A 69,414-nucleotide genomic window follows, 5' to 3' on the forward strand; every position below is an offset into this window, starting at 1 on the left:
GATAATGGCAACAAACTAACATTCTCTCCCAAATCACACATTGCTTTCTCAAATGTTTTATATCCTATGACACAAGGTATGGAAAATCTCTCTGGATCCTTAAGTTTATGTGGCAATTTCTTTGGAAATATTTCAATAAAATTTCTAAACTGCTCATCTAACTTGGATTTAGCAAACTCTTGTGTTAAAGGAATTTTAGGCTCATGAGATGGTGAAACAAATGGCTTGTCATTCTCTCCTATAGCTTTCTCATTTTGAGGCTCATCACTTCCTAGCTCTCCTTCATTGTTCTTAATTTTCACAACGGGGTCCTCTAATTGGTTACCATCCCTAAAAATAATAGCACTTATATGGTCTTTGGGGTTGGTTTCGGTTTGGCCTAGAAGGACTTCGGAGGTTTGAGAGGGAGTAGCCACCTGTTGGGGTACTTGAGAAGTCTGAGTCTCTATCAACTTACTGTGAGTAACTATGGAGTCTACGTTCGATGTATGTTTGGCAAGAGAGTCCTTCAAAAATTCAGTTTGGTTTTTAAGTTCTTGGAGCTGCTCAGATTGATTTATAAGAAAATTTTCTAAAAAAAGTTCCAAGCTGGATTTTTGAGGGACTATTTGGTTGTTTGCATAACTGAGTGGTGTTGTTTCTTGTCCAAAAAGATTTTGAGGGGTTTGAATAAAAAATTCGCTGTTTCTAAACCCTTGATTATAATGAGCATAGTTTACTTGCTCGGGACTTCTAACAACACTACCTAGTTGGCAATCAATGCCAATATGGCCAAATACACCACAAATTTCACAAGAAGGAGATGCAGAAGAAGAAGAAGAGATGACACCAACATTTAATTTTTCAAATTTTTGGGTTAATGCATCAATCTTAACGGCAAGGTGATCATAGTTAGAGACTTCATACATACCTGCCTCCTTTTTGGATGGTGAAGAATTAGTGATGGCTCTCTCGTCGGTCCACTTGTAATGATTTTGAGCCATGTCTTCAATCAAGGCGTATGCTTCTGTGTAATCCTTGTTCATTAAAGCTCCACCTGCAGCTGCATCAACATAAATTTTTGTGGTATACAAAAGACCGTTATAAAAAATGTGAATAATAAGCCAATTCTTTAAACCATGATGGGGACAAATTCTAAGCATTTCTTTGAAACGCTCCCACGCATCGTAAAGAGATTCTCCATCTTTTTGAGTGAATTGTGTGATTTGAATCCTTAAATGGACGGTTTTAGAATAGGGAAAGAATCGGGCAAGAAAAACTTGCTTCATTTGTTGCCATGAAAAGATAGAACCAATTTCCAATGAATGAAACCAAGCACTAGCTCTACCCCCTAAGGAGAAAGGAAAGAGGTGCAGCCTTACGGCCTCTTGGTTTGCATTCAAGGTTCCACTGAGTCTTAAAAATGTTGAAATATGAAAATTCGGATCCTCAGTGGGTGATCCGAAAAATTGATTTTGCTGCACTAAGTGAACAAGTGCAGGTTCTATTTCAAAATTGTCCTCAACCGTTGGGTACACAATAGCATCGTATGACTCATTTGGAGATGGGATTGCATACTCTTTGAGAGAGCGTTCCTTAGTCATATCGTTATTATCTTCCCAAGAAGTTAAAGGAAAAAGAAGAAATAGAGAAAGAAAGAAATAAAATAAAATAAGATAAAACAGAAGATTTTTTTTTCTTTTGGAGAGAGAGAGAGAGAGAGATTTTTTTTTTTTAAATAAAAGTAAAATAATAATAAAAGAGGAAATAATATATTTTATATATATATATATATATGTTTTTTTTTTAGAAAGAAAAATAAAAAGAAACACAATAAAATAAAATAGGATAAAATAAAGAAAAAGATTTTTTTTTTTAGTCTAATCGTTAAAAAAAAGTTAACCAAATTGCAATAACTCCCCGGCAACGGCGACAAAAACTTGATAGGGCCAAACCGCAATTGCACGGCCTATCGAAGTAATAATAGTAAGAAGAGTATCGTTCCGCTAGGGAGTTGTGAATTCGATTAACTTTTAGAGAATGATTAGAACAGAGAAAAGTTTATAAAAAGGGGGTTTAATTGCTGAAAGTAAATAACAATAATATAAAAGAGCCTTGGGATTATCGGTTCATCATAATAACAAATCTTTCACTAGACAAGACTTTAACTTCTAATTCCATGGTTTACACCTTAATTTCTAAAGACCGATTTCCCTTTAGCCCCTCACCTTTTCGATGAAAGTCTGGTGAAAGTTTACCTCTACTAACCAAGCCTATTTCGCTGACTTGATTACTTAGAAGATGCTTATAAGGATTGAAACTACCTGTGTCTCAATAATTGCAAGGACTATTTCACTGTCTTGCAATTATTGTCTAGATTCACTTGTTCCAACATCAAAGCTCCGCTCTCGCTTTATGAATTGATGTTTGGGGTAATGGATTAACAATTATCAAACCCTCCGCTTTCGCTTCCACAGTTTGATAATTGTTAATTCATGTTAAAACGGTGAATCTAAATTAGAAATTACGGCTACATAGAATTAGGGTTAAAGCTTGGTTCGTTAGGATTATGTCATTAGACTTCCCAACAATCCCAAGACAAAGAAGTCTACTCACTAACGTTCATTGTAGACATGGGGGAAGAAGAGAGAAAGCAATAAAGTTAAAGAACAATAATATAAAAGTGAACTTTTATTCCAAGAACAAAAGATGAATGTTTATGATGGAGTGCTACTCTATTTATAGCTTTACAATTGACTTAAAATCTAAGCAACTACAAGGGCAAAGCAGTAAAACTACAACAGAGTAACTTGGGCTCGAAGAAAAGCAGCAAAAGAGGCTTCTGGGAGGTGGCACGGCCGTGCCACATGTTGGCACGGGCCGTGCCAAGCTTCTGACTATGTGGGAATATACTTTTGTCCCGTATCTTCGTATTTTCGCACTGTATTTGCTCCAGTCCTCTTTCTTTTGCTCCAAGACACCTTCCACCATATATTCGTTCCTAAAATATAATAAAAAGCAATTTAAAGTAAAATATTCAAAAAGGAAATAAAATGCAATAAAATAAAATCAAATCTTAAATAAAACTAAACTAAATAATGCAATAAAATAGACTAATTAATGACTCATCATTGACCAAGAACACAACCCACAGACTCATCTAACACTGACAGGTACATAATCAAAGGCCTTCCTTCCACTGGCGGGACAAGGATAGGTGGTTCCAACAAGTATTCTTTAATGCTATCAAAAGCTTCCCGACACTCATCATTCCATACAACAGGCTGATTCTTTCTGAGCAATTTGAAAATTGGTCCACAGGTAGTAGTCATGTGAGATATAAATCTTGAAATATAATTCAGGCGTCCGAGGAAACCCCTGACTTGCTTTTCAGTTTGAGGGGCCGGCATTTCTCTGATGGCTAGGACTTTGTCAGGATCAACTTCAATGCCTCTTTGACTGACAATAAAGCCTGGCAACTTTCCAGATCTTACGCCAAATGTCCACTTGTTGGGGTTCAACCGCAGTTTGTACTTCCTTAATCTTTCAAACATCTTTTTCAAATACACAACATGCTGCTCTTCATCACTTGATTTCACAAACATATCATCAACATATACTTCAATTTCTTTGTGAATCATATCATGAAACAGAGTAGTCATCCCTCTCTGATACGTTGCACCAGTGTTTATGAACCCAAACGGCATCACTTTATAACAGAATGTTCCCCATGGAGTAATGAAAGAAGTCTTTTCTCTATCTTCAGGTGACATCCGTATCTGGTTATAGCTGGAGAAACTGTCTATAAAAGAAAACACTTTGGATTGAGCGGTACTGTCAACGAGCACATCAATATGTGGCAATGGGAAGTTATCTTTCGGACTGGCTTTATTCAAATCTCTGTAATCAACACACATTCGAACTTTCCCATCTTTCTTTGGCACTGGTACAATGTTGGCAATCCACTCTGGATATTCAGCTGTCATGAGGAAACCAGCGTCAATTTGCTTTTGCACGTCAGCCTTGATCTTAAGAGCCATGTCTGGACGAGACCTTCTCAATTTCTATTTGACGGGAGGGCATTCAGGTCTTGTCGGTATCCGATGTTCTACAATCTTGGGATCTAGACCCGGCATATCTTCATAGGACCATGCAAAGACATCTGGATAATCGTGGAGAAGCTGAGTGATCTTCTTTTTTACCTCTGGCTCAAGTGCAGCACCAATTTTGATCTCCCGCTTGTTCTCTTCAGTACCCAGATTGATGAGCTCAATCTCTTCCTGGTGAGGCTGAATGGCTCTTCTTTCTTACTCAAGCAGTCGAGTGATCTCATACGGTATCTCTTCGTCATCCTCCTCATCTTCAGCTTCGTATACAGGGAATTCAAAATTTGGAGGAACCGTAGGGTCACTGTGTTCAGCGGGTTGGTTTATTATGGTTCAATCTGCATAAAATGATTGGGATGATTTTAGAAAAAAAAATTTCATGCAGATTTTTGAAATTAATAAGAAAATACAGATGTTTTGGTTTTTTCTTGCATTACCATTATATCCAAGAAAAATGGACTAAAAAGTATAAAAAAAACAAAGAGTCACGGAAAAGAGGACAACTTTTATTGATAACAGCAATGCCGAAACAAACATGCCCTTACAAGGTCATCACTTTCGCCTCGGGCAGAGCGAAAGGATTGTTATTTTGAAAACAAAGAAAAGCATGAGCAACAAGACACATTACATGGAAGCATGCATGACTAAAGGAACATCAATGGCCTCCCAATTTTTCACGGTGCCTCCTGGTACAACAAACATAGGCACATAACTACTTTCAGCAGCATCTTCAGCAATAGCATTAATAAACCCAGCACTATAGAAAGTTCCTGTTGAAACGCCTGAGGTCGGGGAGAACCCAAGGCCCTCTTTACGCTTGTTCTCCAAAATCTGTATCACTTTGCCCCAGCCAGCAGCTTGCCCTTCTTGAACAGCTTCCTGGGCGTCTTTCAATGAAGCCATACTAGCACTAGCTCTCCGGGGCTCTGCACCTTCAACAGTCAAGCCTTGAAATGACGTCCCTTCAGCGGTCCCTGCTTCAACATAAGAGAAAGATGACACTTGGCTAACCAGATACGCTTCTTCACCATGTACAGTGACAAGCTTACCATTCTTTACAAACTTGAGCTTCTGGTGCAGAGTAGAAGTTACTGCCCCAGCGTCGTGAATCCACGGTCTTCCGAGGAGACAACTGTAAGAAGCATTGATGTCCATGACTTGGAAAGTGATCTGGAACGTCTCAGGACCAATGGTAATTGGCAGATCTACTTCTCCAAGAACATCTTTACGAGATCCGTCAAAAGCCTTAACCAAATAGCTGCTTCCCCTTAGAGAAATTCCATGATGACTCAACTGTCTCAATATAGAATCAGGCATTACATTTAAGGATGATCCAGTGTCCACCAACACATTGGATATCATGTCAGACTTATAGTGCACTGAGATATGCGTAGCTAAGTTGTGGTATTTCCCTGCTTCGGGGAGCTCATCGTCACCAAACCCCAAGTTATTGCAAGCAGTAATGTTACCCACTATTCTGTTGAACTGATCCACGGAGACTTCATGATCAACATAGGCCTGTTCCAGTACTTTCATCAGCACTTTCCTGTGAGCTTTTGAGCTCAGGAGTAAAGACAAGATGGATATCTTTGACGGAGTTTGCAGCAGCTGGTCTACAATCTTATAATCGCTCTTTTTAATAAGCCTCAGAATTTCGTCCGGATTAGACTCTTCAATAGACTGGCCTGATGGGCCGGCGTTCTTGTCAACAGGAGGAGCAACTGGTGGAGTTATCAACCGTAGCTGGGGATACCAGAGGCACTTCTACCCCATTTTCAATCATAGTTGCATCATACTTGTAAGGGATTGCCTTAGTAGAGGCATAAGATACCGGGCCAGGTAACCTGATTACTAAGGGTTCAACATTCCTTGCCTGTGGCACACCCCCAGCAGGAGAATCATGAAACACTGGCACAATCACACAAACATCACTGGCAATCAAGTGTTTGCTATCCATTAGGCTTTGGATATCACCTTGCACCACACAACAACCCATAGGATTTTGAAGACATTCTGAACAAGAAGCATGATCGTGATTAAACAAAGAAGCTTGGCAAAGTTTGACATGTAGCGGCACCAAAGGAGTAGCAACATTACGGACATCTAAAGTGGGAGCTTCTTGAGGAACACGAACTCCTTCGAAAGCCTCGATCATGTTAACAGCAGCATGGTTTGGAAGTGGATTGTCAAGAACATGTGGAACACTATTTTCAAAAGTCAATCGTCCTCTATCTATCAGATCCTTTACAACGTACTTCAGAGCGTAGCAACCTTCCACATCGTGGCCTTGAGCGCCCTGATGGAATTCAAATGTGAGATCCTGTCGGAACCTGGGAGGCAATGGCGTAGGCGGAGGCTTGCCTGGTCTGGTGACGCAGTGGCCTTTAGCGAGTAGAGTTAGAAGCAGATCAGCATACCGCATTGGTATTGGTGGAAAATAAGTCTTGGGCCGAGGTCCCTGTTGTTGCTGCTGTTGCTGTTGAGCAGGAGGCTGCTGTTGTACCTGCTGAGCAATGGCATTAACAGGCACTGGTGGTTGACCCGGTGGCAGAGGATATTGCCGGTAGAATGGTGGGAAGAAAGGATGTTGAGAGTACTGCATATATTGGTAGGGCAGAGGTAACTGAGCAGCAGCTGTAGACTGGTTACCGGATACCATCCCTACTTCGGATTCTTTCTTCTTATGGTGGCCATTACCATACTTCTTTGGCGCGCTTAGCTGAGGACTCACCTTTTTCAAGAACAATGATACCTTCTCTGACAGCCTCCTCTAGACGAGTTCCCATAGTAACCATGTCGGAGAAATTATTTGGAGCAGAGACTATCATTCTTTGAACATATTCCTTCTTCAAAGTTTTCAGGAATGTCTGTGTCAATTCTTCTTCATCGAGCCGAGGAGAAACACGGGCAGCTGCCCCTCTCCATCTCTGAGCATATTCACGGAAGGTTTCATCTGACTTCTGAGACAAAGACTTAAGAGAGTCCCTATTCGGCTTCAAGCGGATGTTAAACTCATAATGATTTTCAAAAGCAGCAGCGAGTTCCTCAAAAGTATGGATATTGTCTTTGCTCAGACCAGTGTACCAGTCTGCCGCATCTTCCATCAAGCTATCCTGGAAGCAGTGGATCATCAGCGCATCATTATCTGCGTAGTTGGCCATCTTTCGTACGTACCGAATGACATGGCTATGTGGACACGAAGATCCATTGTATTTGTCAAAATCTGGCACTTTGAACTTCTTAGGAACCTTAAATCGGGATACCAGGCATAGATCACGAGCCTTAGCAGAAACACCGTTCCCACGGCTAGCTTTGACCTCACGGAGCTCTCTGGCTAGCTCCCTTAACTGCTCTATCATAGCCTCCATTATGGGGTCCTGTCCACGCGGAGTGTCCACATCGATTACCTGTTGCACAGTGTGCACAACAGGATCGGTAACAACGGTAGTCACTTGAGGCATAGAGGTAGATGTAGAAGCAAAAGTTGTTGCAGGAATATGTCCTTGATGGGCAATACCAGAAATACCAGCCGCAGTATTAGGAGCATAGAAGGCTGAGAGTCCATAGGGACGCCCATTGGGCATGACAAAACGAGCATCAGAAGCCACAGTAGATAGTGGGATAGATGGAATCATCTCAGTAGAAGCTGGAACAGATGTGGCTGGTTGTTCTTGTGCAGCCATCAGAGTAGACATAGCGTCATGAGCCTTAGCCAAGTCTTCTTTCATAGCAGCCAATTCAGCACGAAGCTGAGCATTTTCTTCTTCAAAGTTAGCCATGTTTCTTCTCTTGTATAATCTTGTTTGATGAACTCTATCCGGTTGGTGAATCTTGCGTGCACGAGCCACTTTTCAGACTGCGGCGGAGAAACTAGGAGGCAATGAGCACGAGGGAAGTCTTTTGTGACCAATGAATGCATATGATGCATGAGATGTGTAAATGCATATGCAAAAAAAAACTCTTTTTGTGTTATCGAAGAGTTTTAGACAAATTAGAAATTTGTAAACATTACTAAACAAACTGAAACGTTCAAACATCACAAGGTCTTACAAGATAACTCCCTTTGAAATACTAAGCCAAAGGATAGACTTTGAAATGTAAAACAACGATAACAACTGGAAATAACAACAGGAAACAGAAGTCCTCAAGCATAGGAAGTGGACGTATCATCCTCAGACTCAGACTCATAACTGCAGTATCGGGCATAGAAGTTACGGGCACCCCTAGCCCTCTTGGAATCTCTCATAAGCAACTTATCCTTTTCTTCAATTTCTTTCCTAGCTTTAGCCAACTCCTTCTTCAATGTCAAAACCTCATGAGTCTTCTGTTCCTCTTTTCCATCCAAAGTCATGATCAAATTCTCAGCCTCATAGTATCTAGTCTTCCACTGATGCTTCTCTCGACTCTCCATAGCTAGATGCTCCTGATACATCTCCTGAGTAGGTGGTAGTAGAGGCAAAGGCATGGTTGGAATAGATGCAGACACATATCTCATGGCGGGGTAAGGCATGCCAATCTTCTCAGCCTGGTTTATCACCCACTGAGTATAGGCCTCATGAGCAATACCGGATCTCACACCCATATGCTTCACCTCTTTCTTCCAAAGCTTGGACCAAGCCTCTATGAAATCTTCTCTTATTCCTGTGGGAGCATTAGAGTAATGGAAGAAGTAAGGAGATGTAGCAAGATAGATAGGCTTCTCTTTCATCGGGAAACCAAATTGTCGCAAGGCGAGCTCCGGGTTATAGTTGATTCCACCCCGGGTACCAAGAAGAGGTACATTAAGAAACTTTTCACCACCGAAGATGATTTCTTTGACTCTAGCAGCGGGAGTGAGCCAAACCACTTCATTAGGGGTGAGAGCCATGATCCTCTGTGAAATAGTCCAATTCTCTGGATTATCATGGAAAGACTTCGGAAGGTGCGAAATAAACCACCTATAGAGGAGAGGTACACAACAAAGAATGTATCCACGACCCTTTCCAGATCGATCGTGAATAGCATGGTATGTGTCAGCTAGCAAAGTAGGAACCGGATTCTTGGAGTGGAAGATCATAAGAAACAAGTTTTAAGTAACACATATATTTTTATCAATTTTAACATGCCAAAATATCATAAGAAACAAGTTTTAAGTGTCAAAACTAAATGCAAGGAAGTTCACAAACTTTTAGAAGTTTTTAACAAGATTTTTATCAAAAAATGAAAAAGAATTGAATCAGCAAGGAACAAATTATTTTCATGTATTTTTTATCAAGATTGACATGTAAAACACATCAAAAATTATTGAAAATAACAAGAAAACATTGAACAATTTTTTTTAGGAATTTTATAGTACAAAAACAAGCATGCAGGGTGCGAACAGCAAGAGAACAGGTGTACATAGCAAAAAAAACAAAGGAAAATGAAGAAAGAAGCCCAGGCCCAAAGGGAAATGGATCTGGATTATCCAGAAAGGCTCAGGATCATTGGATTGATCCAGATGGATCAAACCTAGATCCAATGGCCAAGATGCAAGGGGAATGGACCGGTGTTAGACCGGTCCGGTTTAACTACCTATAAATACCTAGGAGGACCGGTCAAAATCATTCTCTTCTTCTCTTTCTCTCTCTAACTCTTCTCCTAGTGAGAGAAGCTCTGCAATCTCTCTTCTTCTCCGATCACCTTCACCGCCGGTTTCTGGAATGAAACGGCTGGAGAAGATGAAGATTCATCGGAATCTTCATCTTCACCGCCGTGAGTTCCAGATTTCGGCGAGACCTTGACAACTCCGATCTACATGGATCTAAACCCTAACTTGCTCTATTTTTCATGCTGACTACGAATCTGACCTTTGTTTTACAAAATGAACGGTGAATCTTCGTAGATCTACATTTTAGGGTTCAGTTTTCAAATCTTTTTCAATCTTTTTCAATCTTTGAAAGAACAAGTCTCAGAACTTGTTAATCTGCTTCAATTCACCGTTTATTTGTGTTAATAGACCTTCGTTGAGCTTTTGCAATGAAAACGAAGAAGTTTTTGTGAAGTTACCTGAGTTAATCGGAGATTCGAACAAAGATTTCGCTAGAGAACTTCGTAACTGCTTCTGATTCTTCTGGTAAGTTTGAACCAAAAATAAATCGGTGTTCTTCTCTTCTTCTTCTTCTTCACTAGTTCAAAACTTGCTTCGATTCTTTCTTCTTCTCACTTCTCTCACTGTGTTCGTGCAAATTCGTTGGATTTGTGCTTGAATTGCAGTTATTCCAGTTCGATGATGAAGATTCACCTTCGAATCTCTGAGAACTACAATGAATTTGCTTCAATTCGATTCAATTTTTGGTTCTGGAAATCTAGGGTTTGATGAATGTTCTTGGTGATTTTCTGAAACGGTTAGGGTTTTGATCTAACTGAATGGAGAGAGAAAGCTTCTTTCTGTTTCTGTGATTTGATGAGTTGGCGTGTAATGAATGGTGTTGTTGGCACTGTGCATTGATGATGTGTCGTATTTATAGCTGACATGTGTGATATCTAAACCAATAGCTTGCTGACACCTGTACTGGACTTGTTTGGCTCGGCCTTGGACTAATTTTGGACTTGGGACCTTTTTGCAATTTTTGAAAGTTAAGGGACCAATCTGCAATTAATAAAAAATGGACTGGACTGCAATTTTTAAGACGAAAGGACTAAAATGTAAATTGAAAAAGACTTTAAAAGGAAAATAAAATGGAAGAAAGGACAAAAGTGCAATTTTTAAAATCTTGAAGGACTGAAATGCAATTAATAATAAAATTGGAATAAAATTGGTAAATTGGAAAAAACGTAAAGTGAAACCAATAAAAAACACAAAAAGGACTAAAATGAACCAACTACATAAATGAGGTACTTCAAAGTAACCTCTCTCTGTCAAAATTTTGTGTGAAATGACCAAAATGCCCCTAGGGACTAAAACGACTCAAAATGACTCAAATGCAATTTTTAAAATGGTTCTTAACAGGGAATTAAAGCAAGAGTTTATACAAGCAAATTAAAAAGACTCAGCGACAATTTTTTAGGGATTAAAAGGAGTTTTAACACAGGAAATGACTAAAATGCCCTCAGGGACTAAATTGGCCCAAAATGACTCAGATGCAATCTTTGAAATGGATTTTAACATGGAATAGAAACAAGGACTTATACAAACAAATTGAAAAAACTCAGAGACAAATTTCAAGGACTAGAATAAGTTTGAATGCAGGAAATGACTAAAATACCCTTTTTATGAATTTTGCAAATAACATTGAAATAAAATGCAGAGAAAGATGCAATTGATCAGAGACAATTTCAAATAACTTGGAATGCAAGAAAGACCCTTTGGATGGTTTAAAATGCAAGAAAACATAGACAAAGTTACAATTGAAATTTTTTCAAAACAAAGGCAATAAAACATGCAGCTAAAACATAGTAAAATATCAGGGTAAACAATACCAAATTGGCAATCTCTCAAGAGTAATTGACACATATCAGAGATGAAAAAATATTTTGAGCAAGTATTTTTAGGTCCAAAATTAGGGTATAACAATATGTGGAAGAATTATCATATATACGATCATGTAAAGAATCCAAAAAGTCGTGTCTTCTAATTATTAGAGATTTTTGAAATTTTAATTCAGGTAAGAGAAATGAGAAACCCAATTGAGGTTGGGTTAGTGGTTGACTTGGGATCGTAGAGTGTACTCTTCTTAAGGTAAGTTCGATTTCCTCTTGGTACCATTTTCAGTGGACAAGTCCATACAAAACTTTGTTCTAACTTTAAGATGGATGATCCATTTTTTCAAAAAAAAAAAAAAAAGAGGTAAGAGAAATGATAGAAACACTTTATTTCTAACACTCATTTTCTATCGGGTGATGTTCATGTAGATCTTACCACTTGATATGTGATCCATTTTTAAAGTGTGTGACTCACATCGTTTCATCCAATAAGAAAATTTGTCTTAGAAAGTTTGGTTGGATATCTATGAAGTTTGGTTGGTGATCTATCCGGGGACAAAATTAGGATGACGCGATCTCGATGCTCGTGCTGGTGACGATCTGGTACAGTGAATATGGAAGAGCTTTGGTATGCCGGAGGTTATTCGTCAACAATGGGGAAGGAACCTGCAAAACAAGTAACTACTCAAACGCCTAAGTCAATAACTGAACTCTCAAGAGAAAAACGTGTAAAAATGCGTGTAAATGTCATCGTGTTTAATTGTGGCAGTGGAGCCACGCTTACATAAACGAGTTCAACGTAACTGCTTTCATGAAATTCGACGAAGAACGCATGAGTCAATTAGAGACCGGTTCAACTATTTGAATTAGCCCGATGCGGTGCTCCTTTGCAATAGGGCACACATGCAACAAGTTGTTGGATATATACCTCACATCCAACAATGTCATATTTTTGTATTCAAATATTAAAAAAATTTGTCTATGAAAAATTGGTATCCAACCAAAATCTATGAATATAACTTATTGAAAATGAAAATTAACATCGTACTCGTGAACTTGAAACGTGTGTATAGGTCAGCAAATGCACATTAGGTGGCACCTACCTGTTTTTTCTTTTAAAAAAGTATATAGGTGGCATGTCAATATATCACCCCATTGATGATGGAACCACAAAGCCTTTTCCCCACTTTTATATAAATCTCACAAGAGCAATGCTATATCTCTAGAAAAATAACATCAAGAATTCTTCAAGAATAAAGAATAGTCAATCACAATGCACTATTTGCCACAATTCAAGGAGGTGTGGCTGAAAAATAGGAAGTGGACAAATAAATCATCCAAATAAAATTTGCCAACCGTGTCTTGAAAAATTCTTGAAGCTATTTTTCTTGAGAAGTAGCATTTTCCATCTCACAAACCACCAACTCATATTCCCTCTCACACCCAAAACTCCACTACCCAAAAATCAACACAAACCTTTTTTCCTCTTACAATGGCTGCCACAGAAAAAGAACACGAAGAAGAAACACACATTGAAGTCGATGTTTTAGAAGCCATATTCTCCCTCGTACCACTCATCGAACTTGTTCCTGCTTGTCATGTCTCAAAGGTTTGGAACCATGTTGTTTTCTCCTCATTCACACACCTCAAACAAATCAAACCATGGCTCATAATTCTCACACAAACCACACACGCTTCACGCGTAGTTACCGAACATGCTTACGACCCTCGCTCTCATGCATGGCTTCAGATTAAGCACCAACCGTTGATCACCAAATCTGGTGAATTCCCCACCGTTAGATCATCTCATTCGACTTTACTCTACACGTTAACCCCATCGGAGTTCACTTTTTCCATTGATGCACTTCATCTTGAGTGGCACCATGCACCTTCACCGTGCGTGTGGCGCACGGACCCTATAGTAGCGCGCGTTGGAAATCATGTGGTTGTCGCTGGTGGCGCGTGTGAGTTCGAGGATGATCCTCTTGCTGTAGAGATGTATAACATGGAGAGGCGTGCTTGGGTCAGATGTCAATCAATGCCGGAAAAGCTGAAAAATACGTCGGCATCCACGTGGCAGTCTATTTCAGTCGTCGGAGAAACTATGCTTATGACGGAGAAAGATTCCGGTGTGACATACTCTTTCAATACTATTGTAATGAAATGGGAAGGACCTTACTATCTTCGTCCTGATCAAAGTGTATTCTACTGTGTCACCGGAACATTATCGGAGAAATTGATGGTGGTTGGATTGGTGGGTGAAGCTAGCAATATCAGAGAGGTGAAGCTTAAGGATGGATTAGTTTCGGGAATGAAAGAAATCGGTTCGATGCCGAAGGAGATGGTGGAGAAGTTGAAGGGTGATTCAGAGTTTGGTTCAGTTGAAGTGATTTGGGTTGGTGATTTTGTTTACTTGCGGAACACGTTAGTACTAGAGGAGCTTGTTGTATGTGAGGTTATCAATGGAAGTTTGTGTGAGTGGAGGAGTGTAAGGAATGTGGCAGTGGACGGCGGAACGAGGATGGTGTTTTGCGGCGGTGATGTGTGCATGGAAGATTTGCAGAAAGCTGTGTTGTCGGAGAAACGTAAATTTTGCATGAAATAAGTGTGAATGAATAGGTTGCAAAAAAATTGAATTTTAGATTAGGAAAATGCTATTTCTCTAGAAAAATAGCATCAAGAATTTTTCAAGACATAGTTGGCAAGTTTTAATTGCATGATTTATTTGTTCACTTCCTATTTTTCAGTCACACCTCCTTGAATTGTGACAAATAGTGTGTTGTTATTGGATCAGTTAATAGTTATGCAAATAGTATTGCTTTATGAACATGTTAATTTTGGTTTTTTCTACATTACCCTCTCTTGTTTAGGGGGTATTTACCCCTTCAAGATATCAACCAATCAAAATGTAATATACAAATGTAACATTAAATGCCAAATAAATGAGTCAATTTTTTCTATAAAAAAATGAATTTTAATAAGGTAACTTTTAATTTTTATTTAATTATATTTAGGTATACAATCTTAATTAATTTACACTATAGGGCTTGTAACAATTAAAATTTCACATCAAATTCAACCTATCATGGATGTGTTTGGTAACACGAATAAGCTAGCTTATAGCTTGTTGGACTAGCTTATAAGTTTGTTTTGATATAATAAGATGTGTTGGGTAAAAAGCTTTTTCCACTAGCTTATAGGGGTTTTTGAGAAGCTATTTCAAGTAGCTTTTGAGCTTATAGCAAGTAGTTTTTTTATATTTTCTTCCAATTTTAACCCTATTAATTTAATTTAATTATTTTTTTAATAAAACAACATGTTCATGGCTTAAAAAATAACGGCCAAGTTCATAGCTTATTTTTTAATAAAACAACCCTCATGTTTTCTCCTTTGAAAAAAACCGCCATGCTTTATTTTATTTTTTAAATAGTAATAGACCTGTGCGGTTACGCACGGGTCACGTAACATTGTGGTAATCATATAAAAAATAATTACTTTGTTAGTACTATCAAATGTTTTTTTTTCATATATTATATATAAAAAAATGTTAAATATTTGAATCGTGTATGTTGTGGATTTTATTTTCTTATGTACACGAAAACAAATTTTTATATACACATATAAGAAAGTCAATAAAATAAGTTTTTTAAAACTCATGATAATTTTCAAAATATCAACATCAATGTAGTGTTTCTATTAAATAACTTTTTATTTTATATGCAAAACACCGTTCAATGTTTTCACCATACCCGTTGTAGATTTTATGTGATTTATCTGCAAAAATAATTTTTTATGTTAATATATGAGAAAGTTGATATGATAAAAGCGTAGAAACTCATTAATATTGTCAAAATATAAACATTAATATAGTGTTTCTATTGAATAACTTTTTATTTTATATGCAAAACACCATTCAATATTTGCACCGCTCCCGTTGCAGATTTTATGTGTTTATATATGCATAAATAAATTTTTATGTACATATATGAGAAAATCGATATGATAAAATTTTGAAAACTCGTGACAATTTTCAAAATATCAACATCAATTTAATGTTTCTATTAAATAACTTTTTATTTTATATTTAAAACACCGATAAATATTTGCACAACACTCGTTGAAGATTTTATATATTTATATATGCAGAAGAATTATTTTTTTTAACAATATGTAATAGTCAATATGATAAAATTTAGAAAACTCGAGACTATTTTTAAAATATCAACATCACTGTATTGTTTCTCCAAAATACCGTTAAATATTGACACCGCACTCATTGTAGACTTTATGTGCTTATATCTCCAAAATCAAATTTTATGTATACCGATATGAGAAAGTTGATATGCTTAAATTTTGAAAACTAATGATTATTTTAAAAAATTAACATTATTGTATTGTTTCTATTAATTTTTTAAATATGCAAATTATTAAGATTAAGAGATTAAAATAGATGAGAACAAAATGATAATATAGAGAATTAGTTAGGCTTGGAAGTGATAAATCTGAAAAATGAAGATACATAGAGAATTAGTTAGGCTAGAAAGATAAACAAAAATATATATAATAATTTTTTCAAAATGAATAAATTTGTATTTTATTTTGTAAAATGACAATTAAACCCATAAAATTAAGAAGATTGTGAGGATAATTATGAAATTTTACTCGAGTAAGATTTTCTAATTTTCTTATTATAGTATTAGTGGTAGTAGATTAGTAGTAAAAGTAGATATTTAAATTTGCTGTGTGGAATTGAAAAAATAGTTGTCTGTAATTATCATGATAATATATTGGCTTTTAAGAAGGACAATTGCAAAATTTTGTTGGATTTTGATTTTGATATATTTTTTTAATAAATATATTTTTTTTTAATAATTTTTTATATATTGTTAGTAGATTATAAAAACAATCCTCGTGAGCTTAGCTCAGTTGATATGGACAATGCATAAAATATAGGTCTAGGGTTCGAACCCCGGCCACCACCAAAAAAAAGTAGATTAAAAAAACAATTAATATTTAAAATTTTAAAGTATTCCAATAACTTATTAATTTTGCAACAAAAATACAAATATTGGTGGAAATTTGTTATATCAACTTATCCGTGGAAGTACAAATTAGGAACAATTTTTTTTTTGTAGAGAAAAAATTGGCTACCCCTTTTTGTTTTTAATTAAAAAACAAATAATGTTTTAAAAGTATTCCAAAAACTTATTAATTTTGCATCCTAAAAAATAAATATTTATGGGTTGAATTTGATGTGAAATTTTAATTGTTACAAGCCCTATAGTCTAAATTAATTAAGATTGTATACCTAAATATAATTAAATAAAAATTAAAAGTTACCTTATTAAAATTGATTTTTTTAATAGAAAAATTGACTCATTTATTATTTAAAATTTTAAAGTATTCCAATAACTTATTAATTTTGCAACAAAAATACAAATATCGGTGGAAATTTGTTATATCAACTTATCCGTGGAAGTACAAATTAGGAACAATTTTTTTTGTAGAGAAAAAATTGGCTACCCCTTTTTGTTTTTAATTAAAAAACAAATAATGTTTTAAAAGTATTCCAAAAACTTATTAATTTTGCATCCTAAAAAATAAATATTTATGGGTTGAATTTGATGTGAAATTTTAATTGTTACAAGCCCTATAGTCTAAATTAATTAAGATTGTATACCTAAATATAATTAAATAAAAATTAAAAGTTACCTTATTAAAATTGATTTTTTTAATAGAAAAATTGACTCATTTATTTGACATTTAATATTACATTTGTATATTACATTTTGATTGGTTGATATTTTGAAAGGGTAAATACCCCCTAAACAAGAGAGGGTAATCTAGGCCTCACCGTTAATTTTTTGTTTTTAATGTAATTAATTACTTCTTTCTAATTTTATTATCTAATTGATAAGGAAAACTTGTACATCACTTTTTCAAGTTATTATTTTTTATCTTGCGCTCATGATCATGGGAATACAGTTAATCAGGATAAATAAGTAAAATCACCACTTATAATTGATAGCTCGATTGACAATGATATATAGAGGTTGGGGTTTGAATTTAAAATTTTGGAATTCTTCATACTTCCAGTGTGTGAGCCTAGCCACATTTGACTACTTGACAAAAAAATTAATTTTTTGACAAAAAAAAAATCAATTAATTCCCTCCACTTGATAAAATTAGTTCACATTTGCTTATATATAAATCAAACAAATGTATGGTTTTTTTTCTGCTTATAATTGAATACACATAGAATATACTGATCTAAACCATACTTATGATTTTATTTGTGATGAGCGAACAAAGAAAACTTATTGATAGTAAAGAGAATGTGTCACTTCTTGAAAATTTTAGTTTTTGTATGACAATTCTTTTGAATTTAGTTTTTTTATTTCAAAATAGATTAAAAAATTACACTTGAATCAAAGAGAAGCGAGTAACAAGTTGCGCTGTTAAACTTTTTGGATGACAAAATCAATCATTATAAACACAACATTTGTGGTTCGGAGACATAACATTGTTATGCATGACCCTTTGAACTCTATGTAAAAGGTCAATATCATCTGCTACTTGGAAGCCAAAAGTGTCAAACGTAAAAATTATAAAAGAAAAAAAACAGTCTTCAATTATCAAAAGTAAAATCTCTTAATAAATTGAGACTCTATTTCTTCTAAAGAGCATAATGGTGGATTAAGGTGAGGAGGTTAAGGGAATTCGATTTGACTTTACTAGGTAAATGGTGTTAGAGGTTGAAGGAGAAATGAGGAGTTTGTGGTATAAAGTTTTGTTAGTCCGGAACCGCAAGGAAAGGGGTAACATTTGCGAGAATGGTAGAGGAGGCTCTTTTTGATGGAATAATTAACTAGCATTAGAAATGGTGCTTGCACATGTGTAGGAAGGTGGATTGATGATAAGTTCTTTCGTATCATGAATAATTATATCCGAAGTACATGTTGTACTAAAGGAATATTTTTTTGAGAGGCTGTACGAGAAGAATCTTAAGTCATGAGTGAGTTATTAAATTTAGAATAACGATATTTTGACATTCATTTGACGACAACTTTGTTGACAATCTTGTTTTTCTCACTTCTTATTGGTCAAAAACAATGGAGAGAGAAAAAGGAAGAGAGAGGATAATAACATCATGTAAGTATGAGAGAGAATGTTGTTCAAAAATTGTCAAAAAGTGGTTGTCAAAATATCATTTCACTTAAATTTATGTCTACCTGCTGAACAATTTAAAAGATAAATGAGTAATAAATCATGAATAACATCTCAATGCACATGAGACGTTTCATAACAAACAATCAATAATACAACATTAAAAAATACTGCAAGTTGTTATAAATGTGTAATAAACCATTAATAACATCTTAAGCCAAGTTCCCTCAAAAAAACATCTTAAGCCAAGTTATTATTTTTTATTTTGTGTTCGTGATCACGAGAATACAATTAATAAGGATAAATAAGTAAAATCATCACTTATAATTGATAGTTCTATGAACAATGATATGTAGAAGTCATAGTTTGAACTTAAGTTTCTAAAATTCTTCATATTTATGGTGTGTGAGTCAATTAGTTCCCTCTACTTGACAAAATTAGTTCACATTTGCTTGTATATAAATCAAACATGATGTATGCTTTTTCTCCTAATAATTGAATACACATAGTTTGATTGAAAAAAAATTAGTTGACTTCATGATTTGTGTTTTATAGTAGTACATGTGAAATGATAGAGAAAAAATTAATATTTTGAAAAACAACTAACATCGAAACAAAAAATAATCATGTTGCATAAAAATCCAATTATGCTTGACGAACCCATTGTTTTAGTAAAAGAATATTGCACACACCTTTATTATTCTTTGTTGACGGACACATCTTTAATTTTCCGACTCCTCTTTTTGCTCATTTTGATTTCTCTCACACTTTATGTTGTTCGGATTATAGAATTTGAACGGCATAAATACTCTTAAAAACTTTCGTAACACATTAAAATATTTCATATTTTAAAATCTAAATAGAATGTGTGAAAAACTCATAAATGGGAAAAATAATGCTGTAATTTTCTGGTCAATATATAATCAGAGATTCATAAAGCCCAACACAATTATAAGGGTGAGGGTTGGTTCGGAGGGTGTATGGCATGAGGGACCACACATGACCACAAATTTTAAGGATATCCAATTTTAAATACAAAGGCTCTTTTGGTAAAAACAATGCATAACTTTTTTTTAACAATAAAAATTGAATTATATTAACACTGATAGGATAGTCTTCTTAGCATAAGGTGTACTAATTAAGGAGACCACAAATAACTACAAGGTTGTCAATTCATGAATACACAAAAAGGTTAGTTGTTACCCAAACACCTAAACGGGTTCGACCACCACATCTGAGAACCATAAACAAAATTCGTGCGTCCCAACCAAGGGCGCACATGACAACCACCGTGCTCAATTTGTTCCCAGCTAATTCAAAAAGACGCCTAAAACGCACACAAAAAGGCACACCTCCAAACCACTTATCATACTAGAAATACGTATAGCTCCATCTCCCACCCTCCCCGACACGCACTCCTCAAACCACCCCCCGCCATCTACACCTGCCCCGTCACAAATTCTAGCTACCTCCCGCCACCAAGAAGAAATACTCCGGCCCCCAACCTCCAACCTTCCTGCCTTCTCACCATAACGCACCAACAAGACCCTATACAAAAACCCATCCTTCTCTACTAGCATCCACCAACACCACTTTCCTAACAATGTATTATTAAACTCCCTCAACTGTCTAACCCCAACCCGCAATGCTCCTTACGTAAACAAATAGTAGACCAATTTATCCATGAAATTTTCCTATGATCTTCACACCCATCCCAATTTTTTTTTTTATTAAAAATAGATTCAATGGAAGAGATTATACCAGACAAAGCTTTGAAGATAATTGATAACCGATAATTTATAACCGATGGTTGTTGATTGATAGCTCATAAGCAATGTTTGCTAAAATCAACGATTCAATTAAAATTGACATAAAAGGACATTTTTTATTCATAATTTTTTTTCAGAGTTCATAAATATTGAAGACATTTAGTCATTTAAATTTATTAATTTAATCGATATATATATATATATATATATATATATATATATATATATATATATATATATATATATATATATATATATATATATATATATATATATATATATATATATTGAAGACATTTAATGTTGGTGTTGGTGACTTGAATGAGCAAACACTAGACACATAAGAAACGGGTGGGGGATAAGTGTCGGTTTGGGGGTAATGTGACTGCTTCTTTGCGGTGGGTTTAACTTTGACTTCCTGTTTAATTTTTTCATTCACTTTTTTTTTTTTTTTTTTTGAGGATTTACATTAGTGATGAAGTTTGCAATTGATTTTTTTAGTTTGGAAGAACATGAGATTTTTTTTTTAAGGATGAGATATTCTATCCTATGTTGTTAAGAAGATGATAATACCATTCTTAATTCTATCTTTATGCCATCTTATTAAACTTTATGCTTTTGTTTTATAGTACATGTGAAATAATAGGGAATAATTTTAGAAACAACTATACTGAATAAAAAATGCATAAGAAAAAAAACAAATTATGCTTGACATACCCACTGTTTTAATAAAAATATTGCACCCTTTGCTTAAAAAAAATAAATTATATTGCACCCATCTCTATTATTCTTTGTTCGACGGACATAGCTTTACTACTCTCCGATCAACATATAATAAGTAATTGGGAGTTATTATTCAATGAGGTTGTATTTGTTGATTCATGAATCATGAGTGACTCATTTCCTTGTCTCCGGCTAAACTTAACCATAAAGTTATGAAAATAATTGCTAAATACTTGCCTACAATACTGAATAATGCTACCAAACTCAATATTGTGAATGCTTCCACCATTGAAAGTGTCTACCACTATGTTAGAATCAAGCGAAAAATCCATACCATAAAAACTCAATTAAACAGCAATACTTGAGAAAGACTCATTGCTTTGCCTAAATCAACTAAACATAATGGAGAGAACAATGTTGTTCTCGTAAGAACAAACAAAGCCACCCTCGGAATCATGAATGCACATTCCTATGCCAACTTTAATATGATCAAAAGAGAAAGAAGTATCAACATTACATTTATATCTACCTGTTGTGGGTCTCTGTCATCTATGAGTGTGAGCACGACTTGGTCGTAGTTGAGGTTGTGTGTCAGTTGTCCTGACACTTGTTCTCATCTCTTAAGACATATGTTTATAACATGTTAGTTTTTAAGTTTATTTTGTTGCAAATTGGTTTTTAAGTAATAAAATATCTGCACTACTATCCTATATATTTTCATTAAACTCAGCTAAAAGGTATTTATGTGGACGTATAATGTTAAGTTGGTATGCCCAAATTTACCACTCTCAAAACTAGGATTCATAGGTGTAATACCCGGTCTTGATCTGACACAAAATTGATCGATTACTAGCTTTATAATATTGTTAATGAAATATTTATCTGTAAAATTAGACTTGAATTCAAAAGCTAGAAGAAGAAAATATGTGTAACTAATAATTTTTTATTGCATCATGTATTGTTTGAGCATAAATGATGAGCTCAAACTCCTTGATGTTTCGCAATTAGCGATCTCAGAAGCAGAAATACGTCTGTGGCAGTTTGCCTGTTGTTGAAATTGTACTTGCCTTCTCTTTTGCTTGTAGCTCTTCATTTTCTCGTCTTTTCTCAGCCTTGTCTCTCGCTCCTTTTGCAACTAGATTCACATACTTCATCTTATTATTAAATTTCTTCACAGATTTCAACTTTTGCCGATCAATTTCACTCTGCAATTTGACATATGCTCCGTTTGCAACTAGTTTTACATACTTAATCTTATTTTGAATTTTCCCCAAAGGTTTCAACCTTTCTTCAAGTTCACACTGCAATTTAGAAGTTTGCAATTAGTTTTTAAATTAAAGTTCAACTTTTCATCTCCCACCATTTTTTACCCTGCCTCTCTAGTTTTTTTTTTTTTTTTTTTTTTTTATCATTCCAGACTTATTGTTCATACTAGACTGCTAATTGTTTTGCACATAGCATCATCTACTCATATGTTTTGAACTCCGAAATAGTTATGAATACAACAACAACCAAGCCTTATCCCACTAAGTGGGGTCGGCTAAAAATAAAAGAACAAACGTGGACGGCAGGATTCGAACATGCGCGGGCAAAGCCCACATGATTTCTAGTCAAGCCCGATAACCACTTCAGCACGTCCACCCTTTTGAAATAGTTATGAATAAGACACAAATTTAACAGGACCTAGAACATGATCTGATTTTAGCTAAGGAAGCATTTCATGACCTGCTTAAAGAAGGATTAAATGAATAAGATCTATGAAACCTTAAAAAGAGTGTCTGAGAGAAACCTGTTCCTTCGCTAGCTTGCGTTTGGCTTTCTTCCTCTTCTTGTCTACCCAGGAATCTATCCGCTCTTTCGACTTCTCATACCTGACAATGTTTTTCATTAATATATAATCTGAATGTAATGCTCGGTTCGAGAGTGTTTTCTTTGTTAGAAATTCAATGTAATCCTTCTTCCAAGTACCTTTGTTTGATCTTGTCGAGCTCAGTCATCTCCCATTCCTGTGCGCATTGTTTGATCATGTCACGCGCAGTTCTCTCCCATTCATTTTTTATCTCCCTAACAAAATTGTTCCTGTAAAGTTTGTAAACCGATGAAAATTATGAGCATCTTTAGTTCTATTTTTATTATATAGCTTTCACAATTATATTTGGAGCAATGTTATATCTCTAGAAAAATAACATTAAGAATTCTTCAAGAATAAAGAATAGCCAATCACAATGCACTATTTGCCACAATTCAAGGAGGTGTGGCTGAAAAATAGGAAGTGGACAAATAAATCATCCAATTAAAATTTGCCAACTATTTCTTGAAAAATTCTTGAAGCTATTTTTCTTGAGAAGTAGCATTTTCATTATATTTGTTGAACAAAAATTTACTTGATGTAGATATTGTTAATACATGCATGTATACAATACAACTACTCTTAGAAATGATCTGTAAAAGAAAAACTTATAAAAGAGAAACAGAGATATTTTAATGTATCATACAATAAAATGTATAAGAAGAAAATTCCGAGCAACTAACCTCATTTGCCTCCATAAATCCTCCTCCATTCTTCCGGGTGGGTTTTATTCTCTGGTTTTCCTTTTATCACTTATGTTTTGTCATCAACATGCTTATTTAATATAGAAGAAGCCTTGGAAAGTTAACGTTGTTTGGGTTCGTTATTTGTGGGGCCATCATTTGGAGGAGAACAAGCAAGGTTAAATATACTTTGCATATGGTAACTGGTTTGAATCTCTTGTGCCTTTTGGAGAAGGTAGGTATTCTTTTCTTTGTTGCAGACTTGGCTTATTTTAATTCATACATCTATGGTGTAGAATTGAAGAATCACTAGTTGAGTGTTAAGTCAAAACAACCTGGAATAAAGATGGGAAATAACCACCTTTTTCCATTATGTCTTGAAGATAAAGATAAGTTTTAAAAAAAAAAAAACAGATATTAGAGAACATATATTTGCTAGGATGAAATTTATGCAATGCAATAGAGTTCTATATAAAAAGCTGCTTTACATTTTGGGAGCATTTTAAAGTTTATTTAGATTTATATTATAACATAAGCATTTATTTAAACTCTTCATTACAACAGAACTAACCGTGGAGTAGTAACGTCAATCAAATAAGCGAAATAAAATTGTTTGACCTCTTTTGGACAAAACTCCTAAAACATATAGTTCTAATATCGCTACTAATTACCATTTTCGCTATTGCATCGACACAATTGTTCGCTTCATGGTAATTATAAGACACTTTGATATCCCAATCAAGCTGCTTTAATTACACAATCCTCTCAAGAATATGAGTTACATGAATAACGGCTTTAGAGTCCACACACAACTCAACGCTATAAAAACAGCGCTCCTTGGCCAGCTTCAAACCTTCCAAAACATCCCAAATCTATGTTGTATAAGCACTACAAAGACCAACTCTTTTGGTAAAATCTCCAAACCACTCTCCTTCATTACCACGGAAAACTCCATTACATCCCGACTCACTACTACCTTTGCTTGCACTATAAGTCTATAAGTTATAATCTAACCACTGCTGCAACCCCAGAGAAGAAAGAAACTGCCACATAAGTTGGTCGAAATGATATTTATATATCCACATAGCGATGGCTATGCAAGGTAGTTTCGATCTCAATATTACAATGCTTACAATAGGGAGTTCCAAATGATTCTTGTTTATCCTTTCATTAGCTAATAATCTGTCTTGACACATAATATGTTCAAAGATATACAAATTGTTTGAAGTAATGTGTTGTTTGAACAATGAAAACCAGATATCCTTATTTATTAATTTTGTTAGGTCTGCAGCAATTTAACCTATTGTTTTCCCACTCATTTGCTGTATTAGGTTAGCAGTAATTCACCCTAACAAATTCCATCTAAAAAAATGCATCGCACCAATTTCATTCCTATCCTCTTGCCTTTTTTTTTGTCAATATTTTGTACACTTTTTTTTTTTGAAGGAAATATTTTGTACACTTAGTTAATATTAAAAATATTCATCGCACCAATTTCATATCCTTATTTATTAACTAGACTTTTAACCCGTGCGACGCACGGGTCTTGTACTCACTAACTCTTGTTTGTCTCTTAACAAATTGTTCATAGTAGATAATCACTTATATATAGATTTTTTAGGTCAAATACCGTTTACGGTCCTTTAAGACAGATGTTCATAACATGTTAGTTTCTAAGTTTATTTTGATACAAATTGGTTTTCAAGTAAGAAAATATATGCACTGCTATCCTATTTTCATCAAACTCAACTAAAAAGTATTTATGTGGACGTTTAATGTTAAATTGGTATGCCCGAATTTACCACTCTCAAAACTAGGGTTAATAGGTGTATTACTCAATCCTGATCTGACACAAAATTGATCGATCACTAGCTTTATAATATTTTGGTTAATTTGCCATTTCCGGAAAATGAAGTTGACAGTTGAACTATGCTACCAAAACTAAATCCTTAAACAAGGAAAGCTAAACTTGTTTAATCAAGAAGTTGCTCTTGTATTTGTTTAATCTTACAGTTCTGTTTTTTCAATTTGTATAGCATCATGTATTGTTTGAGCATAAATGATGAGTAAGAGCTATAGATAGAACTATGTACAATCACTTAGATCTTTTCCTCTCAAACTCCTTGATGTTTGGCAATTAGTGATCTCAGAAGCAGAAATACATCCGTGGCAGTTTGCACGTTGTTCGAATTGTACTTGCCTTCCCTTTTGCTTGTAGCTCTTCATTTTTTCGGCTTTCCTCGACCTTTGCTCTTGCGCCGTCTGCAACTAGATTTACATACTTCATCTTATTTTGAAATTTCTCCAAAGCTTTTAACCTTCTCCGTTCAATTTCACTCTGCAATTTAGAAGTCTGCGATTAGTCTTTAAATTTCATCGCCCACAACATTTTTTACCCGGCCTTTCTAGTTTCTTTTATCATTTTAGACTTATTGTCCATACTAGACAGCTAATAAGGAAGCATTTCATGACATGCTTAGAGAAAGATTATGCATAAGATCTATGAAACCTAATAAAGAGTGTCTGAGAGAAACCTCTTGCTTCATTAGCTTGCGTTTGGCTTTCATACTTTTCTTGTCTTCCCAGGAATCTATCAACATTTTCAACTTCTCATACCTGACAATGTTTTTCATTAATATATAAACTGAATGTAATGCTTGATTCAGGAGATGGTAGTATTTATTCTAGTTCTGTTTGAGACTGTTTTCTTTGTTACAGATTCAATGTAATCTTCCAAGTACCTTTGTTTGATCTTGTCGAGTTCAGTTCTCTCCCATTCATCTGCATCTGTCTCCCATTCAATAATTTAATAACTTTAGTGTATATTTTTAAAGTTTTTGTTTCTCTCTTTTTCTTTTCCTTATATTTTTTGGTGGTGTCTGGGGTTTGAACCATAAACCCTGCATATATTATGCATTATCCTTACCAACTGAGCTAAGTTCACGGAGACACCTTTTCTTTTCCTCTTTATTATGCTTAATGGTTTATAAACTCTTAAAATTACAAAATAAACTCAGCAATCATTCTACAATAGATTATTATTTCAATCACTCTCCAATGGGGTACATAATAAGATGTATCTAATGTGTTTGGAACTAACAATGAGAGAAATGAAGGTAAGGGGAATCAGATAACAAAATATTACCTTTGAAAGATTGGGTTTTCTGTATAGGTATTTTCCGATCTCTTGTGGCACCAAGATCAGCTTTGTTCTCCTCCGTACCGGTAAGTTGTACCCTAACAAAATTGTTCATGTAATGTTCGTAAACCAATGAAAATTATGAGCATCTTTCATTATTTCAATTTTTATATAGCTTACAAAAATAGTTGTACCCTAACTATTTTTTTTATTTTTTTTGAATAAATTTGTTTGCTTGATATAGCTATCATTGATCGGGGGAAAGGGTTCCCTTCAGGGACAATATGGTCCTGTAAAATCAAGACCCTTAAAATAAAATGGTGTGAGGATTTTATAATATAAAAAAGTGATTATGATGTTTGGGTGATGGAGATTCTCTATCGTATTGGTTATTGGTTTCAATAGAGAAAACATGAGATTTTCAATGGAGAGAGTCCGGTATCGTTGATCAAACATGGGTTCTCAACAGTTTTCATATTCAATATTCAACTTGTTGCAAACCAGCCTTGAAAAACTAGCTTTTTCAATCTTGTTGCCACCATTAACATGGTAAATATTGTAACAACAAGCTAGGTATGTGTCTGGCATGTATTTGCAATGCATTTTTACCATCCAATAAGATGTGTGGAAAGAAAATCCAGAACAACTAACCTCATTTGACTCCATAAATTCTCCATTCTACTGGGAGGGTTTTGTTCTCAGGTTTTCCTTCTATCACTTGTACTTTTTTCATCATCAATTAGCCACTTGCATGTGCTTTATTTGAAATAGAAGAAACCTTTGGTAAGGAAACGTTATTTGTGGGGCCATCATATGTAGGAAAACAAGCAAGGTTAAACATAATTTGCCTTTTGGAGAAAGTTAGGTATTCTTTTCTTCGTTGCGTGATCTTATCGACTAAAATTTGTAATCCATATATCTATGGTGAAGAATTGAAGAATCACTAGTTGAGTGCTATGTCAAAATAACTTGGAATAAGGATGGGAAAACCACTCTTTCCATTATTCTTGAAGATAAAAATAAATTTTAAAAATAGATATCTTAATCTTATCTTATCTTAATCTTATCTTAATCTTAATAATATACAAATGTGGAACAATTTTTAAGCTTCTAATCCAATGTGTCAAATTCTTAAGCTATCAATGCCAAATCATCAAATTTTGTAAGTACATTTTATCATCACATTTAGTAATAGGTGTTGAGGACAAAATCCTTATTTGATGTTTTAAAGATCACAAACATTATATATGTTTTTACTTGTTATCTACTAATGTGTTTTGTGAGAATTGTTTCATGAAGAATGTTCTTGTTAAAGAGAAGAACATTCTAAGCTTATATATAATCTCATCAAAGCAAAAGAGCAAAGAGACACAAATGCACTTTCTGCTACAGCACTTGCATCATTTGAAAGCAAGAAAATATTGTTCCCTTTGTCTAACTAAAAAAGGATAAAAAGATATCTTTGATAAATGACATTGAAAAGGAAGCAATCTAATGACAAGGAAAGGCTTGACAACAAAAAGAATATTCAATGACAAAAGGCCAAAGACTCACGTGAGTCTTAAAGCAAAGAAGAAAGAATCAAAGCTGCACAAGAAGAAGGTTCTGGTGAAGCTTACAACAAACAAAGAATGTTCTCAAAATGGTCTGCTGAAGGTACAACAAAGATAAGGACAACATCACATGGCCACAACATCACAGCTGGATCACTATCACACGTATGCTTGCTGCAAACACCTGTAACTCAAAGAATGTTCTCAAGAACATTCTGCAACTCACAAAGAGTTCATTTTTTGCATCCTTGCACTTCAAAGAAGAAAAACACGCGCACATGGGATGTTTTATGGAAGGACAACACAGTTGGTTTTGTCTTTGAAGCTGGAAGCTCAAAGCTTCTATAAATACAAGCATACCTCCACTTAGTTTCTCAAGAGCTTACAAAGAAGAATACACACTCTCTCAAAGAAATATTTATTTCTCTCTCACGTGAATATCAATCAAAATATTCATCAAGTTCTTCAAGCTCTTCAACTACAACAACAAACAAACTTCTACTCTTACACTAGATTTGGATCATAATCTTTTAAGTTTGTTTTATCATAATCTCAAACAAATGTTGAGAAAATAGGATCCACAACCTAAACCTCTCATAAACAATTTGTATTTAGATCTCAAGTATATTGGGCTTAATAGTTTGAGATAAGACTGATCTGGTGTGATCAAGAATTGTGACTAGACTGATCTGGTGTGATCAAGAACTGTAGTGCTACTAAGGACGTTTTGGTGGCTTGAAACTATAGTGGAAAAATCTCACACTAAAAGTGTGGGGACTAGACGTAGCCCACATTGGGTGAACTAGGATAAATATCCTGTGTCATCTTCTCTCATCTCTAAATTTATGGCCGTCACATATAACTATAACTAACTATATTAATTTTCCAGAGTGCTCTGGTCCTTAAACTAAAATTAAATAATTAAACTACCACTTAATAATTATCCAGAACTTTCTGGTCCTTTATCGCTTTATTTATTTCAGATATATATTTCCAGAGTTTTCTGGTCCTTTATCGTCTTATTTATTTCAGCTATATATCCAGAGTATTCTGGTCCTTTACTGCTTTATTTATTTCAGTCTTTTATTCCAGAACTTTCTGATCCCTTTATTTATTTTATTATCCAGTGTGCTCTGGTCATAACATCATAATATCTTATTATTATTAACACTAACCAAGAATTTTCTTGAGCATATATGTTTATTTAATCTTCAGGAATAATTTTTAAAAGGGTCACAATTCAAACCCCCCCTTTCTTGTGACGTTTAATGCTACTTCAATAGGGACCACAAAACTATAACAATTTGAAATGTTTACAATAAAAAATTCAGCATAAATCAATTTAGATCATAAAATTTGGAATGTGTTAATTTCCCTCCAAGAAATGTCATTTTCGGGTCTATAAATAAGAAAAAAAATGTCCTATTTCAAATGAGGCCCAACAATGTTAAGTCCATCAGTCAAACTCTCATCTTTTCAGAATCATTAAATACAAAGGCAATAGAAAGGGAAAACTTTTCCTGCTACCAATCCTGTTTTCACGCTAAAAGTTCTCATGTTCCCCCTCATGGTTAAAATTTGTACACCCACCTCACTCAATTCAAATTCAATCTCTCTCTTTCTTCCTTTATCCCTACGGATTAAATCTCCCATATCTCTTTTTCATCTTCTCTCATCTTCTTTCATTTTTTCTTCATTCTCAAATTAGAAATCAATATCCATGGTGATTTCAACCATTTCCGATTCAGTAACCAATCACAAACCAAGTGCAATTCTGCTTTACATTTTGGGACCATTTCAAAGTTTATTTAGGTTTATCCTATAACTATAATCATACATACATACATACATACATACATACATACATACATACATATATATATATATATATATATATATATATATATATATATATATAATATATATATATATATATATATATATATATATATATATATATATAAAGCTTCTTTACATTTTGGGACCATTCCAAAGTTTATTAAGGTTTATCTAATAACATAAGCATTTATTTAAACTCATCATACTAGACCGCCAACCTGTGCAACGCACGTGTCTTATGTTTTATATATATATGTTCAAATATATTTTATATTAGAAAGAAATAACATTGCAGTACATTTTTATAAACAAACATTGTAGTACAATTTTATAAACAAACATCATATGGGTCTGAGAAGACTGTTCGGGGAAAACCCTAATCGGCCCAAGAAACCGTTACTCTCACCTGCTCTTTCCCCATTCCTTCATTCTCTCTCATCCTTTTCTTGGCCTTTTTTCTTTTCCATCTCTTCGTTCTTGGAGCATGGATCAACCACAGAACAACGGTGCTAACTCTGGCACCCTGAATCTTGAAACACACTTGGACAGCCCTAACAATATCTCCTGCCCTTACAAGATCTAGAAAATTCAAATCCAACCGCACAATCAATTTGGTCTCCACACCTCATACCAACAAACCCTTCAATTTGGAGAAGGCACTAGTAATCCTTAACACTCTCCTGAGCATGATAACAACACACCTACAATAAACATGTATAAGCAATAGACAGGAGAAATTCCAGAAGAAATCAATCCAGACCCTTTCTTTTACTATCAAGATGATCATGTTCAGGATAACATTAATACATTGAAAAATAACATCCTTGGTAAAATCTTAGCTGAAAAACCAATTTCTACCCAAGTGTTATACAACACCCTCAATGGAATCTGGTGCAACCCACTAGGATTGAAGTAGTGAAATTGAAGGCAAAATTTTATAGATAAGGATGGACAAGGAAGAAGATGTCCAAAGGATTATCAAAGGCAACCCCTGGATAATCAGGAACTGTTGGCTCATCCTACATAACTGGAACAAGAATATTGAGATTAACAATCTGGATTTCACCAACACCCCTATTTGGATCCAATTTTAGGGGCTCCCCATTCACTTCAAATCTATTACTATGGGTAAGGAGATGGGTGCTCAATTAGGCATAGTTCTGGATGTAGGTCTGTATGAATTCCCAAACAATGCCATAAATGTTAAGGTCAAAACTCTGTTTAATAAGAACCATCCTATTAGGGAAGGAATGTTCATTGGAAATGAAGAAGATGACATAAACTGGGTGGATTTTAGATATGAAAATCTCCATATGTTCTGTTTTGGGTGTGGTCTTGTTGGATACAATATGGAAAATTGAAACAACACTCCAACAAGATTTGAGAGTGGACCCAATCCTAGAGGTGCCTAGGCTCAGATCCAGAAATTATGGCAGAAGGCTCATAGACTAAGCTTTTTGGTGAAAATCATGTTTTAGACATTGTTGGAACATCTGAAACTGTTCCTACTGCTGGACTAATGACTAAGTAGGAGATTGTGGCTGCACTCAAGTACACCTGTGTCCTACTTGATGAAAGAAAAGAAGAGCTGGATGAAAGGAAATCTCAATTTGAGCTAATGATCCACTCCTTGGAAAGTGAAAATGTTGGTGCTGGAGATGAACTAGCAGAAAGTGAGAAGGAAGATGAAGATGAAGCTGGCAATGATAATGAGGATAAAGAAGGAACTTCTGATAGTAGTTCTAAAGATGCTAAATGATTTGGATTTTTTTCTTGTTGTTTTGTTTCTTTTGATGTAACTTTAGAATATTCGCTCTTGTTATGTGTGTGGGCATAGCCCTGGATATTTTAAGCACTCATGTGTTATGGTCTGTAATCCTTATACATTGCTCTATTCTCCTCTGAATTTCTGCACTATTTGGTTTTGATAACTCCTGTTGATTTTATGAAATCTGTTTTTATGGCTAATTTTGTGATAATTCCTAGTGATTTTAAGCACTCATGTGCTATATTTCTGATAATTCCATGTGTTGGCATATTTTGTGGCTAAAAAGGGGGAGTAGTGGTATGCTTATATTCTCTCTATGCCAGTGGTGCGCTATTGCATTTATTTTGCAATATTGTGCATGTATGCCTATATGTTTGTTGTTGTATTTATTTTGCAACTATTTCTGGTTCTTGTGGATGTTGTCACTAATGTTGCAGCATCTTGTTGCCTGTTTTGGGTTTTTTTTTTAAAGTTCTTAGTATTTTCATTTTGTGCATGTTCCTTGCTAAAGTTATATTGAATGTTGGAACATGTCTGTGTGACTTTAAAGTGTGTTTGTTAAATATTCCCTGAGGTAATAGCTGATCATGTAGTATTATTTCATGTATTAGGAGTTTTGGGTTTCAAAGTTTCTTAATATGCATGTTTTCAGGGGGAGTAGTGGAATATTATTGTTAGTAGTCAATCATATGTTGTAATATTGAGGGGGAGTGATACTATGTTGTGTGCTTGAAATTTGAGCAAGTTGTTTGACATGATGTGGAGTAAGATGTTTAAACATCTATGTCAGTACCCTGTAGATATGAGAAATTTATTTTTTCCCTTGCTGATATATGTGATAGGTGCTCCAGTCTGACGTGGTAATGGATGTTGGAACATCCAAACCTGTGTGGGAATTTATTTTTCCATGATCTGATTGTTGCTTAGGATATTATTTTTCCTTTGCTTGTTTTGTTTCTTGTGAGACAAATGCTACTATCTTATCCGATGCTGCATGTCTCTGATTTAAGTAATACATTTTATCTCTTAACTCAGATTATGTTAAGAGTATGATGTTTCTTTCTTCATGTCTGTTTGGTTCAAGCTATGACTGAAGATCTTGTGGGGTTTTCCTTTGTTTTGTGCACATTTCTGAAATCTCTTTGGTGATACTGTTTTTATGCTTCTTCTTCATGGATGTGACTTTATGATGTTTTTGAAGAAATTTATCTAAGGTATCTCTTTAGACTGTATGTGCTAGTTGTTTCTTCATAGGTGTGTATTCATACTGATTGAAGAAATGGAAGTTGTGTATCGCTTTGCTTTATATAAATGGTCTTAATTTGTTTTAACCAAAAATTTGCCAAAGGGGGAGATTGTTGGGTATTTGTATTGGCTGCATTATTGTTAAAACAAATATCCATGTTTGTGTTGTTGGATACTATGTTCCAACATGTTTTAGGCATTCCTGTAAGATGTTGGATATGATGTTCCAACATCCAGGCACCATTCAGTGTGCCTTGTTTTATGCCTGTTTGTACGCACGCTTTATCTTATTAAGGAATCCACGTTCCCATATCTTACTGACCAAGCAACGCGCATATCTGTTCAAAATCAGTTGTGTTTTATTCTTAAAAGAGTAATAATATTTTAGGGAATATTTAAAGTTATTTGGACGTTCCTAAAGATGTTCCTACATTTTATGACTTTGCATATTTGTTTCTGATTCTTGTTATGTAGATCAGTTGAACGATCTACTTTGTTCTGAAGCCCTACAAGGTTAATGAGCATGTATTGCTTCAGTATAAAAGGAATACTTCAAGATCTAATTACGTATTCAAGCCATCATTCTAAAAGGATAGTTTTTTTTTTATGGTTTTGAGTCGTGTTCTTTGTGTGTTCTTCTCTTGTATCGTTTGTGATGCAAGTCTAGGACTGTTTGTTTATTGTGAGCCTTTCTTGAATCATATTGATACATGTTAAGGACTGTTTATTGAGTTGTAACTCGTGTGCTACACCAAAGCTTTGAAGCAAGGTTGTAGTTTGTGTTTGAAGGTAACTTCACCATTTGTGTGTTTGAATCTGATAATCACAGGGGCTGTGATTGATTGTAGGATAGTGAGATGGGATCTCAGATCTAGGCGTTTCTAAGTTGAAGTCTAGAGGGGTAGGTCCTAGGTCATAAGTTGTAAACGAGGAGTTTGCTGAGAACTTTAGAATAAGGACTGCACTAGTGGATTTCCTTCTTGGCTTGGTAGCCCCCCAGAGTAGGTGTGTTTGTCACCTAACTGGGTCAACAAACTCACTGTGCCTTTTTAATTTCTTGTCATTTATTTTCTTGCGTTTTATTTGTTTATTTGCATGATGTTGGAACATTAAACGGAACATCTGCTTTCTGTGTATATGACGTTGAAACATCACATAAAACATCTTAAAACAAGTACGCTAGAATTTCAGCTTTGAAATCAAAATAACTTTCCGACAAAAATCTCATTTCCAAAATTTTAGAGAAATATAATGGGATCATATTCCATTCTAACAATGTATAAAACTCTTGTTTAAATTTTCATGACGCTCTTGGTTCGTTGAAAATTTAAACATCAAGTACTTCCAACATGTTTTCTCAAAATCAATAGGAAAACCAATTTTAAAATTCCGACAACGTCAAGACATTTCATAAAGTCATTTATTAACAAGGAAAACATCAAAACAAATACAAATCCCTAAATTTAGTTGCAGCTAAATTACAGGTCTTACATTACTACCCTCCAAAAAGAAGTTTCGTCCTCAAAACTAACATAAGAATAACAACTTATCTAGTCATTACTAATACCAACATTGACATGAACAATTAATACAACTATCGGGACCCTATGCAAAGTTGCCAATACTTTAAACTTTAGACCTAGACCGCACACCTTGAGTCCTCCACACAGTTTCATCTCAAACAACACATAAACACACTAGGTCCCATAGGAGTCCGGGCCTACACGCCAAGTACTTGACGTTTCCATGTCTACCCTCCAAACATTTCACACTACAACACTGGATAAGATTGACTTGTTCCATTCAACATGGTTTTCACTTTCTATCATCAACACATTAAGGATGATCAGTTTCCCAATTTGTCGATAGATAGTTAGCAGTCATGAGAGTGGCATGGACTATCTTAACTAAAATGTAATAGTCTTTCTTGTCACCCTCACTCAGGGCTATCCTGAGGCATAAGGAATATAACAATTCCCACGTAAACATCAATTTTCATTAGTTTCTCTATTCATCTTGCTTCTTGTCAATGAAGAACAACTTCTAACACTTGACTAAGTGTAATATCCCGATATTTTATTTTATTATTATTTTTATGCTAAAGTATTTTATCATAGTTTGACACAAAAATATTTTATAGATCGGTATGATTTATTGAGTGATGATATTATTTCTCTCTTAATAAAAAAAATATTTTCGAATTGTTTTTATTTACTATGTGGTCAAATTCTCGTTCCTAATTATTTAGCTGATGTCTTATTTATTTTATCTTATTTTGGCAAACTATGAATATTTACTTTATTATATTATAGTATGAAAAATGGGAGTCATTTATTAAGTTACTAACTTAGTTTTATTATAATTGTTTCTAGTTTTATGCTAGTCACCAGTTAGAAAGCATGTTCATGTTCATTCAATACTAGAAAGTAGGAGAGATACAACTTCTTCCCTATTCATATGACCATGGCACACCACTTTCCACTCCATGATTTAGTTCCACTCATTTAGGAGGAAGTTGGCAGGGGTTTCTCTCTATGAATAACGGTCGGTTCCCTCTTTCTCTCTCAGTTATTCACTACTGATATCACATTTAGAAAATAGTGAGAAACACGTAATGAAAGAGATAGAACTTAGAAGGAGAAACAAGAGAAGGGACAAGCAAATAAGAGTCATTTCATGGTTAATCCCCAAGTAAGTACTACATTATTATCTTTCTTAATTATAATAAAAGGCAATTTCTCTTCCCTGTTACTGCTGCAATCTCTATATCCTTCCCTCTCCTCTCATCGCCTCTCGTCATTGCCCCACCGTCGTCCGTTGATGCCTTCTTAATCAATCACTCACGATGTAATTGTTAACCGCAAAGCTACAAGAGTTCTTAATTTATTGAAAATCTGATTTTTTTTTTCTCTTCCTTTTATATATGGAGCACTATGGCACTGATCTTGCGATTTATGTTACTGGTACATAATAAATGTGCCTTTTTTGTTATTGTATTCGGATTGTATACAAAAATTTCATTGATGAAATATTTCATCAGTAATACGTGGTGGCGGCGATAAATTTGTTTGTGATGGTGGCAGCGAGACAACGATGAGAGGAAGAAGAATAGGGGAGAGTGACGACATTGTGATTTAATGAAAGGACGGCGACGGGCAGCGGTGGAGGAGGAGGGTGTGGTGGTCTGCGATGAGAGGAGAGGGGAAAAGATGATTGAGATAGCAATAACAGGGCAAAGTGGGGGTGAACGAGGGAAGAGAAATTGCTTTTTTATTTCTATTTTTATTAAACAAATATTGTTATTAATTTTAAATCTCAGCCCTTGATGTTTTTTTTGCCACATGTCATGAATCCAAGCCTTAAATGGACTAAATGGAACAAGTGGTAAATGTACTATTTATTTATTTTTAGTTATCTTTTGTTCAAATTTATATCTGCATGCATATTTGTACTATGTTTGTTAGTTGGAGATGACCCGTACTTTTGGACAGATAACCGTCAATTCGTCTTTCCTCCTTGGCGGTGACGTCAAGGAGGCAAAGTGATTTAGTAGAAGAAGACACAAGTAAAAGAGTGGTGCACATTTGGAGGCTTGATATATTTCGACATTGGTATTAGCCTTGTTAAGAAAAAATTTCACAAGCATCCAGAACTTTGACCAGCTAGGTGTAGTCTTGGGTAGAAAAAGGTCAAGTGTCTTGTTATTAGGAATAATATATTTTTGATGTAAAATTTACTATTTTGGAAATTTAAAGAGAATATTATTTATTGTTTACTTTAGAGTTGATGAGTTTCACGTTACTAATATCATTATTTTTTAAAAAAAAATTATTGATCTTTTCATTAAGAATTTTGCTAATTAACGTCCAAAAAAAATCGGGTCGTTACACTAAGAACCTCCCAATATTCACAAAATTGTTTTATCAACCCTCATACAAGGTTAAGATCCTCATTTCAAGCGTTATCCTCCCTTAGCCTTCCATATCTATCATTTTAATCACCTCTCTTAACGAAAACTCTCTCTTGAATTTTCTTAAGGCTTCATCATCCATTCGATTTCCTCTCAATTGAGACCTCAAAACTACACAATCCTCTTAATGGTTATCTATTGTAGAACATTCACCGCGACAAAACAAAACACCCAACGTTAACTGCTGCTCCAAGCACGAAGTTGATACAGGAACCTAGAAGTTTCCACCTCTATAGAGAGTTTCTATCCCTTATTAATATTCATCCCTCTTTGACTTACTCCAGTCACGCAACTGTAATGATCTTACTCTCCAGATAAGAATCCTACTAAAACATTTCACAACTTGTTGGCAAGTTTAAACAACACCGTCTTCAATGGATCAAAATGTTACAACCAAAGTCTTACTCAATGCTTAAAAATATTTACATCGAATTTCCGTCGAAGATTTCCAATACTCACATCATGCCTTAGCATCTTAAATCTTCAGATCAACACCTAACTTGTAGCAACATACTGTTGGAACAAAATATGTTTAACAATAAACCTTTGAGAGTTTTGATGATAACAAGGTATTAAAAATTGTCAATTGGGCTATCTAATATTTGTTCAAGTGTACAGGACCATAGACAAAAATTTACATCTTAAATAGATTCTTGATGAACAAAAGAAAGCTAAGAAATCAACAAAAAGGAAGCTTAAAGCGTCTGAAGAGAAGTGCTCCTGAAGTCAAAAGTGCTCCTGAAGACAAAGCGCTCCTGAAGTGATGACGTCATCAGAAGCAAGTTCATCATAAGCATCTCATCAGAAGCTGAAGATCACCAGAAGTTGAAGTTCATCAGGAGATGTAAGACTTAAAGCATCAAGGGCTGTTCAATGGATTTAAACTCATCTACGCATTGCAGAAGACTGCAAAAGTGAAGCAACAATCATTTTGAATGGATTTGAAGGCATTGGATGCTTATCTTCAAAAAGCATAGACAAAGTACAATTGTACGAAGTGTACAACCACTACCTCCACTACTCTGTTTTGTCTCTGCTACAAGACAAGAAAAACAGCTCTGCCTGCAACGATGTTCCTTCACAATGGGAATGGATTTGAAATTAATCCTTCATAGGACAACTACCATATCAGACAAAAGATCATTGGTGATTGATCAAAGCTTCAAACGACTCTTTTTGATGTGCTGACAATTTCACAACGTCTCTTTCACACCTCTATATAAAGGAGTGAAGACTTAGAGATTGGTAGAGACTCAATAACAATTTACAAGTGCCAAAACTCTGCTGAAATTGTTCTGCATTCAAAGTTCACTTTGAATTTCTTTTTCAAAGTTCATATCTTAGAAATTCTAGAGTCTTAAGAGTCTGTATCTGATTTGTATTGTGAACACCACTGATTGTATATCAAGTGTTCAACCTCAAACATTTTTCTTTGTAATTTTGTTTGATTAGAAGTCTCTTGCAGTTGTGCTTGAGCAATAGAAGTCTCTTGATTGTGTTCAGGAGCATAGGAAGTCTCTTGTAGTTGTGCTTGAGCAGTTTGAAGTCTCTTGCTAGTTTTAGCAGTGAGCATTTGTAATCAGATATTACATTTTAGTGAACTCTCCTTGGAAGTGCAAGGGGGACATGACTACTTCCGGTTTGTGGAAGGAACCTGTATAATTGCTTTGTGTTTGTCTTCTTTCTCACTCTATTTTTATCCGCTGCAATTCAGAAGCAGTCACTATTTGCTTCTGGCCAGTGTGTTTCAGCTTAGGAGAAAACAAAGAAAAAGCTAACACAATTTAACCCCCTTCTTGTGTTTTTCTCACCTTCACGTACCTTAACCAAAAATATTTCCTTCGCCGGATCATAATTTATCTTCACATGAATTCTTCATACTTTCCTTTAATAACCATATGATGTCCCAAACAAGTCTTTCCTCCCGTAAACTCCTAGTCTCTTTTCAATAATGCATCAAAATCTTAATACATTTCAACTTTCGTGCTTCTCATGAAATTTCATATACAAACTATATCTTGAAACACATGTTGTAACATCCCGCCTGCTAGTGTCAGAATATTACCCGTTAATCGTGCCAGAGGAAATAATTCACGGAAAGTGGTTAATAGTTAATATTTTATGACATGTCAGAATAACACGGGAAAAGTATCGGTGTCGTATTTAACACGCTTGAAGTAAGGGCAATTTGGTAATTGCGCGTTTAAAGGATATTTATTTGGGATAGGCACCAAAATATCTCATTCCATTTCTCCTTTCTCTCTCTATTCTCTCTTCTCCATCCACGCCCTTTTCTCTCCCTCACCACCAAATCTTTCAAATCTTCTTCCTTCCATGGCTAGTGAGTTAATCTTATTCTTTCTTGATCTTTTAAGCTTAAGGAAGTTGGTTTAAGTTTAATTTCTCTATTTCTCCTCTCAAGAATGGATTCAAGAAGCTAGGGTTTGATGGGTGTTGAGTGAAGATGATGTTTGAAGCTTGAACTAGTGCATGCTATGGGTTATTCTTGATCAAAGAAGTAACATGATGTTTGGAAGGTTTGACTCCACCACTTTCCTTGCTAAGATATTTTCTTAAGGTTAGGGTTTTGGTGAAGGAAACTTGGAGTTGTAATGGAGATGCACAAGTAGGGATCAAAGTTGTCTTGGGTTGTAAGAAAGAATAACAAGAATGAATGGTTTGAGCCAAAGAAGAACAAGTGATCAAGAGCTAGGGTTTTGGAAGATGGAAGAGGAAGTGATGCTAGAAGTTTGGGAATCAAGTTCACATCTTTATTAGGTGAGTTCCTTAGATAGTTTCCCACCCTTTGGGATTATGTGATTCTCTTGTAAGAATATTTTGCATTCTAAGGTTTTAAAGTATAAGATTAGTTGCCCTTTTCTTACCATGCTTGCCATACTTGTGTACACTTTTTCCATGACTTTTTTTTACAGGTTTCTAATGATCCTAAGGGTCACATAGCACTTGGAGATGCTTGGTTTGAGGTTTTTAAGTCAAAAATATCAATTTTGAGGTTGCAGGACTGTCACAGCTCGCCACGGCGAGCAAATGGCTCGCGAGGCAAGCTAGAGGGCCGAACAGGGGGTCCTGCTCGCCTCCCCAGTAAATCTACTCGCCATGGCGAGTAAGGCAGTGAGACATCTCACTGTTTTGCTTGCTTTTGGCAGGCGTGGGGATTCGCGATGCGGTTTTCTCCGAGATGTCTTTTTACAAATGTGAACCCCTCAAACCAAGGTCCTAATTGTTAAAGTTAAAAAGGAGACTTTCTTATAGTTGAAGCAAGTTTTTGGCAAGTATGGAAAAGCATGGTAACCGAGAGTATGATGTTTGAATCGGGTAGCAAGATAAACTTTAAGGAAAGGGAAGAGCTAGAGCCTCGGTATAGTTATCGAGAAATAGAATAGTTAGTAGGAAATTAGAATGCTATGCATTGGTGATATGCTTGTTAAGACGCGAGGTGATATAGATTATTATCTTCGCATAGAAGTTAAGTGTCATACGAGTATGGCAAGACGTGAATTGATTTCATATCCATTCACAAAGTAAGTTAAGCAAGCATATAGTTACCGCTCGTGGGATCGTCTAGGGATCCGAGGTAAAAGAGTTAGTATGATTAGGTATAACCTTTATTCATGCATAAGACCAAGTTTTAAGAAGAGTGTTATGTCTCTTGAATTCCTTCAAAGGTTGGATTCAAGGGGTTCCCCAAGGGGGAATGGTTAAGCCGAAAGGGAGCCGCATTTCACTAAGTTAAGGTGCCGTGTCTTTTATATTCCATCCAAGGTTGGATATAAAAGGTTCCCCGGGGGAATGGGGTAAGCCGTAAGGGACCCGCACGTTCACTAAGGGAGTCCGGTGCGCTATTGCAAAGCATTTTCACCGGTAGTAAGGGATTAACTTTCGGGGTTACTCCACTCGGGACTAATCCATAAAATGAACTCAGATAAGTTGTTTGTTACACGCTAACATAATCAATGAAGCTAACTATGCATATCTATTATATATGTTTATGTTATGTCATAGAGCCTTGACGTAGATCGTCAAGAACAAGTACAGACTTGGCGTAGTTCGACAAGAAGTAGTAAAATAGCAAGAATCACTTAGGTGATAAGAGATGATATGTTGTAAATTCAACATATTAAGCAACTACAAGCAAGTATAGAAAGATATGCCGACGACGTTCTTAGGTTACCCCTAATCGTCCGGTTTAGAATCGTGTCATGATAGAGATAAGAGAGCCTTGATGCTTAGAGTGTACTCTCGGCAATGCGGTTATAGTTCCCCCTTCACCGCCATGACACGTATAGTAGAGAAGCCTATAACAAGTTAAGGATATTAAGACGGCCCTAGCAAGCACCGCCGTCTAAGAAAGCAAGTCCCCACACACGTATAATCAACCGTCAGGTTGTATTGTAGACACGTGGTGACCGTAGGTTTCCCCCGAGGTTGCCTATAGCCTAGGGTTAGGTGGAACTCACTGAGACATTATGTCTCATCCCAATCCTTATTTGTTTCAGATATCAGGATGGATTAGCAAGCTAGTAGCCGAATGGATGATGCGACAAGTGTTCATTCGTACCCGCTGCTGGTTGATGTGGATTTTAAGGGATGCATTTATTATTATTTAGAAAAGCTGAGTTGTAATTTTATTGTACGAACGCCTTTGTTGTATATTATATTCCTTCGAAGTGTTATTGTTGTAAAATTTTAATGTATCCAGTACTAAACTAATGCACATGCTAGACTTTCTAGATACGTCCAGTATGGGTGTTACACATGCATTCTTATCATTGTTCAACTATCAATGTGAAGGAATTTTAAGAGGGGTTTTTCAAAAATTTTAATCCTCTTTGCGGAAGAAATCCCATTGAAACGGATCTTGATTAAATCATTAATCACAAATCAAACACATACTTAAACAATTTAAGGATTCATGTGTTTACCTCTTGAAGAGCAGAACCTTTGTAGTAGAATTGTTTCTGATCACGAGCAAAGCAAAGCAGCAATGCCTCTAGTTAGTCCACACGAACAGTGCTCCTCCAAAACTCGATGCTAGCCAAGGAATCAGAAGTGCATAGAAAAAGGGTTGCTCCAAAAACCTGTAAACTTCAGCACTAGAGTTCTATTTATATAACTTCTAGTGTGCTCTGCAAGTCAGAAGTCACTATTGGGCTTCAGTAAGCTCAACAACGAGTTTAGTAATTTTGCTAACTAATTAGCGTTATTTACTAAACGCACCCCTTATATAAGTCATACTTATATATTTCTCTTTTGACTGTTCTTTGTGTGTGACCCTATAGGTTCTAGTCACGTTGGCAATAATATTAAATCTAATATTTAATATTATAAACAATGAGCGGTATCTAGCAACACATCATTGCTACCCAAGTGACAAGAATGTCAAGTGATCTGACGAAACTTTTCCATGATAATATTCATGTGTACAATTATTTCTTTGTCTCGATATCTTTATTGATCCCAAGGCATATATATTGTCACCCTTGTATAGATCAATGTTTATATTCCTTGATTCCGAAATATACTGAATAACGAATAAGTCCAATATCTTATATTGACTTAGTTTGGCATGGCCATGCAATTTTACAATCATATTTCATCAAGAGGCCTAAAGATATATCTCCTGTTTATGAGGAGGGACAAATACCATCTAGGACACTCATGTCCCTCATCATGATTCATCAAGTACCCATCAACCAACGTTGTGGTTATCCTTTTACAGACAACGTTAGAATGGCAACAAAGCACTTGAGTCCACATCTAGGGATCATAGTGGTTTCAGGTCTAAAAGCGATATACACTATTATCATTGTGAGAATATCTTATGACAATTTCATAACTTACTATGTAGTATTCTAACGGCGGGTCAATCCAATATAAATATTACTCCTAATATTTATATCTATGTGAAGACTTGATAACTCTTTTATCCATGATCTGTGAGATGTGATCATCAGTCTACCCACATAATAGTCTCTATGCTTTAATGATATCCCACTTCTCAATAAAGTTTGAGTACGGATACTTTAAGAATAGTTTCCTTATGTTTAACGGGGTCTCACAATTAAGTTATACTTAATGTTCCATCAAACGGACTAACTATTCTAGGGACTTTATTATTTTGAAACAAAACAAAATCAATAAAGAAATGCCTTATTATTATATATTCACAATATATACTTATATCAATATCATGATACAAAGCCAAACCCAATCAACATAGATTAGCTATTAGGGCTTACTCCAACACAATGCTGCCAACATCTCAAATCATTGATTTCTTAACGTGCAGATATCATCCCTTGTTATACTTCACTAACCATTTTATCAAGACGAAATCCAATTAACTCTACTTAGAACTCATTCGTCCTACCTTTCTAAAACTTATAAGTACAACTTCAATATCCTCATGGATTTCCTACAATCATTCCTTACCAGACTTAAGTTTTTCAATTCAATAGCACGTACTCCTTTTGGTCGCCCACACACGATAAATATAAATTGTTGATGACCATGAAACAATGACCATCAATCCTTAGTTCAATACCACAGTAGTAACTTCCAACTCATGCGTGCAACAATTCCTTCCTAAATCTTTAATCTCACAATTTATATATTTCTTTTAATACTCAAAACCCATCCCAAACCTTGGCGAAGTCTGTCACCTTAGTCCTTTAAGATTTCTTTAAATTCCTACAAGACCTCCATTCTTAGATTGCTTTTTCATTTCCCCGTCAATGAAGAACACCAACCTTTTAAGTGGATATTTTGCAGGCATTACCGTCTTTGCCGATTTCTCGACTTCATACTTTTTGACTTCCTACTCAAATTTATGACCTCATTCAATTCGCAGTTTTTCTGATGCTATTCCTAAATGAACACGATCCCAACTTCTCCTATCTCAAACAATTATTGTCGTAGTAATATAATCTTACAATTTTCCGATTTCACTTGAGTCGTCAAGACGTATCCAAAAATCGTGGAGCCTTTCTATTCCAAAATAATCCATCTCCATTGTATAACTTCTGGTTACCGTCGCAAATACACTTTTTCACTCATCTATGAGATCCCATCTTACTCTTATGGCCTTCATACAAATTTAGTTTCCTTAGATTTCGAAATTTCTGGTACACATTTTCTCCAATTACATCTCAAGATATTATTCATCTGATCTTGAACTTCGTCACCTTCCAATAAACTATTGGTTGCTCTCAAAGCATACTTAATTCCAAAACTTGACTTCACAACTTTAAACTAAAGTACTACTGAAACCACAAACTTCACTTATCTCACAATCAATTGTAACTCCTAACCAAAATCTCAACATTTTACTTGTTCAAGAACAACTCACCCAACCACGAAACAATCTGATAAGTGAAACACATTGTTCACACTTAGTCGTGGAATAAATCCTATTCAAGTTCTCTTCACATTCAATTCACTTCCACATAGTCCAAGATGAATCACTACAATTTAAGTTCAAGGTATCTCTTGGTTGACCACCCCATATCTAGCCGATAAAATCTCTAACTTAAGATCCAGCCACCACAGAGGTATCAATTAAACCATAACTCCACTCAACTGTTCTGAATGTTCAGACTCTCTCGGTGCTCAACAGTCTTAACAGTTTACAGACTTGGCACTACAATAAATTTTAACTATTTTCTTAATTAATACTTCCAATCATTATCCAACAACATAAGATAGCTCATAGATCCAGGATCAACATCTAAAGTTTATATAACAATATTCAACAAGTTCCACTCGCGCAACTGCACAACGCCTCAAAGCTCATTTTCAAACGGCATCCATACTTCCTATTCTCTTAGATCATACAGAGGTCAACACCCATATGCAAAACACTTGGTTTCGAACCTTCCTCATTATGGGATCCATTGTGGATATGCCTAAAACCCGAACCAAAACTAGTTCGAACACGTAGTCTCACCCTTCAAGGAAACTATTATCTTTTAATCGTTTAATTCATACTATGAAGTCCGCTCACTTCAACGTGCAGCTCCCCCTTAGCTCCATAATAAGAACATATGCTCGTATCCAAGACTTCACATACGTCATGACTGTCAACTCTTCTTAATGCACCACCATTGTGGTCACATCACCTCACCAATTACCAACTCCGATCGGTTTCATCTTGAAATTCATCAAAGAATAAATACAATCCCTTCTTCAAAGTTTCTCGAACTTTTCTCTTTCCATGAGGCTTTTTATCAATCGAGCGCTCACTGGTCCCAACATAACAACCTTGAGTGACTGACAATCAAGTTAGCTCCCAAACCTCGGTACAAGTCTAAACTCTTCTCAGTTAAAACTTACTGCAAACTTGTCCTCTCTGGACCATTGCATCGAAAGGGAATCAGAAACACTCGTCGACCATAATCGACTAATGCTCTAAGTTATATCTAGTCCTTCTACTAAGGTTCTACGATACATTGCTCCACATCAAGAAACAATAGACAAAATAAGCATATCATGCTTGACCCATAGCAAAACACATAGCACATAAGGAGACCAAACACTTATGCCCACTAAACCTGACTCGTGATCAGCTTAGGAGACTTGACACACAACCCTTGAATTAAATCTACTACCATGCTCTGATACCACAATGTAACAACCCAAATTTCAAAACCCGAGTTTCTTTTTGAAATAACTCAAAACCTTGCACTAAAGGATTCATGATCGTCTTTAATTTACAATTAGAGTAAGTAAATCGGTTCAAAAGTGTCGCGTCATTTTTCAGAGATCAAGGCTATTTGATTAGCGTTTGACTCACTAATTATTTCATGACTGAACATTTAATTTTTTTAAGAAAAAGAGGAAAAAGTTCAAACTACCCCATATTGAAAAGATTTAGGGTTTGGGGATTGGTTACATAAAGGGAAGGTATTAGCACCCTTTATGTCCGTAGTATCCTACGGGAACCTCTTGATTTTATCTAAATAATGTGCTATAACTTGCTTGTTTTGAAAAAAGGAATTTTAAATGATTAAATAAAAACAAAGACCTAATTATCTACATTTTATTGATTTGGAAGGACGAGTGTCCTTTGCCTACGTACCCGTGAGGGATCAAAACCTCGTAGTTCGGGGTAGAAATTAACATTTGATTGGTTGAGTGTTTTTTTATTAGGTTTTTAAAAAAGGTTTAAAAATGAAAAAGAGCCAAAGTGGCAAATGAGTATTTGTTTGTGTTTTTTAATATTAATGAAAATGGACTCAAAATAAAGTTAAATTGATTGATATTTGATTAAGAAAAGAAAAAAAAAGAGGATCACTTGATTTAGGATGAAGGTTTATTTAAGAAAATATTTTTGTGTTTTGTTATATTTGCATGTTTTTTGTGGTTTTGAATAATAGCTATACTAAAATTAACACTAACGGAGCGAGAAAAGATAAAAGCGTATGTATTTTGTGGCGACGTTGGATCACCACAAAAACCATTAACCTAATCTAGAAACATAAAAAGAAAGGCATACACACACACACACACACGCACACATGCACCTAAAGCTATTACATAAAAACCTATTATACATGCTATGGTCTGGGAGAAAGTAAATGATGGAAATAAATAATTTACATTTAAACCTAATTTACATTCCAAGGTCTGCATGATAAACAAAAAAAAATTACATTAAAGCCTAAATACATTCCAAAACCTTACTGTAAAATAAATGACATAAAAATAAATAAATATGTAAATAAAATGCTGAATGCTAACCTAAACTAAATGAAGAAGATAAAAAAATGCAAGGAGAAAAGAAAAGAAAATGCAGACGGAAACGAAAAAAATGCATGAATAAAGAATTTAATAAAAGGAAGGGGGGTGCGAAGAGCATGTGTGTGTGTGCAAGAAGCAAGCAGAAGGTGAAATGTGCCAATAGCTAGCAGGACCAGTTTGGGTTCATGGGCGGGTCGGTTAGACTGGTTCGGTTTGAGTGAATATTTATAGGGTGTAAGACCCTATATCTTTCATTTCAACAAAAATTTCTCTTTCTTCTCTCATCACTCTCTCCTCCCTCTTATTTCTACTCCAACGGAAAAAGGGGTGGCCGAAATGGCTCCGACACAGCGGTTAGCCGTCGTAGACGGCGGCGCCGCCGCTGTAAACACCCAAAACCACTTCTTTTTATTTTTTTATTTTTTTGCATTTTCTAGTTGTTTTCCTCTCCTATGTCCGTTTTCGACCTTAAGATCCCTAAACAAACACCTTAAGCTCCTAGATCTAGATCGGTTAAAAGAAAAAGGAAAGAGAAAATTAACTCCTTGATGAAACTGGAGTCGGCTTTGATCTTGATGTGTGGGTCACGGTTTTGATCGGTTCCAGGATCAGAGTGCTTAGCTTTGAATGTTGTTTGTGGCGGTTAGCGTCGTGACCGGTCCAAATTTATCCTCCTTTGATTCCGGTTCGGTCTCGTTCGGTTTGGCCTGTAGTGGCAGTGTATGTTGCTGGTGATGTTGTTTTGATTCTGAGACGCGTGTGTCTCTGCTGAGTTGGTGTGGTCTGAGCTTGTTTGCATTGATTTTGGGGCTGTGTTCGTGATTTGATATGTTACGGTTTTGAACTTGTTTGTTTTGGGATGTCTGGATTGTGCAGTTTATGTGATATTGAGAATTTGTGGTGTTGAATGGTACTGATGGTTTGACAGTGGAACGTGTGATTGCGAACTGGTTTTTGTTTGCAGGTTATTGAAATTATGATTGCGGCTGTCTTCGTGTATTCTGATGAATTTTTGGCCGTCCCTTTGACTGTGCAGGTTCTGTATTTTATAGTATCAGGGTTTGGCAAGAAAATAGAAACCGTATGCCTTGGCTTGGGGAGAAAGGAAATGCATCTGGACTGGTTTGGTTCCGGATGAGACTTGTTTGTTTCTGAACTTGGGACAGATAGGGCGTGTGACACTGTTCACAGCTTGCATTTTTTGGATTTGGACTGACTTTTTGGATATGGACAAAAATAAAACTAAAATGAAGATAAAGACTGAAATAAATAATAAAAAAGGATAAGGTATTTTAAAGTTTAATTAAACAAAAAAAAATAAAGATTTTTATAAACAAAATTAAAGTTAATTAAATACTTAAATAAAAGATGTAATTAAAATAAAAAATTAAGATAAAGAGAGAAGAGGGCCCGACACGGAACCAAAAATGAGGTATTTTAAAATACCTCTTTGCCGAATTTTTACTGGAAAAATCAGAGATCGATCAGTGTCAAACGACGCGTGTCAGCGGTATCTTAGGTCAAAAATTGGGGTATGACAGAAAGCATTTCCCATATTAAGATCTAAATCAAATGCTATATTTTATAAGCTAATTCTAGGCAATGAGTTTTCAACTTCAAATCATACACTTCTTAAAGCATAAAATAGTGTAAGAGTATTCATTTCTCCTAGTAGTATCATTTACAATGACGTTAAAACAAAATTAGAGAAAATACACATAAGACTTTACAAGAAATCATTTAAGCTGATCCTTAACTCTGAACAGGGATGACATGGTAGAAGAACCCACCAATGACATCAAGCCTGACTTCCAAACTGCTACACCTCCATAGCATTTGTTATTCCCACAAAGCACACTCCCTATTTGAATGTGGGGCAAAGCTTGATCCACGAATTAATGTAAAGGGTCACGATCTAAAAACAACATAATTACAAAAATACAACATGCAAAGGATACAAATATGGCAAATGGCATCAACATAATCATTCCCCACACAAAATATAATGATGCACAATTAGCCTAGCAAATGCAGACTCTACATGTGTGATACAACCTCCACTAGCCTATCACATGCAAATGATTCCGGAATAGTCCACTTTGCAGAGGGTCGTAGGCAAAACCTACTAAGAAAATTGTGATTCTCATACTGACACATCTGAGGTAAACCGTCCACAATGGTCGAGCAATCATGTGGTCTTCATTCTAACACATCTCAGGTAAACCCCCCACAATTACCGAGCAACCAAGACTCAATAAATCTCATAGATTTAAGGTGGGTTCCTTCACTACAGTCCACACCCCGAGCGTCGCAACTAACTAACGCATACTATAAAATATGTGTGTCTCAATTGATTAACACGTACCATGAAATGCGTGAGCATATATTGTCCACTCAATATGTGCAAAAGCAACTATTACATATCATTCAACATATGCATTAATAATAACATGCCTCAACTGACAGTTCAAATATTTTCTTTTAATTCATATTAAACAACATTTCATATATTTATTCACAAATCATATGAAAGCAACGCACATCAACACATCATAATCACATTGATGGTAAACAAATCCGACACTGGGCAAACACATTCATTCAACATATCATATTCACAATACACACAATAGCACATAAATCATTCAGGCATTTAAGTAACTATGGTATTTCGAGAGAGTGCCCTTACCTGAGCAAAACATTCCTTACAACGTATTGCTATACACTCGTAAGCATCTACAATAGGAACATCTCTAAACCCTCGAGCTAAGTATTCTAACAGATACAATAACTTAGGTAAATATCGGCTCTAAAGCTTTCTATCCATTCTAGGTGAGATCTTAGCAGCACTCAAAAATACGATCAACATCGATATTTTCAAAAACTTAAATAAAATATTGGGTAAACAGTGCTTTTAGCCCCTGTAATATAGGGCACTTTTGGGTTTAGCCCCTGTAAAATTTTTTTTTTAGATTCCACCCTCGTAAAATTTTTTTGTTTTGGTTTTGGCCCCTGACCCCCTTTAGTCAACAGAATCTTTGACGTGGCGCTGACGTGGCTTTCTTTTTTTATTTTTCATTTTTTTTTTGAATGCCACGTGTGTAAATACCTGTCCACGTCATTTTTAAATAAAAAAAATTAAAATTTTAAATTTTTTTATTTTATTTTTTTTGTAATTAACTCTTTTTAAAAACATTTTTTTATTTAAAAACGTAAAATCAAAAATCCTTAAATACAAAAAACCAGATCGAATTCTCATCCTCTTCTTGTCTTCTCTCCTTCGCTTCCGTTCGTCCGTTCCATTCTCTTCCTCTTCTTTGGATTTTCCTCTTCTTTGTCCTGAAAATCGAATTCTTGTGCAGAGTTCGAATTGGTTGAAGAGTCAGTCACTAATCTAGGGTTTGTGATGGGAGGAAGCAAAGCATCTTCCAGTTGGGTCTCTAATGGAAGAAACTCACCCAAATGTTGGTGCAATGATTTCATGAAACTGTGGGTGTCAAACACAGTGGAAAATCCAAAGAGGAAATTTTGGAGATGCAGAAATTATTGGGAGGTAAGTGATTTCAATTTGGTTGTTGTATAATTAGCAAAATATTCCTTTTAATGTAAAAAGACTGAATTGGTTTTGTGTAGAATGAAAACCACTGCAAGTTGTATATATGGGACGATGAACTTGACACACCTAGAGTAAGAAGATTGCTTGAAAGAATTGCAGAGAAGAACTCGGAGGTTGAAGGTGGCTCGAGCAACATAGAAATTCTATCTTCAAATGCTGAAGTTTTGTGCAAGAAGTGTGAACTGTTGTCTGAAAACCTAAGGGAATTTGGCAAGGAAATTGGAAAGGAAATTGGTATTGAATTTGGAAAGCAACTAGGCAAGGAGTATGGGAAGGAGACGACCTCAGAGAAGCATATGAAAACAAAGAAGAAGCTGCAGCTTGAAAGGAAGAAAAATGCAGGACTGGTGATTGCACTTGTGTTGTCCTGGATGTTTTTTTTAGTTGTGTTTAATTTGATGTAATTGTAGTTTGGTTAATCTTAGTGTGTATCCCTTGTGTATTGGTTTTCTATCTAAGTTAAGATGTTAATGACAATTGGGATGGTTATCTCTATTAATGAAGTTTGGTTTTGTATATAAATTTGCTTATCTTTCTAATTCACTTGCAATTTAATGAAAAAAAAGAATGAAAAGAACATAAAGTGCTATGTCTGAACATAGAGTTATTAGACAAAAATGCACATAATGTGGTATGTTTGAATATGACATTCCATCACAATTATGCACATAAAGTGCTATGTCTGAACAGTATATTACACCAAAATATTAGACATAAAGTAGTAGGTTTCAACATAAATTACACCAAAAGATTGCACGTAAAGTGGTAGGTTCAACAGACTTCACAGCAAAAGATGTCACATAAAGTGCTTGAGGTTTCAAAAGACATTACACCAAAAGACTGCACATAAAGTGCTAACAGTCATTACACAAATAAAAATAGATAACTTAAAATGCACTAAGTTCTTTCATATTGCCACAGCAGATTCTTGTGTAGGCATGACAGCAGGTTCAGTTTCATCTTGTATTTCATAAGGCTCATCAGCAGAAGCACCTGGACCCTTGATGTTTTTTGTCTTAAGTTTCCTTAGCCTGTCACTGGATCTCTTCTTAACCTTTGGCACATTCAGCATCCTTGGTCCATTACTAGGCCTGGGGACATTCAACATCCTTGGACCATTACTAGGCCTGGGGACATTCAGCATCCTAGGACCATTAAACATCCTAGGCCCATTAAACATTCTAGGCCCATTTAGCATCCTAGGGCCATTAAACATCCTAGGCCCATTCAGCTTTGGTCCACACTTGTCAGCATGTTTTTCATTGTTGATCTCAGGTTCAGGATCAGCATGTTTCTCACTGTTGATCTCATGTACATTGTCAGGTAAAGATGGAAAGACAGAGTCTGGTAGGTCATCAAACATATCAGCAACAACATTGTCAGGTTGGGGGATACTAGATTGACTTGCTTGAGGCTCACTTGCTTCATCTGTGTTGACAGGTTGAGGCTGGCTTGATTGATATGTGTTGAGATATTCAGGCTCATTTACTTGTTGACTGGTTGAGCTTATGTTGACTGGTTGAGCTTCAATTTTGTCTCTGAGTTTTGTAATTTTCCTCTGCAAACCAAAATTATGGTTAGTTATAGTAGGCTATGACAGGAACTAAAACAAAAACCATATTAGTTAAGTCTTACCCTCTTTTTAGCAGGTACTGATTGAGTAATGTTTGAAGCTCCAGCATGAGTGTTTGTAGGCTCACTTGCAGCAGCAGTTTGGTTAGTGACCTCAGGTTCAGGAATGCTTCCTGATGTGCCAGGGTTGTCTTTCTTTGTTGGATTTCTCTGAAACAACAATGACTCAGATCATAACATTAGAAAGTGCATTGATAGCATAACAAAAAATAGATATGCAAATAAATCAATCACACATTTACCTTCCTTTTTGTAGCTTCTGGGTTCTGAACTCCACTTTTGCAGCTCCTCCTATTGTGACCCATTTTGTCACATTTTGTGCATCTGTAAGCAACTCCAGGTCTTCTAAACCTACCACCAAGTTCATCAAACTCCCTGATCCTAAGTTTCTTAGGTCTTCCTGGGCCTCTTTTATAGTTAGGTGGGAGAATTTCTTCTTCTTCAACTTCTGGCCACATATCCATGCCATTAATTGCACTGACAGCATTACCATAACATAGTTCATATGACCTTCTTGAATAACAATCATGAACATAATGTTCAGGGTTCCTTTGCCTGTAACCCAAAGCAGCAACTGCATGCCTGCAGGGAATCCCAACCAACTCCCAAAAACCACATGCACAAGTTCTTTGGTCAATGTTGACAATAAACTGTTGGCCATTATAACTATGGTGCACCTGCCATACCTCATCTATAGACCAGATTGGTGTCCAGTGTCCACTCATAAAAATCTCCTTATCCAGTCTCTTCCTAGGCATAGGCATAATGTTATGTTGCCATTTATCAAGTTTAACTCTAGCAGTAGACATTCTATTCATTAAATAGTTCCTAATCCACTCACACATTGTCAAAAAAGGCTTATCCCTAGCAACTAAGATGGTAGCATTAAATGACTCTGACAAATTATTCATAAGTACATCACACTTAGAGTAGTAACTAAATGCATGCTTACACCAGGTTTTTGTTGGATGACCCATCAACCATTCCCAGGCACCATGATCCACCTTTTTAATCTCATCCATCTTGACCTTCCATCCTTGATAGTATGTGGCTTTGGCAGCTCCCATCATTAGATCCCTTATCAGAGTACCTCCCCCAAATTTCTTTTTGAAGTTTGCATAAAGGTGTCTTAAGCAAATTCTGTGCTCAATGGTTTCAAACATCTCCTCAAAAACACTCATTAATCCCTGAAAAATTATCAAGTAAAATCATGAACATAATATTAAATAAAAACATGCAATTATATCATGAACATAAGATATTAGTTACCTTCTGTTGATCTGATATGAAAACATATCTTTTGTCCTTCCCAATGTCATCCATTAATAGTTCCATAAACCATTTCCAGCTTGCCCTACACTCAGTTTCAACAATCCCAAAGGCCAATGGAAAATATTGGTCATTTGGGTCCCTACCAACAGCTATCAGAAGTTGACCCCCATACTTTGTCTTCAGATGACAACCATCTACCCCAACAAATGGTCTACATCCATTGACAAACCCTTTTTTGCATCCATCAAAGCAAAAATAAAAGGAAGCAAACCTGGGTTGAATTGATGGAGTTGGTCTATCCACACTGATCTTCACACTATTTCTATGACAGACCCTTATAAGTTCTGCAGCATATCTCCTAATCATAGCATATTGTCTATCAGCATCACCTTCAACAATTTTTTGTGCTATCTGCTTTGCCTTCCAAGCCCTGCCCATGGTAATACCCACTGAATGGTTTGTCCTCATGTCATTCATGATGTCTTCTATTGTCACTTTCTCAGTAGTTTGCAATTTTTTGACCACTGCAAAGTTAGCCACCCACCTTGAATTAGCAGATCTGTTTTTCACATCCCTTGCACATTTGTGTTTTGGCTTCAGAGTCTTTATTTGAAACGTGTGGCTGGTACCCACTTGACTACAAAAGGCCAAATACCCACATTTACCCTTACAAACTGCCCTTGCCCTATGAGGTTCATTTTTCAAAAAGGTAATTTCATGCCCATTCAGCACGTTCCACTCTCTTACAGCATCTTTAAACTCTTTTATTGACTTGAATTCCATCCCTAACTTAAACTGAAAGTGTTTACTCAACTGCTCTTTTCTAAACTTTTCATATTTGATGCCTTTTTCACTGTCAGATGCATCTGGGTCTGAACTATCTAGTTCCTCACTTGCATACTCTTCTCCATCATCCTCATCAGAATCTTCATGTGCATGTGACTTCAGTTTAAGTTTATGCATAGGTGACTTTTTAGGGGAGTTTTTCTTCATAGCTGACTTTGAAGCACACTTCTTTATCCTCACAGACTTCCCACCAAGATTAACTCTGTTGCTTCCATTCTCTGGTGCATCAACTTCATCAACCTGAAAGCCATCATTAATTGGAGCACCCCTCTCATCCTCACTGTCATCAAACTTCACACCTTTAGCACCACCATCATCACTACTATACACACAGGAATTGTCATCATCTTCCTCACTAGATCCACCCAACATAACACACTTGGGCTCTAACACTTTCACACTAATGTCACTGACATTATGCTCCACATATATATGAGCATCTTCTGCATCACCAACAGCAGCAATACTAATCTCATCTGCAATATGGTCCTCCTTAACTTCAACAAATTCATTGCATATCTTACCCCAAATCCTGAAGTGGTTTTTGTCATAATCCCAAGTGCTAACCAGTTCCTTAATAACTGCTGGTTTCATACACTCAGGTTCTATATCAGAGACAATTGTTTCCACCCCACCTCTATAGAACATGGTTTCTTCCCTAAAAAACTCCCCACCATGGTGAAAAATGCAGTTGAACAATGTTTTATTCTGTTGGACAAAAAATTAAACCAATAATAATCAGACACGTGTCACAAATGGACCCCACAAATGGACCCCACACACATACCCAGCATGCATCACAAGACAAACAATAACAGCATACACAAGACAAGCAACAAATTCAGTTTTCCCTTACACATGGTTCGTTTTCTGATGTCAATGGAACCACAACAACATTAAACATGTATATTCATAAAGTTTAAACTCATTCATACAGAAATGGAAACAAAATCACTTACATCACGAAGCACGTGAACTTCTTTGTTCTTCTTCGAGGTTCCGTCGTTCTTCTTCTTCGATGTTCCTTCGTTCATCATGTTCGCATCCTTCTGAGACACTTCCATCTTCTTCCTTCCGTCGTTTTTCTCCTTCGCACCCTTTTCCTCCTTCACAGCATTTTTCTCCTTCGCAACATTTTTCTTCTTCAACTTCATCTTGATCTTCGTCCTTCCTGTGAATCGATTAGATTTTCTGGGTTTGGTTTGTACGGATTTCACTCTTCTCAGTAACGTAGGGTTTACCTTCTTCTCAAATCAGATTTTCTCTTTCAATTGTTTCAGAAATTTGATATGATAGGGGTTAAAACCAAAAATCCCTTCATATTCTGTTTTTTGATTTTACGTTTTTAAATAAAAAAATGTTTTTAAAAAGAGTTAATTACAAAAAAAATAAAATAAAAAAAATTTAAAATTTTAATTTTTTTATTTAAAAATGACGTGGACAGGTATTTACACACGTGGCATTCAAAAAAAAATGAAAAATAAAAAAAGAAAGCCACGTCAGCGCCACGTCAAAGATTCTGTTGACTAAAGGGGGTCAGGGGCCAAAACCAAAACAAAAAAATTTTACGAGGGTGGAATCTAAAAAAAAAAATTTACAGGGGCTAAACCCAAAAGTGCCCTATATTACAGGGGCTAAAAGCACTGTTTACCCTAAAATATTTTCCAACACGACATTCGTCTCAAAATCTTTCAAAACACTTCATGACCGTAAACTTGCCATAAGTAAGTCTAGAGAACTCTTTCCCATCAAAACTTTTCTTTCAAATACTTAACTATACAAAATATTTTGTTCTCAAGAAAAATCTCAGAATAGAGGCACTTTTGAAATATTTTCAAAATACTTATTCGTTTTGAAACATAATTTCAGAAACCACCCAAAACCTAAGTCAAAATGATTTCTAACAAATTTTCGACAGAGTCTTCTTTGTGTTTACATCGTATAGCAGAGCCTCTGGCACTGTCAATCTAACACCAATTCATGGACAATATATTTTCATAACTCGGCGGTTCAAACTTTGAAAATTTGAACATTGTAAGTGCCTCTATTCTGAGATTTCACATAACTGATAAATTTCTATCCTAAGTCCGATGAACTTCTAACCGATCCCAAACATCTTAGAATTTCCTCTTCACTCAAAAACCATTATTCATTCTCTAATATATTTTTGTTTTTCCGAAATTTACCCAACTAACCGTCTAATATTGCTAAATTCCCAAAATGTCATCTTAATGACAAGTAAATTCCATGAATGAATATTAATGACTCCAACGGTCCAATAATATTTCATTTGCAGGCGAAAACATAATTGATTCTACCCGAATCTCCAAACTCACAAAAATGCTCAAGATTAGGAAAACACAAAATCTTGACATTTCACATAACACAAGTCAGAAAAACATATTCATGTTTAACAAACATTATGAAAATCATACCCAATCACCCATAGTAGAAACAAAACAATATATGTGAGTCAATCCTAGACCTCACATAACAGACTTCCTTAACAAGTTTTCCATTCAAAATAATAGCTTTGAAATCAAAATAACTTTCCGACAAAAATCTCATTTCCAAAATTTTGGAGAAATATAATGGGATCATATTCCCATTCTAACAATGTATTAAACTCTTGTTTACATTTTCATGACGTTCTTGGTCCTCTGAAAATTTAAACAGCAAGTACTTCCAACATGTTTTCTCAAAATCAATAGAAAACCAATTTTAAAATTCCGACAATGTCAAGACATTTCATAAAGTTATTTATTAACAAGGAAAACATCAAAACAAATACAAAGCTCTTAATTTAGTCGCAACTAAATTATGAATGTGAAAAAAACACAAGAAGGGGGGGGGGGTTGAATTGTGTTTTCTTTTTCTTCTTTTTGAAACTAAGTCTAGAGTTCAGAGTCTAGAACAATGCAGTGGATAAAGTAGAGAGAGAGAGGGAAGAGAAATACACAAAGCAATTAAACAGGTTTCTTCCACAATCCGAAAGTAGTCCTGTCCCCCTTTAACTTCCGAGGAGAGTTCACTAAAATCAATATCTGATTACAATTGCTCAAGCACCAAAGAAGAGACTTCAAACTACTCAAGCACAAAAGCAAGAGGTTTCCTATGCTCAAGCACGAATGCAAGAGGCTTCCTATGCTCAATCACAAAAGCAAGAGACCTCTAAATAAACATAATTACACAAAAATATGTTTGATGTTGAACACTTGATATACAATCAGTGGTGTTCACAAAAAAAATCAGATACGTACTCTTTAAGACTCTAGAGTTTCTAAGATATGAAAGTTGTTAAGAAATTCTAAGTGAACCTGATGCAAAAACAATTTCAACAGAGTTTTGCCACCTGTAAAATTGTTGTGAGTCTCTTACAATCGTCCAATCTTCACTCCTTTATATAGAGGTGTGAAAGAGACGTTGTTGATTTCCAGCACATAAAAAAAGAGTCGTTGTTGAAGCTTGATAATCACCAACGGTCTGTTGCTTGATTTGGTTATTGTCCTATGATGGAACAATTTCAAATTCATTCCTTGTATAGAGAATAACCAGCGTAGTCACATCTATTGTCTTGTACTATTGCAGACATGAGGAGTGGAGTAGTGGAGGTAATGGTTGTACAATTGTACTATGTCCTTTTTCTACGCTCGTCAGTGGATAATCATCCAATGCCTTCTAATTCCTCTGAAATAGCCGTTTCTCCAGGCTTCCATTCCTTCTACAATCATATGTATTCAGAATAACAACATTTAACTAACTTCAACTTCCAGTCTTCAGAGTCTGATGAACTTCAGCTTCTGATAGTTCTTCAGACTCTCTGATGACGTCAGCTTCTGGTAGACAACCTCTGATAGTCTTCAGACACTCTTTGTCTTCAGACTCTATCTTCATTCTTGCAACACAAGCTTCCTTTTTGAAAATTTCATTGCTCTCATTTGTTCTTCCATAACCTATACTTGAATTAAAGACATTTAACTTTTTGTCTATGGTCCTGCACACCTGAACAAATATTAGCTTATCCAATTGACATTTTTAATACCTTGTTGTCATCAAAACTTAATGTTAAATATATTTTGTTCCAACAATCTCCCCCTTTTTGATGATGACAAACACTAGTATTAAATTGCTCAATTGTTGTTAATCTAATTAACAAGTTGACTTTATGGTCTGAGTTTTGTAAGCTCCCCCTAAGTCCAATAGCTCTTAAGGCGAGGTTTGTAAGCTCCCCCTGAGTTCTATTCAAGTTAATTAAATTCCTTTTAAACTTTAAAAAATATCACTCAGAATAATCTCACATAAAATTAAAGACTAAGATATGAGAAACAGGTTCTCCTAATTTAATTTTAAGTTAAATTAGTGGGGCTCAGAGCCTAAATGCATACTATATCTACTCCCCCTTTTATCATCAACAAAAAGTAAAATAAAGACCAAAAAGAGAAGTATGAAAAACATGAGAAAAAATATTCTAAGTACTTAAAACAGAGCATGGTTAAAACAATGCATAATAACCAAAAATGTTAAAACATCAGAGCAGGTTAATTAAAGTATCAGAGCAAATAGTATGAAAATTAGATATCAGAAGCTTAAACATAAGAAGCATAAGAAAAAACACAAATGACAGAAACACAAGAAATAATGAGTGAAATCTAAAGTTGGGCTTGTTTCTTCATCATTTCCTTCATCATAGCTTTCATCTCTTCTGATTGTTTCTTAAAGGATTCTTCTAAAGCATCTGATCTTCTATCTTGAGCTTCTTCCTTTTCTTTATGCTTTTCTTCCATTTCTACCATATGTCTCTTCACTTTCTCAGATAACATCTTCTGCTCAAATAACTCTTGTTGCAATTTCTCAACCCTTTTTTTTTATCTTCTGCAGGCTTTGGCATCTTTAGTTTCTCAAGGATTGGAATTTGTGGCTTGACTTGAAGCTTAGTTAACCAAGAGTTATTTAGATCCTCTTTGATAGATGAAGTGATGATAGCAGAGGCATCTAAGAAGAACGGAGAGTTTGAAATGTATAATATGTTCCTTCTGACTTCCACTGCTTCCATACTCTTGACAACTTCTTTAAACTAGTCATTGAGAGACTAATTTTGAGCTTCAATGAACAACCTTTGCAAGTCACACATAACTATGTCCACTCTTTCTCTTAGGGAAGCCCACTTATCTGTATATTTCTCAGTGTGAATTGGATCATATCTAGATTTCACTAAGCTGTTCAGATCCTCAAAAATGTTCTCACATACCTCTTTTAATACAATAGAATCTATTAAAAGGGTAGGAGGGGGTGAGACATTGATGGTTTGAGGTGAAGTGATGAGTTTAAGACATTATCAATGTATATAACATGCTCATCTTCTTCATTAGAATCTGATGTGATCATGCCATCAAAGACAGGTTTTGAAACAGAAGGTTGAAGAATAGGTTCAAGTATGGATTCTTTGTTTGCTAAGGTATCAAGTGCAGTACCTAAAGAAACATTAGGTTAAGCTACACTGATAAGTTAAACTACATGAGCTTGATCATCAGATACTAAAGTAAAAGCATCAGACATAGATCGACTTGTTGATGATGACTTAAGTATGGTTTGGAAAGGGAAATCTGGATGAATAATCAAGTCAGTGCAGGTTTCAACAGCCATTTGTAGGTTAGGTTGATGTTGTTGTGGGATTTCTGAAACAGCTATATCAAATGCTGTCTCATAGGCTTTTTATGAGTTAAACACATAACTAGGTAATTCACCTTTATAATGATCAGACTGAAGGGATTTTAAGAGAGGTTTTTCAAAAAATTTATCCTCTTAACGGAGCAAATCCCATTGAACACAGATCTTGATTAAATCATTAATCACAAATCAACGAGAACACATTCTTAAACACTTTAAGGATTAGGTGTTTACCTCTTGAAGCGCAGAACCTTTGTAGAAGAATTGTTTGTGATCAGAAGCAAAGAAAATCAGTGATGCCTCTACTCAGTCCACACGAACAGAACTTATCCGATGACCGGTGCTAGCCAATTTCATTGGAGATTCAGAGAGATTATGTTTAGAGAGCGGCGGCTAGGTTTACTCTTGTGAATTAGGTTAAGCGTTTCAACCAACAAAATGTTTTAGCACAAGCGTTCTATTTATAGAACCAATTGTGTGGTCATCAAGTCAATCACTTATATACACCGTACCTAACGGTGCACCATATCTCACTTAAACACATCAAACCTTACGGTGGACCGCGTTTCTCTATTTTCACAATTAAATAATAAGTCATACATAATTATTTAATTACTAATAAGTCTCACTTAATATTATTTTATAAATAAGTCTTACTTATTTATTTCTCTCATCTATCTGTCCTTTGTGTGTGACCCTATAGGTTCTCGTAACGTTGGCAATAATATTAAATCACGTGTTTAATATTATAAACAGTGAGCGGTATCTAGCAACACATCACTGCTACCCAAGTGACGAGAATGTCATGTGATCTGACGAAACCTTTTCGTGATAATGTTCATGTGTATAATTACCCTTTTGCCCTCATGTCTATATTGAACACAAGGCATAGTATGTCATCCTTGTCCAGTTCAATAGCGGGGCCGTAGACATTTCTCATGTTATGTAGGAGGGGCAAATTCCACCTAGGTCACTCATGTCCCTCACCATGATTCGTGGAGTACCCATCATTCTGTCCACATAATAGTCTCTATGCTTTAATGATTTCCCACTTCTCAATAAAACTTGACTACAAATACTTTAAGAATAGTTTCGTTATGTTTAACAAGGTCTCACAATTAAGTTATACATAATGTTCAATTAATCAGACTAACTATTCTAGGGACTTTATTATTTTGAAACAAAACATAATCAATAAAGAAATGCCTTATTATTTATATATTCACAATATATATTTATATCAATATCATGGTACAAAGGCAAACCCAATCAATATAGATTGGCTATTAGGGTTTACTCTAACACAGACAACACATCAATAATAGATGACTCATTGGTTTGGTTTGTTGGTTGAGGTTGAGATGATGTTGATGTAAAGTTATCAGAAGTTGTCTTTACTGATTCATCTTCAAACTTCTCATGGGGAAGCAAAGTTTGAAGTGGCTTCAAAAATGGAGGTTGAAGCTAGTGATTAGCAACTTCTCACGAGGAAGCATAGTTTGAAGTGGCTTCAAAAATGGAGGTTGAAGCTAGTGATTAGCAGGCAGGTTCTGACAAATGTCAATTCTCCTCTAAGCCAAAGATCCAATCCTTTCATCTATGGATAGTGGCTCAGATGTGTTAACATCATCATGATTTTTAGTAGATTTGGTTGATGGTGATGGGGTAAAGGCTTTATCTAGAGTTTTATAGACTTTATTCAAAGGAATATTATCTATATTTTCTGAAGTGTGTGAGGGTGAAGGTGGCTCTAGATCTATTGTATTATTACCAGAGATATGGATAAAACTGTTACCTTTTCCAGCTTCTGAACTAGATTTTTCCATCTTGACTTGCATGGTATCCTTCAGCAAATCACCAGCTTTCTCAGCAGCTAAGCCTTGGATAGCTTCTGCATACTCCACTACTTTGTGATCCTCCTCACCAGCATTCTTCTATATCATACTTGCAGTTGATATACCCAGATCTCTTGCAACTCCTATGGCTTGATCCACTAGAAAAGCTTCTTGATCATTTGACATAGGTTCTGATGATGATTCATCAACAACTTTATTTCTTTTCTCCATTCTTGATACAAGAGTGAAAGCAGCTTCAGCTTGAGCATCTTCTTCCTCTGTATAAGTTGACACCTTCAACTTCCTTACAGTTCCTTTTCTCTTATGAACTACAACTTGAGAGATAGTAGCTTCTAAAGTTCCTCCTCTTTTTCTCTTGTTTTCTTGTTCAGAATCTGTTCAGGCTCTAAATCTGCAATCTCTTCTTGAATAGCTGGAAGAGTTGGTTAAATAAGATTTAGCTCAGGAGCTTTCTTGGGTTTCTTTTGCGTCTTAGGCTTTGCTTCAGATTCTTCAACAACCTTTGAAGCAGCCTTCTATGATTTCCTCTTTTTAATTGCAATTTTTAGAGGAACACCACCTGTAGTTTTAGGAATTAAACTGAGATTTATGATTTCTCCAGTTTTCTCAAAACGAGTCACTACATAAGCAGCCAGGACCTCAGGGTTGTCCTCTTTGGAGATAGGAGGGAAATCTTCCATTAAATAAGACACAATTTAAGATTCCTTCATATCATTTTTCTCTATAATTGCCTTATCAACAATGTGTATGTATCTCATAGTTTTGCCATTGATGATCCTTCCAGCGATTGTTCCAAGATCCTTATCAGATACTACACCATTATCCTTCAGTACCTTGAGTAGACCTCCTTGATAAAATATCTCTGAAAACAATCTACCATAAGGTATTTGTCTTCTTCTATTCTTGCTCTGACTTCTATAAGACCCTAAATCATATGGTTGAAGAAATACCTTGGAAAGTTAATCTTCTCAAACATGACTAGGTCATAGATAAAGACTTTATGTTCAACGGACATAGTATCAGTACCACCTCCCTTTTGAAGAAAGCAGTTTACCATCAGCTTGTGAATAATTCTATGCTCATTCTGCATATGACAGTATTCACCAGACTCTCTTCCTTTGTGAAAAGCTTCATATGTTGTTTCCTCTCAAGCACTTGATTCTTTCTAGTTAAGGTTCCATTCAAACTTGCCTTCAATAGAGCATCTGGCATCTCTAGTTATAACTTCTTATGTAATGGTGATTGGAATCCCCATTTATGCTGATCTACTTTATGTTTGAGTAAATTCAGGCAATCCCATATTTTCTCTTGTCTTCCCTTCTAGACTCTTATCACCAGCTTTCTTTTCAAATTCTTATCTCAAAGCAACTATTTCATCATAGACTTCTGTCCTTACCCAGAAATCATTCACCAGTGTTTCATATGTTGGACCATTCAATATTCCGAAGTAACTATCCAAGCCTTGCATTCATAAGTAACTTGATCTTATAAGAATCTCCTGTTTCTATTTGCATGGCAGTCACTTGACTTGAACTTTCTTCCGCCATTGATGAATAAATGAAGTTTTTAGGGTTCTAAGGTTTGATTTTGAAAACGAAAAGTTTTTCAGAAAATTGATTGAAAACAGAAAGTGTATAGTGAAGTGAGGAAGTGTGTGTTTGTGTCTAAGTGTTTTTAGCAAAACGTTAGAAATTGAGACAGGGGACAAACAAACACAAACATTAATGACATTGGGGGCGCGAGATTGTACATTCAAAACAAAAATTCATCATAGCCCTTTTAGTTATAAACCAATACAAGTAAACCACTACAGAGGTTCTCAGAGTAACTATTACATTAGTGGGACATGTGTCACTAAAAAGTAACTTCCAACGTTTCCACTAACAATGTTATTAGAAGCAAAGAGTCCAGACTCTGGAGTTCAGATGTTGACATCATCAGAAGCATATTTTCCTTAGAGGCTCAATGAAGAGATTTTGATGGACTTATTGCTTCTAAACAACTTAAGAACCTGAATTCCCATTCAGAGGCAAGCATTTAATCAGACACAAAGTTCATGTTCAAATTTTCCTTTATATAATCAAATCTCTCAACTGTTAAAGGCTTAGTATTATATAAGCCCATTGATATTCAATATCAATGAATTGTATATCCAAAATTCCTTTTTGAACATACTCCCTTATAAAGCGGTGTTTGATCTCAATATGCTTGGCTATAGAATGTAAGATTGGATTCTTTGACAAACAAATAACAGCAGTATTATCATAATAAATAGGAATAATGTTTTCATTAATCTGATAATTCTCTAACTGATGTTTCATCCAGAGTAGTTGTGTACAACAATTTGCAGCAGAGATGTATTCTGCTTCTGCTGTTGACAAAGCAATAGTTGCTTGTTTTTTGCTAGCCCAAGATATCAGATTCTCACCAAAAAACTGATAGTTTCCACTGGTTGATTTTCTTTCAATCTTGTCACCAACATAATTAGCATCACAAAATCCAACCAACTTATAATCTAAGGATTTCCTATTGAGAAGTCCAAGATTTGTTGTTCCTTCCAGATATCTAAAGATTAATCTCTTAACAACTGTTAAATGAGATTCTCTAGGATCTGACTGAAATCTTGCATACAAGCATACACTGAATAAAATATATGGTCTAGATGCAGTGAGATATAAGAAAGAACTATCATACCTCTAAACAGCTTCTGGTCAACATTTGATCCAGTATCTTCTTTGCTTAAGGTGTAGGTTGGATGCATTGGTGTGTTCATCTCTTTACAGTCCTCAAGCTTGAACTTCATCAAAAGCTCCTTAGTGTATTTTGATTGATGAACATACACTCCATCTTTGCATTGATTGATTTGAATTCCAAGAAAGAACTTCAATTCTCCCATCATGCTAATTTCAAACTCATCTTGCATTAACTTAGAAAATTCCTTGCAAAGAGAGGCATTAGTAGAACCAAATATTATATCATCAACAAAAATTTCCACAACAAGAATGTCTTTCTCAAGAGTCCTTCTAAGGAGTGTTGTGTAAACCTAACCTCTTTTAAAATCATTTTCAATCAAGAAATTACTTAGTCTATCTTACCAGACTCTAGGAGCTTGTTTAAGACCATATAGTGATTTCTTGAGCTTATAAAAATGGTCAGGATGCTTCAGATCCTCAAAACCAGGAGGTTGCTTGACATAACTTCTTCAGAGATCAGACCATTGAGAAATGCACTCTTGACATCCATCTGATATAATATAATGCCATGATTAACTGCATAGGATAAAAGTAACATGATTTGTTCCAATCTTGCAACTGGAGCAAATTTTTCAGTATAATCAATGTCTTCTAGTTGACTTTAACCTTGAGGAACAAGTCTGGCTTTGTTTCTAACTACTTCACCATGTTCATTAATCTTGTTACTTAACACCCATTTTGTTCCAATAATGTTTTTATGCTCAGGTTTGGTTACAAGATCCCACACATCATTTCTTTGAAACTGAATGAGTTCTTCTTGCATAGCTAATATCCATCCACCATCTAAAAGTGCTTCATCCATAGTAGCAGGCTCTATCACTAATAATAATCCCAACATAGACTCTTCTTGTCTGTAATGTGGTCTTGTTCTTCTGAGACTCTCTTTGTTTCCAATGATAAGATCCTCTGGATGTGAAAACTTGTACTTGAAGGTATTCTTGGATTGAGTAGCTCGTTGAGAACCATCTTGAGCTTCATCAAAAGCTTCTTCATTGTGAGTGTCTGTGATGGGTTCAGCTTCAGGACTTTTATCAAACTCTAGAGTTTGGTCAGGTTCTGAATGATCTTCATACACCTGTATATCTGCAAAACTTTCAACTAGCTCTGGAATTTCACTACCAGGCTCTTTGTCATTAAATTTTATGTGCATTGATTCTTTAACACATTATGTTTTTGAAATATAAACTTTGTATGCCTTTGACCTTTCAGAGTAACCTAGAAAGATTCCTCTTTGGGCCTTAGCATCAAATTTCTTTAGGCAGACCTTATCTCATTCAGAATGTAACATGTACATCCAAATTGATGAAAGTAAGAGATATCAGGTCTTCTTCCTTTAGATAGTTCATATGTTGTTTTGTCCAATATAGGTATAATATAGATTCTATTTTGAACATATCATACTGTCTTTACTGCTTCTGCCCAGAAATGTTTAACCAAATTGTTTTCATGTATCATGGTTCTAGCCATTTACCAGAAATATAGATTCTCTCTACAACTCCATTTTACTGTGGAGCACAGGCCATGCTCAGGGCGCATGTGAGAGGAGCTTTTCATGCTTCAGGCTCCTAGGTCATGAATGGAGCGCATGCCCATGCTCCAGGCGCACGAAGTCATGCTCAGGGTGCATGTGAGTGATGTCCCATGTAGAAATGCCTATTTCTTCATCCTTTTGGGTGTTTGTTTCCATATAAGATGTCTTGGGACCTAGGAAGATAATTCCTCCCTCTGTAATGCCTTCTGAGGCCGATTAAATCTTCATTATTGATTTTCCCAAAGTCTTAACAAACCTTCAAATGTCTTGCTTTGCCGATTTGCATGATTTCTTTGTGAATCACCTCAAAACACCCTAAAATTGCTATGTTTTTGGAGGAATAGAATTAGATGACTAAAATATAGAAAGCATTACAAATGTCCTGAAATCATAAGCAATTGTTCTAATACTCCTCTATTCTGGATGAAAAACCTATTGAAATTGACTAAAAAACAGAGTTGGCCTAGTGGTTGACTTGGGATCTTGGAGTTTGCTCCTCCAAAGGTCTCAGGTTTGATTGCCTCTGGTGCCAATTTCGGTGGGCTAAGTCCATACAGAGCTTGCTCTGGCTTTAAACTGGGCCCCCGCAAGTGGGCGGTTGGATCGGTGCCCTTGGATTAGTCGATTCTTGGATCGGATACCGAGTTTTAAAAAAAAAAAAGACTAAAAAACATGCTAAGAATACCGTAAGATGACCTGCCATCAGAGGGTTAGTAAGCACCATGCCGAATCTCTACCATTTTCTTCTCTTCAACTTTTGCCAATATGAATTCATCTTGTGCTAGCAGCTTTATCGGGAACAAACCTATAGTATTAATGTTAATATTTTTTTTTTGCTTAGCATTTATTTCTAATTTAATTTATTTTCAATTCGAAATAAAAGAGTCGTGTGAATGTGTGGAATTCATACTAATAAATGTAGGGAAATATACCAAACAAGATTATAAAATTAATTTTTAATATCAATGCATAAAGAATTTCGGAGGTCAATGGAGGCCAACTATTTTTTTGAAATAAATAAATAAATAATAGATAACCATCTAATCCAACACTGGACAAGCGAAAAGGGGTGAATTATTCCTAAATTCTTTCATTTCATTGTAATTCTTTATTTCTTCTGTATATACTTACGATTGTAATTCTTATTGTCCTTGAAATAAAAGATAAACTATTAGAGTCCAATGATTTCTACGAATCCTATAACAATGCAAATTACACAATTACAATTTCTTCACACCAAAATCCTAGGATCACAGAGACAGTGAGAAATAAGGTATCAAAATCGTTTCTTCATCTATATTTCAAGTCGGCGTTTTAAATAGCCGAATGCATGTTTTCATTGGTTTTTGAACTTGAGCTTGTTTTCCAGTTTTAAAGCATGAAAGCTTATTTCTTGATGTATCATGCAATTACACAATTTGTGATTTCATAACATGGAAACAATAGGAGCGCGGCGATGGTAAGAAATTAGGTATGATATAATTTCTTGCTCTATATTACAACTTAGTATTTTAAATCACTGATTACATGTTTTTTCTACTGTCTTATGACTATGAGCTCGTTGTCTAGTGCTCGAGCGTGATAACAAAGAAATATTCCAAGAGGAAGAAAATCAACCTTTGGTGTTTGAGATTTCACTGCATCATGGAATTACACAATTTTCAATTTATTAACATCAAAACCCTAGGAGCGCGACGATGGTAAGAAATTAGGTATGCTATCGTTTCTTCATCTATATTTTAAGTCAGTGATTTAAATCATTGATTGCATGTTTTTTCTATTGGTTTATGAACTTGAGCTTGTTGTTCATTTCTAAAGCATGAAAACGAATTAATATTTCAAGGGAAAGGAAATCAAACTTTGGGTACGAGATCTCGCCGCATCACACAATTACACAATTTTCAATTTATCAACAATGAAACTCTATAAGCGTGACAACGGTAAAAAGTAATATATGATATCATTTCTTCATCTATATTTCAAGTCAGTGTTTTTAATCACTGATTTCATTTTTCAGTGGTTTATGAACTTCAGCTTTTTGTTGAGTGTTAGAGCATGAAAGCAGCTAAATATTGAGAGGCGTCACGCAAATAGGGGGAAATTGTAAGTAAATGCCTTCATTTTTCTTCTTGAAAGTTGTTGTGAAAATTTATTTTTCTAACAAGATCTCAGACCGCAAATGAAAATAAAAATAAATAAATGTGATGCAACAAGATCTCAGACCGCAAATGAACTTTCATTTTTTTTTCTATTGAGATGCATCAAATTTATAATGTTGAGAAAAATGTTAACAATCAACAACATGCTTACGAGGCACAACAACAAATTTGATAATGATGAGAAAGGTATGCGTTATTTTATCTAACCAACACTTAACTATTTCATAATGTTCTTAAAAAAAACTATTCATAATGTTGTTACTTACTTGATAATGCTAGTCCTATTATTTTTCTAGCATAAGTTCAAGCACAATATATTAATAGTGAATAACACAACAGCAATACTAAGCTAATCTTTTAAACCAAAGTTTGTTATCATCAAACTGTAATGCGATAGTTCAATTGTCTTACTATTTTTTCTGCCTCTTTGATGATGGAAAATTTTCATGAATCAAAGTAAGTTTACGAACAAAGGAATAATAATAATAATAATAATAATAATAATAACAACAACAACAATAATAATACTACATTAAGATACCGAAAATACATGTCGCCTATTTATATATCAAATAATTTCATCAATTCATAGTCAATGTGAAAATAACCACTCATACTTGAACCCAAATATATACTTATTGAGAGTAGCTTTAGATTCTAAGATAATGGTTGGACTAAGACATCTTTCTGACACCAATTCCTTTATATTTTACAAAACACACACACAGAAGTTTGAGAAATATGTTCCGTTTTGTATAAGTTGATCTCTTCTTAATTTTTCATATGAAATGGAGAGCTCCATTTATAAACGACATAGATACAAGTGGGTATTGGTGGGTCTCATTAAAATAATTTAAAAATGAGTCACATTAATATCTCTTGTATTTTCTCTCTATTTCTTTGAAAAGAAATTGATTTTAACCAATTTATGTATATGTTACAAGTATTCGTTAAAGTATTTAATACACAGGGAGAGACTCAATGAATATAATTTTCCATTATATATATATTTCAAAAAAGAGTTGGTAGCAAAGCGCTAACCAACACAAAATATATTAATATAGATGTAGGCAAGATACAAAACAGGAGT

General features: G+C 35.2%; 5 protein-coding genes, 2 non-coding genes and 1 pseudogene across 8 annotated transcripts; 3 read left to right on the forward strand and 5 right to left on the reverse strand.

Moving 5' to 3' along the window:
* The first annotated feature begins 1,113 nt into the window (after positions 1-1,113).
* Positions 1,114-1,219, forward strand: LOC146921712 (small nucleolar RNA R71). The gene has a single exon (XR_015013001.1). It is a non-coding gene; the product is annotated as a small nucleolar RNA R71 (small nucleolar RNA).
* Positions 1,220-12,467: 11,248 nt separating this feature from the next.
* LOC146921713 (F-box/kelch-repeat protein At1g23390 pseudogene) lies at positions 12,468-14,357 on the forward strand (annotated as a pseudogene). The gene has a single exon (XR_015012215.1). The product of XR_015012215.1 is annotated as an F-box/kelch-repeat protein At1g23390 pseudogene (transcript).
* A 7,755-nt stretch (positions 14,358-22,112) lies between these two features.
* Positions 22,113-23,914, reverse strand: LOC146921714 (uncharacterized). Its single transcript, XM_085715028.1, has 4 exons — positions 23,720-23,914; positions 23,156-23,266; positions 22,977-23,058; positions 22,113-22,488 (listed from the first exon to the last, which is right to left on the reverse strand). The coding sequence occupies exons 1-4, from the start codon at positions 23,746-23,748 to the stop codon at positions 22,201-22,203; spliced, it is 510 nt and encodes a 169-aa protein (XP_085571154.1). The 5' UTR covers positions 23,749-23,914; the 3' UTR covers positions 22,113-22,200.
* On the reverse strand, positions 22,747-22,828 carry TRNAS-AGA (transfer RNA serine (anticodon AGA)). Its single transcript has one exon. It is a non-coding gene; the product is annotated as a tRNA-Ser (tRNA).
* A 1,754-nt stretch (positions 23,915-25,668) lies between the features above and the next one.
* LOC146921716 (uncharacterized) lies at positions 25,669-27,589 on the reverse strand. The gene is made up of 5 exons (XM_085715029.1): positions 27,510-27,589; positions 26,865-26,956; positions 26,461-26,506; positions 26,254-26,335; positions 25,669-26,057 (listed from the first exon to the last, which is right to left on the reverse strand). Exons 1-5 carry the CDS (start codon positions 27,533-27,535, stop codon positions 25,866-25,868), a joined length of 438 nt encoding a protein of 145 aa, XP_085571155.1. The 5' UTR covers positions 27,536-27,589; the 3' UTR covers positions 25,669-25,865.
* Positions 27,590-50,061: 22,472 nt separating this feature from the next.
* LOC146921717 (uncharacterized) lies at positions 50,062-51,017 on the forward strand. The gene is made up of 2 exons (XM_085710790.1): positions 50,062-50,545; positions 50,626-51,017. The coding sequence occupies exons 1-2, from the start codon at positions 50,399-50,401 to the stop codon at positions 51,010-51,012; spliced, it is 534 nt and encodes a 177-aa protein (XP_085566916.1). The 5' UTR covers positions 50,062-50,398; the 3' UTR covers positions 51,013-51,017.
* A 316-nt stretch (positions 51,018-51,333) lies between these two features.
* On the reverse strand, positions 51,334-52,510 carry LOC146921718 (uncharacterized). The gene is made up of 2 exons (XM_085715030.1): positions 52,244-52,510; positions 51,334-52,166 (listed from the first exon to the last, which is right to left on the reverse strand). Exon 2 carries the CDS (start codon positions 51,969-51,971, stop codon positions 51,516-51,518), a length of 456 nt encoding a protein of 151 aa, XP_085571156.1. The 5' UTR covers positions 51,972-52,166; positions 52,244-52,510; the 3' UTR covers positions 51,334-51,515.
* On the reverse strand, positions 52,229-55,733 carry LOC146921719 (uncharacterized). Its single transcript, XM_085711368.1, has 3 exons — positions 53,510-55,733; positions 52,483-53,427; positions 52,229-52,390 (listed from the first exon to the last, which is right to left on the reverse strand). The coding sequence occupies exons 1-3, from the start codon at positions 55,004-55,006 to the stop codon at positions 52,229-52,231; spliced, it is 2,604 nt and encodes an 867-aa protein (XP_085567494.1). The 5' UTR covers positions 55,007-55,733.
* Between the last annotated feature and the right edge of the window lie 13,681 nt (positions 55,734-69,414).

This window comes from Medicago sativa, chromosome 5 (genome assembly GCF_051527215.1).
Source record: "Medicago sativa cultivar Bolivia chromosome 5, Bolivia_mono, whole genome shotgun sequence".
Classification (NCBI taxonomy): domain Eukaryota; kingdom Viridiplantae; phylum Streptophyta; class Magnoliopsida; order Fabales; family Fabaceae; genus Medicago; species Medicago sativa.

Bases quoted from the DNA above. Each gene is read 5' to 3' on its own strand.
- LOC146921714 (XM_085715028.1), bottom strand. From the start codon at position 23,748: ATGGAGGAGGATTTATGGAGGCAAATGAG. The intron at 23,267-23,719 runs GTTAGTTGCTCG...CAAACTTTACAG, and splicing joins GATTTATGGAGGCAAATGAG to GAACAATTTTGTTAGGGAGA. The intron at 22,489-22,976 runs GTTTCTCTCAGA...TCTAAATTGCAG, and splicing joins GCAAGCTAGCGAAGGAACAG to TGTGAACTTGAAGAAAGGTT.
- LOC146921716 (XM_085715029.1), bottom strand. From the start codon at position 27,535: ATGGAGAATTTATGGAGTCAAATGAG. The intron at 26,957-27,509 runs GTTAGTTGTTCT...CAATTTTGTTAG, and splicing joins AATTTATGGAGTCAAATGAG to GGTACAACTTACCGGTACGG. The intron at 26,058-26,253 runs GTTTCTCTCAGA...TCTAAATTGCAG, and splicing joins GCAAGCTAATGAAGCAAGAG to AGTGAAATTGAACGGAGAAG.
- LOC146921717 (XM_085710790.1), top strand. From the start codon at position 50,399: ATGGGAGGAAGCAAAGCATCTTCCAGTTGGGTCTCTAATGGAAGAAAC. The intron at 50,546-50,625 runs GTAAGTGATTTC...GGTTTTGTGTAG, and splicing joins GATGCAGAAATTATTGGGAG to AATGAAAACCACTGCAAGTT.
- LOC146921718 (XM_085715030.1), bottom strand. From the start codon at position 51,971: ATGTTTGATGACCTACCAGACTCTGTCTTTCCATCTTTACCTGACAAT.
- LOC146921719 (XM_085711368.1), bottom strand. From the start codon at position 55,006: ATGTTCTATAGAGGTGGGGTGGAAACAATTGTCTCTGATATAGAACCT. The intron at 53,428-53,509 runs GTAACTAATATC...ATAATTTTTCAG, and splicing joins TCATATCAGATCAACAGAAG to GGATTAATGAGTGTTTTTGA. The intron at 52,391-52,482 runs GTAAATGTGTGA...TTGTTGTTTCAG, and splicing joins CAGAAGCTACAAAAAGGAAG to AGAAATCCAACAAAGAAAGA.